At 40.6% G+C, this 72,089-nt stretch overlaps 1 protein-coding gene across 1 annotated transcript; it reads left to right on the top strand.

Annotated features, from left to right (window-relative positions):
- The first annotated feature begins 34,390 nt into the window (after nt 1-34,390).
- Nucleotides 34,391-69,374, top strand: CCDC80 (coiled-coil domain containing 80). The gene is made up of 8 exons (XM_069553157.1): nt 34,391-35,228; nt 35,639-37,521; nt 45,451-45,607; nt 55,822-55,958; nt 57,717-57,865; nt 65,423-65,526; nt 68,084-68,164; nt 68,865-69,374. Exons 2-8 carry the CDS (start codon nt 35,650-35,652, stop codon nt 69,209-69,211), a joined length of 2,847 nt encoding a protein of 948 aa, XP_069409258.1. The 5' UTR covers nt 34,391-35,228; nt 35,639-35,649; the 3' UTR covers nt 69,212-69,374.
- The last annotated feature ends 2,715 nt before the right edge of the window (nt 69,375-72,089 follow it).

Genomic DNA, 72,089 nt, shown 5'->3' with positions numbered 1-72,089 from the left:
GGAGACAAGGATCAAGACCATCCCCATGGAAAAGAAATGCAAAAAAGCAAAATGACTGTCTGGGGAAGCCTTACAAATAGCTGTGAAAAGAAGAGAAGTGAAAAATCCAAGAAGAAAAGGAAGGATATAAGCATCTGAATGCAGAGTTCCAAAGAATAGCAAGAGATAAGAAAGCCTTCTGCAGTGGTCAATGCAAAGAAATAGAGGAAAAGAACAGAATGGGAAAGACTAGAGATCTCTTCAAGAAAATTAGAGATACCAGGGAACATTTCATGCAAAGATGGGCTTGATAAAGGACAGAAATGGTATGGACATAACAGAAGCAGAAGATATTAAGAAGAGGTGGCAAGAATACACAGAAGAACTGTATTAAAAAGATCTTCACGACCCAGATAATCACAATGGTGTGATCACTCATCTAGAGCCAGACATCTTGGAATGTGAAGTCAAGTGGGCCTTAGAAAGCATCACTATGAACAAAGCTAGTGGAGGTGATGGAATTCCAGTGGACCTATTTCAAATCCTGAAAGATGATGCTGTGAAAGTGCTGCACTCAATATGCCAGCAAATTTGCAAAACTCAGCAGTGGCCACAGGACTGGAAAAGGTCAGTTTTCATTCCAATCCCAAAGAAAGGCAATGCCAAAGAATGCTCAAACTACCGCACAATTGCACTCATCTCACACGCTAGTAAAGTAATGCTCAAAATTCTCCAAGCCAGGCGTCAGCAATACATGAACCATGAAATTCCTGATGTTCAAGCTGGTTTTAGAAAAGGCAGAGGAACTGGAGATCAAATTGCCAACATCTGCTGGATCATGGAAAAAGCAAGAGAGTTCCAGAAAAACATCTACTTCTGCTTTATTGACTATGCCAAAGCCTTTGACTGTGTGGATCACAATACACTGTGGAAAACTCTGAAAGAGATGGGAATACCAGACCACCTGACCTGCCTCTTGAGAAATCTGTATGCAGGTCAGGAAGCAATAGTTAGAACTGGACATGGAACAACAGACTGTTTCCAAATAGGAAAAGGAGTACGTTAAGGCTGTATATTGTCACCCTGCTTATTTAACTTATATGCAGAATACATCATGAGAAACGCTGGACTGGAAGAAACACAAGCTGGAATCAAGATTGCCAGGGGAAATATCAATAACCTCAGATATGCAGATAACACCACCCTATGGCAGAAAGTGAAGAAGAACTAAAAAGCCTCTTGATGAAAGTGAAAGAGGAGAGTGAAAAAGTTGGCTTAAAGCTCAACATTCAGAAAATGAGGATCATGGCATCCGGTCCCATCACTTCATGGGAAATAGATGGGGAAACAGTTGAAACAGTGTCAGACTTTATTTTTTGGGGCTCCAAAATCACTGCAGATGGTGACTGTAGCCATGAAATTAAAAGATGCTTACCCCTTGGAAGAAAAGTTATGACCAACCTAGATAGCATATTCAAAAGCAGAGACATAACTTTGCCAACTAAGGTCCATCCAGTCAAGACTATGGTTTTTCCTGTGGTCATGTATGGATGTGAGAGCTGGACTGTGAAGAAGGCTGAGCACCGAAGAATTTATGCTTTTGAACTGTGGTGTTGGAGAAGACTCTTGAGAGTCCCTTGGACTGCAAGGAGATCCAACCAGTCCATTCTGAGGGAGATCAGCCCTGGGTGTTCTTCGGAAGGAATGATGCTAAAGCTGAAACTCCAGTACTTTGGCCACCTCATGTGAAGAGTTGACTCATTGGAAAAGACTTTAATGCTGGGAGGGATTGGGGGCAGGAGGAGAAGGGGACAACAGAGGATAAGATGGCTGGATGACATCACTGACTTGATGGACGTGAGTCTGAGTGAACTCCGGGAGTTGGTGATGGACAGGGAGGCCTGGCGTGCTGTGATTCGTGGAGTTGCAGTGTCGGACACGACTGAGCGACTGAACTGAACTGAACTGAACCTATTACTTTGTCTCTCACTGAATTCTTTCTGCACTGAGATGCAAAGAACCCAAGCCTCAGTAAGTCTGGCCACAAGGTGAGTGATTTTATTAATAATTTAAAGACCATGATTCAAGTTCCAATCTGAGGCGCAGCTTTCACTTTCACCAGAAAAAAAGAGAGTGTAAAAGCAGGTAAAGTAGCATCAGTAATGTCTTTCCTTTAATCTAGGTGGCCATGCTTCATATTTGAGTGACAAGAACTAAGACACCATGTCTCAACCTGCACTGATACTCTGTGGCTCTGGAATCCAGTCCTCCCTCTTTATCCTTTCTCTCTCACCTGTCAGGCTGCTCCACGTACCAGTTGGAATCCATGGGTTGATTATGTTTGAAATGGTGCTAGGGAATGCAGCAAACGTCCACTCGTAAGAAAAGTCAGCATAGAGGAGAGCCCTCAGTAGGGGTTTCTGGGTGGGTCAAATCCAATCACTTTCCTTTCAGATCTGTTACAGGAACCCACACATGGACTCTAGTTAGACAGTATGTCATTTTCCAGAACTCAGCACGTGATTGCCAAATTTCTATTCAAAGGTGACATTTTATAAAATACCAGATGTTCTTTGGTGTCTGGCCAAAGTTAAGTATAAAAACAGCCACGGATCCATAAAAATAGAACAATAATCTCCTCAGGAAAGTTTTCTCTCCCTGAGATCACTAATAACTAAGCTGACCAAATCAAGAGGATGATTAGTATTGCAAAGTGAAGATAATAAGCTGTAATGGAAACAGATGCTAACTAGCTGAGCTCATCCAGGTTAGAAAATAAATCTTGGTCATTCGTTTCACGTCAAGTTTCACGTTGTGACTGTTTTTCCTGCTGACTACTTCAACAGTCTCTGTTTTATGCTTATTACTTAATATTTTACATCATATGTTCATGGTAATGGCTTCCAGTTCTGGGATCTCCATGTCTGACAGCTTGGACAAACATTAGGACCACCTGGGCAATCATCTTGTTTTGTGAATAAAAAAGCTGAGACTCAATCAGACTAAGAGATTTCTTAAGCTCTTCCTTGTAGCTCAAACAGTAAAGAATCTGCCTGCAGTGCAGGAGACCGGGGTTCAACCACTGGGTCAGGAAGATCCTCTGGAGAAGAGAATGGCAACCCACTTCAGTATTCTTGCCTGGAGAATCCCATGGACAGAGGAGCCTGGCGTGCTACAGTCCATGGGATCTCACAGAGTCAGACATGACTGACCAACTAACACTACCACTAAGGCTGTGTAGTGAGTGAGATGGTGAGAGATAATGCCTCAGCGCTTTCATGATGGCTAGAGCTTACTTTCCTCCATTCAAAATTGGTGATGGAGCAGAGACAGGAACATTGGCTTTCTCCTTTCTCTCCTGCTCGTATGCTGTTACAAACACCACGAGCCATATGATGACTTTGGAAGTAGAAGGGTGGGTAGTGTATGGATCTACTCGTTGTAGAACGATTGCCTCCAGATGCTGTCTGCCTCCTCGTGGTTTTCAGTCCTTAACTTCAGGGTGTTTTTTTTTTTTCACCTAACGCTTTTAGCCATTGTGATACTTGCACTAAGTCCTCCTCAAGGACAGAAGATAGTAGGGGGCTTACAATTATAAAACCTTCACCTTCTTGGTCACAGGCAAGAAAGTTTTTATTTTCTCTTCTTCAATTTTGTTAAGAGCAGCTTTTTATTTTGCTCAGAAGCATTAAGGGGTTGAAATGGCATCTAAAATTTCTTACCTTCTGTAATTATCTTGTCCTATGCAGGACAAGTATCCAGTGGTCATGTATGGATGTGAAAGTTGGACTGTGAAGAAAGCTGAGCACCGAAAAATTGATGCTTTTGAACTGTGGTGTTGGAGAAGACTCTTGAGAGTCCCTTGGACTGCAAGGAGAGCCACCAAGTCCATTCTAAAGGAGATCAGCCCTGAATGTTCTTTGGAAGGAATGATGCGAAAGCTGAAACTCCAGTACTTTGGCCACTTCATGCGAAGAGTTGACTCACTGGAAAAGACTCTGATGCTGGGAGGGATTGGGGGCAGGAGGAGAAGGGGATGATAGAGGATGAGATGGCATGATGGCATCACCGACTCGATGGTCGTGAGTTTGAGTGAACTCCGGGAGTTGGTGATGGACAGGCAAGCCTGGCGTGCTGCGATTCATGGGGTTGCAAAGAGTCGGACACGACTGAGCAACTGAACTGATGCAATGTGTATGTGTATATTTATTTATTCATATTTATGTCTGTTTCCCAGTCTGGGATACGATTTTCTGAATCTAGAAAAGAAGTGGGGTGACTTTTATTTTTATGTTTCAGAATTTGAACTAGAGTTAAATGATTGAATTAAATGCTAACTACAAAGGTTGACTTTAAAATATACAACAGTGTATATGTGACTATAAAGATTTGTGTTTCTTTGAAATCCTATTCTTTTAACAACTCTTTCTTATGCACAGTTTGTAACTAGACATTTATTCCCTAACTTGATATTTAATATGAAGTTAAACTTTTAATCAAACATTTAATTTATGTTCTTGGTTCATTGAGTCAGAGAAATACTATGGGTCAAACATATTCACAACTAAAGCAAAACCCTCTCTTGGTGGCAGTGGCTAAAGGAACACAACAAAAGAAAAATGCCAGTCTTTTTACTTGGGGCAAACATCACAAGACCCTTTCTAGCTGGGCTTAATTTTCCTGTTTCTAAGTGGTGAAAACAAAGCCTCTAAGGGTTTCTTTGATTTGACCATAATCACACAGCAGGATGCTAAAGGAAGAACCTACAGGCTGTTCTAGGTACCAGTGTGTTCTATTTACCTAGTTCACTTCCCTTCCATCTGCGGAGCTCAATTTGATCTCAACTGTACTGGCTTAGACTTTTCCTCAGGTAAATAAACCCATCATGGACTCTGATACATACTTGCCTCAGAGTATTTGAGTACACTATTCTATGAACTCCAAATCTAAGAGCTTCAGAGAAGAAGGATAAAACACTCTGAAACATCCTAACAGGTTGTCAGAAGCCAGGAAACACCACAGCACTGTTATTGGGGAGTTGGCGGAGTTCACTGAGACTTTTGAGGGAAAGGAAAGTTTTATTGTTCTAATTTCAACACAGTAAGTGAGGGGAGGGGTGCATGTAGCTGGATTCTAGATAAGGAAATGAAACTTGTAACAAAAAAAAACACCATTAGAAATCCAACCACATCTATTCTAATGTTCATTTGAATTTTGTAAAACAGCTCTTATAAAGTAACCTAATAAATTTAACCTTACATTCATCTCCACTTATCAGTGTTCCTAGGATTGGAATACTCTTCAGCTCTACCAACCAGAGATATAAGGACATTCCTAACTTTACAGCAGACCACTTCAGTATTTTTGCCTTGAGAACTTCATAAACAGTATGAAAAGCCAAAAATATAGGACACTGAAACGATGAACCTTTGGTAGGTGCCCAATATGCTACTGGAGATCAGTGGAGAAATAACTCTAGAAAGAATGAAGAGACAAGGCCAAAGCAAAAACAACACCCAGTTGTGGATGTGACTAGTGATGGAAGCAAACTCTGATGCTGTAAAGAGCAATATTGCATAGGAACCTGGAATGTTAGGTCCATGAATCAAGGCAAATTGGAAGTGGTCAAACAGGAGATGGTAAGAGTGCACATGGACATTTTAGGAATCAGTGAACTAAAATGGACTGGAATGGGTGAATTTAACTCAGATGACCATTATATCTACTACTGTGGGCAAGAATCCCTTAGAAGAAATGGAGTAGCCAAGATAGTCAACAAGAGAGTCCAAAATGCAGTACTTGGATGTAATCTCAAAAACGACAGAATGATCTCTGTTAATTTCCAAAGCAAACCATTCAATATCACAGTAATCCAAGTCTATGCCCCAACCAGTAATGCTGAAGAAGCTGAAGTTAAATGGTTCTATGAAGACCTACAAGACCTTTTAGAACTAACACCCAAAAAAGATGTCCTTTTCATTATAGGGGACTGGAATGCAAAAGTAGGAAGTCAAGAAACACCTAGGGTAACAGGCAAATTTGGCCTGGAATGTGGAATGAAGCAGGGCAAAGACTAATAGAGTTTTGCCAAGAAAATGCACTGGTCATAGCAAACACCCTCTTTCAACAACACAAGAGAAGACTCTACACATGGACATCACCAGATGGTCAACACTGAAATCAGATTGATTATATTCTTTGCAGACAAAGATGGAGAAGCTGTATACAGTCAGCAAAAACAAGATCAGGGTCTGACTGTGGCTCAGATCATAAACTCCTTATTACCAAATTCAGACTTAAATTGAAGAAGTTGCAGAAACCACTAGACCATAAAGGTATGACCTAAATCAAATCCCTTATGATTATACAGTGGAAGTGAGAAATAGATTCAAGGGTTTAGATCTGACAGAGTGCCTGATGAACTATGGACAGAGGTTCATGACATTGTACAGGAGACAGGGATCAAGACCATCCCCAAGAAAAAGAAATGCAAAAAGGCAAAATGGCTGTCTGAGGAGGCTTTACAAATAGCTGTGAAAAGAAGAGAAGTGAAAAGCAAAGGAGAAAAGGAAAGATATACCTATTTGAATGCAGAGTTCCAAAGAATAGAAGGGAGATATAAAAAGCCTTCCTCAGTGGTCATTGAAAAGAAACAGAGGAAAACAATAGAATGGGAAAGACTAGAGATCTCTTCAAGAAAATTAGAGATACCAAGGGAATATTTCATGCAAAGATGGGCTCAATACAGGACAGAAATGGTATGGACCTAACAGAAGGAGAAGATATTAAGAAGAGGTGGTAGGAATACACAGAAGAACTATACAAAAAGATCTTCATGACCCAGATAATCATGGTGTTATGATCACTCACCTAGAGCCAGACATCCTGGAATGTGAAGTCAGGTTAGCCTTAGGAAGCATCACTACAAACAAAGCTAGTGGAGGTGATGGAATTCCAGTTGAACTATGTCAAATCCTAAAAGATGATGCTGCAAAATGCTGCACTCAATATTCAAGCAAATTTGGAAAACTCAGCAGTGGCCACAGGACTGGAAAAGGTCACCTTTCATTCCAGTCCCAAAGAAAGTCAATGCCAAAGAATGCTCAAACTACTGCACAATTGCACTCATCTCACACACTAGCAAACTAATACTCAAAATTATTCAAGCCAGGCTTCAGCAGTATGTGAACCGTGAACTTCCAGATGTTCAAGCTGGATTTAGAAAAGGCAGAAGAACCAAAGATCAAATTGCCAACATCTGCTGGATCATTGTAAAACCAATAGAGTTCCAGAAAAGCATCTATTTCTGTTTCATTGACTATGCCAAAGATTTTGACTGTGTGGATCACCACTAACTGTGAAAAATTCTGAAAGAGATGGGAATACCAGACCACCTGATCTGCCTTTTGAGAAATCTGTATGCAGGTCAGGAGGCAACAGTTAGAACTGGACATGGAACAACAGACTGGTTCCAAATAGGAGAAGGAGTTCATCAAGGCTGTATATTGTCACCCTGCTTATTTAACTTACATGCAGAGTACATCATGAGAAATGCTGAACTGGATGAAGCACAAGCTGGAATCAAGATTGCAGGGAGAAATACCAATAACCTCAGTTATGCAGATGATACCACCCTTATGGCAGAAAATGAAGAAGAACTAAAGAGCCTCTTGATGAAAGTGAAAGAAGAGAGTGAAACAGTTGGCTTAAAGCTCAACATTCAGAAAACGAAGATCATGGCATCTGGTACCATCACTTCATGGCAAATAAATGTGGAAACAGTGGGAACAGTGTCAGACTTTATTTTTCTGGGCTCCAAAATCACTGCAGATGGTGATGGCATTCATGAAATTAAAAGACGCTTACTCCTTGGAAGGAAAGTTATGACCAACCTAGACAGCATATTAAAAAGCAGAGACATTACTTTGCCAACAAAGGTCTGTCTAGTCAAGGCTATGGTTTTTCCAGTAGTCATGTATGGATGTGAGAGCTGGACTGTGAAGAAAGCTGAGCGCATAAGAAGTGATGCTTTTGAACTATGGTGTTGGAGAAGACTCTTGAGAATCCCTTGGACTGCAAGGAGATCCAACCAGTCCACCCTAAAGGAGATCAGTCCTGGGTGTTCATTGGAAGGACTGATGTTGAAGCTAAAACTCCAATACTTTGGACACCTGATGTGAAGAACTGACTCATTTGAAAAGACCCTGATGCTGAGAATGATTGAAGGTGGGAGGAGAAGGGGATGACAGAGGATGACAGTTGGATGGCATCACCGACTCAATGGACGTGAGTTTGAGTAAACTCCAGGACTTGGTGATGGACAGGGAGGCCTGGTGTGCTGCAGTCCATGGGGTCACAAAGAGTTGGACATGACTGAGCAACTGAATTGAACTAAACTATCTTTATCCCAATCAAATGATTGCTGAACTGAGTCAGGAAGAAGCCCAGTTAGGAAAGTTGAGCCAAGGCCTCATTGGCTGCATGGTGCCTGCAGAATCCAACTTCGCATCTAAAGAAACTCCAAATAGGCCAAGAAAAAAGTTTGACAAAGGCAAGAGGGTGACCTCAGAAGCCTTCACTTAAACCTGCCTGAGAGGCTATATTTTAAATGACTGCATCATATGAAATATACTTTCCGACCACAATGGAATAAAATTAGAACCCAATGTCAGGAAATTTGGGGAATTCATAAATATGTGAAAATTAAACAATATATTCCTAAATAACTAATGGGTCAAAAACTATCAAAACTAACTCAAGAAGAAACAGAAAATTTGAAAAGATCTATAGCAGGAGGTTGAGTCAATAATTTTAAAACTCTTAACAAAGAAAAACTCTGGACCAAATGAGTTCAGTGGTGAATTCTACTAAATGTTAAAAGAGAAATTAAAACCAATCTTTCTCAAACTCTTGCAAAAAAAGAAAAAAAAACAGAAGAGGAGAAAATTGTTTCAACTCATGCTATGAGACCAGCATTACTCTGATACCAAAACCAGACAAAGACTATAAAAAAGAAAACTATAGAATAACATCCCTCATGAATATAAACACAAAAAAATCTAAACAAAAATTTAGCTATATGATCCAAAAATATATAAAAGGGATAATATAATATGAGAAAGTTGTGTTTATCCCATGAGTGTAGTGTTGACTTAATATTCAAAAATCAATCAGCATAATTAACTATATTAACAAGCTACAAGATAAAAACAAACCATGCTGTAATAATTGGATATCTTTATACAAAACAAAAGAAGTTTGATCTGTCTCATAACATATGAAAAATTAACTCAATATGGATCATAGACCTAACTGTAAAATCAAAACTATAAAACTGTACAAAACATAAAATAAAACTTTGGTTAGGCAAAATTTCCTTCTGTCCAACACCAAAACCACTATCTATAAAGAAAAGATATTTATTGGGGTTAATGAGAAGTTTTAAATTTCTACTCTTTAAAAAGCACTGTTAAGAAACTTTCCTGGTGGTACAGTGGTTAAGAATCTAAGCTTCCACTGTAGAAGTAGGCACGAGTTTAGTCCTTAGTCAGGGAACTAGATCCCACATTCCATGGGGCATGACAAAAGGAAGAAAAAAAAAATATTTTTCATTAAAGATAAGAGAAAATAAAAAGCACTGTTAGGAGAATGAAAAGTCAAGCTGCAGTCTTGAGATATTTGCAAAGCATATATCTGAAAAAAAGCACTGTATCCAAAATATATAAATAATTCTTAAAAATCAATAATATGAAAGCCAATTATCCAATTTTAAAAAATGGGCAAAGTACATGAACAGATGTTTCCCATCATTAAAAAAGATAGATGAGTATGTAAACGATAAGGCACTCAGCATTGTTAGTCATTAAGGAAATGCAAATACAGTCACAATGAGCTAACACTGTACATCTATTAGGAGGACTAAAACGAAAAAGACTGATGACATGTAACATGGATAAGAAACTGCTGATGGGAAAATAAAGCTGACAAAACTACTTGGGAAAGCAGTTTAGTAGCTTCTTAAAAAGTAAAAATATATTTATGATCTAGCTGTTTCTTCTCTTTAGGTATTTACATAAAAGAAACAAAAACCATAAGGTTCACACCAAAAGGTTCAGGCACGTAGTCATAGCAACTATTTTGTAGTAGAAACCTAGAAACGACCCACTTTTCCAGCCAGAGATGAATAGGTAAATTATGGCGTATCTATACAACAGAATACCACTTAGCAATAGAGGAATGAACTACTGACACATACCGCAACATGGACGGATATTAAGATGATCCTTCTGAGTGAAAGAAAACACCCAAAGAGCACGCATGATTCTACTTATATAACATTCTAGAAAATGCAAAAAACAACCTGTGATGACAGCAACAAAAGCAATTGTTCATTGGTAACAGGGAGTAGAGGAGAGACGGAGGACCGGAAGGAGGCCATTAAGGTCCACAAGGAGACTTTTCGGCAAGATGTGTATGTCCGCTTTCTTGATTTTGATGATGGTTTCATCGGTGTATATAACCTCATACATTATACATATACATATTCACAATTTATCAGATTGCCTACTTTATATACGTGCAGTTTATCATATGTCAATCATACCTCAAAATCAAAAAGTTTTAAATAACAGAATTATGACAAGTTTGAAACCTAAAAGAAATTTCAGTGATCAAAAAAATAAAAGTTTGGTATTGTGGCTAAACTCTCTTATTCTTTCCAGTATTAAGTAATAATAAACAGATCTACTTTAGTGAAAGCTTACCACGAACAAGGCCTAATTTTAAGCACTTTACATGTGTCAGCTTGTTTAATACTCACAATATCCCTATGAGATTGGTAACCTGATTATAACATTTTATAGTTGGAGAAGCTGAGGCATGGATAGACTCCAACAAGGACTCGCTGCTAAAATCAGCCAAGCCAGGCTCTCAGTCCAGACTGAACTTCTCGACTATGTTCACACTTGAGCACCTCTCAGAAAAAAGTCTCAAATATTTGGGAACTGAGCTTACTGGCTTGAAATAGAAATATTAGGATTAGGAGAGAGACCTCTAGGGAGCCAGGGAGAAGGATGGAATGAGGTGCAGGAAGCATCCAGATCTGTCTGCACAGCTGTCCTGCAAGGGTCCCCCCGGCTCACATCACTGCTTGTGTCAAATACCTTAGCCTAGAGTTTGACTCTTCCCCTGGGTTGCGCAGGTTGACTGTTTCTGCCCCAGTCCAGACTTGATGCTCAAGGCACTTCACCAGTTCTCACAAGAATTCTATCACACTAAGAATAGCCAGAATTTTGTTTTTAGTTTTCACGAGGATCTGGGGATTCATGGGAAAGGGGCTCACCCTCCAGTGCACAGCATTTACTCAATTCCTCCACCTTAAGCAACACAAACTTCTCTAAATCTCTCTCCCCTTCCCCAGCCAGTCTCCTGTCTCTTCAAGTTTGTCCTATAGGACTTGGTCCCAGTCTTTTTAAAAATTTCCTTCTCTACCTAAAATATGTGCATGCTGAGTGCTAAGTTGCTTCAGTCGTGTCATATTATGGACCATAGCCCGCCAGACTCCTCTGTCCATGGGATTCCCCAGGCAAAAATATGGAGTGAATTGCCATGCCCTCCAGGAGATTTTCCTGATCCAGGGACCTAACTTGTCTCTCTTATGTCTCCTGCATTGGCAGGTGGGTTCTTTACCACTATTGCCACCTAGGAAGCCCACTTAGAATTGAGACCATGACTTTCAGCCTCCTCACAAGCCTATCAAAGCCCATCATTTCTACCTTAGGAGCGCTCACATCAGCTGCTGAGAAGATAAAGTTTCCAAGCTTGTGGCAGACTTCCTAAGGTGAATCTATGTGTGGCTTTTGTGACCATATCAAAAAGAAATGCATGGAGAACAGACAAGGATTTTCCTTCTAAATAGAACCTCAGCTCTTAGACCCCTCAGGAATCCCACTGAGATCTTCTCAGACCAACACCGGTTATACCCTAGCGGCTAATGGGCTCATCTGCATTAGTTTATATAATTCTGTTTGGAGGAGATAAAAAGGCTCCTACTGTGGAGAATAAAATGGAGGTTCCTTAAAAAAACTAAAAATAGACCTACCATATGACCCAGCAATTCGACTCCTGGGCATATACACAGAGAAAACCATAATTACAGAAGATACATGCACCCCAATGTCCATTGCAGCACTGTTTACAATAACCAGGATATGGAAGCAACCTAAATATCCATCAACAGAGGAATGGATAAAGAAGATGTGGAACACGTATACAATAGAATATTACTCAGACCAAAAAAAAAAAAAACACACACACACAAAATTGCAAAATTGTGCCATTTGCAGAGACATGGATGGACCTAGAAACTGTCATACAAAATGAAGTCAGAAAGAGAAAAACAAATATCACATATTAATATATATATATGTGGAATCTAGGGAAATGGTACAGATGAACCTATCTGCAAAGCAGAAATAAAGACACAGACATGGAGAACAAACATGGATACCAAAGGGGAGAGGTGGGGAGGGCTGAATTGGGAGATTCGATTCACATGTGTGCAGTACTATGTATAAAACAGATAACTGGTGAGAACCTGCTATATAGCACAGGGAACTCCATGCTCTGTGGTGACAAAGAGGGGATATATGTATATGTAAGTTGATTCACCATGCTATACAGCGGAAACTAACACAACATTGTAAAGCAGCTAAACTCCAATTTAAAAAGTAGAAATACAAATCCTTGCATGCTTCTCTCCCCACAAGCTTTGTACAGCTACTTCATTTAGGCTGGCAAAACATAGTTATCAGTGTGAAGGCAGCACTGGCAGAGGGGGGAGTTTGTAACTCAGGATTTTGAGGCTCCAAGAGTGGGAAAAAAAAGAACTGAGATGATCTCAAACACCAGTCTGGGTTGCCTCAGCCGCTCCCTCTCTGAGACTGCATGTGGAAGGGCAAGGGGTAGACCAGGAGGAAGAGAAAGCACCGGGGGCCTCTCTCAGGCAGTCCATGCAGGGTGAGGTGGGGGAGCAGAATAAACACTGTAAGGGAGGTGAAATCCCCCAGGGGACAGTTTTGCTACGCCTCTTCTCTGCTAGGTCGCCCCCTCACTTCAGCAATGACTAAGCTGATTCACTTGTGGCACATCCCTTTTCAAGTAGAGAAGAGCAGGTACAGGCCACAGAGCACCTCCTACAAGAGCAGAGATGTGTGTACAGGGCAGAGAGGTCAGCAGTCATGTCCTTAGATCAGCAGTCACAATGTACAGAAAGGTCTAAATTAGTTTTCAACTTAAAAAAAAAATAGATTTTACATAAAAAAAATCAGATTTCATGATTATCAGGTGATCTGGTAACCTCACCCGTATTTAACAGCTTCTTAACAGTCACTATTGTTTGCAGTCTGTTTTATACCCATCAGCCAGGCAGATCCTTTTGCAGTGTAAATCAAAATATGTTACTCCATTGACTGAGTAATGGAGAAGTAATTGACTTCCCATGGTGTCCCACCTTGCTCACAGTAAAAACCAGAGTCCCAGAAGTCCTCTGCAAGACCTTCCATGGTGGGGCACCCCCTTGCCTTCTGTTCCTTCCCCTCCTCCTCTTTCCACAGATTACACAGATTCAAACCCTGGCTCTGTTTTCTGTGTGTCTTTGGGTGAATAACTCAACGGTTCTTTGTCTCACTTCCTCATCTGTAACATGAAGCTAATCATCCTATCTTGCTCATAGTGTTGCTATGAAGCCAAAACATTTAATATTTAAAAAGCAGAATCTTTTTATTCCCTTGCTTCACCCATGCTGGCTTCAGTGTGTGCATGCTCAGTTATACAGTCACATCCAGCTCTTTGTGACCCCATGGACTGTAGCCTGCCAGGCTCCTCTGTCCATGGGATTTTCTAGGCGAGAATACTGGAGCCGTTTGCCATTTCCTACTCCAAAGTCTTCCTGATCCAGGGATCAAACTTGTGTCTCTTGCATTGGCAGGTGGGTTCTTTACCACCACACCACCTGGGAAGACCCATAGTAGCTTCGGTGCTTTTCCTCAAGTAAGCCAGGTTCGTACCTGACTGAATGCCTTTACAAATATTCTCTGTGTGGCCCTGGCTTCCACAGCTACCCGACAAAATCCCCCATCACCACCCCCTGATGTCTCCTGCAAGTCTTGCTTACCAGTATTTGGGATGAATCAAAAATTAAAAATTCAAAGCAAAAGTGGACAAAAAAAGAAACAAACACCAGTCAGAAAGAAATGAAATGAGTATTGATTGAATTCAGGAAAGAAATGGAAGAAAATGACAAAATTATCTCAAAATGAAGACAATTACAAGGTGGCTAAAGGTTAAGATATTTTTTAAAAAATTAAGAAAGAACATTGAAGAAAGACTAGAAAATAAGACAATTAAACTGTGATCATTTCTTTTCCTAGAAAATCATGAGGAAAAATCATGAGTACACTTAAAGTTATAAATTGGATATGAATTAGCACAGTCTATCTTCAGATCTGTCAAATTATTGTTCTAGATATGTCTGTATGAGCATCCCAGACCAGCTTGTCACCATCTCTGACTATCAGAAAATTTGCAGCCAATACCCCGACTCTGCTTCTTCCCCTGGTCCAGGCTGAGCTGTCTTGTCTGGCCCTGTAGCCCCCCAGGAAGCAGAAAGCCCTCAATATACCTCAATGTCATATTGATTAATTTGAATTTTATTTGAAAAGAAGTCAGTGGGGGAAAAATGATATTTAAAAACCCCATTCAGACCCCACCTGGTAAAGAACCAACCTGCCAATGCAGGAGATACAAGAGACACGGGTTCGATCCCGCAGCTGGGAAGATCCCCTGAAGAAGGAAACAGCAACCTGCTCCAGTATTCTTGCCTGGAGAATCTCATGGAGAGAGAAGCCTTGAGGCCTACAGTCGGGGTGGGACACAAGTGAGCACACATGCATGGTCATACTATTTGTTTCCAAACAGGAAATTATGGCTCCAACTGTGTGAGCACTTTTATTTCAACTTTGCAAATATATATATATATATATATATATACATATGTATTTAATTTTATTGGAGGATAGTTGATTTACAATGGGTGTTAGTCTCAAGTGTACAGACTTTTCTTTCTAGGACTCGAAGTTACTGGAGAATTTGCCTTTAGAAATAAAGAACTGGTGAACCTAGAGTTAAAATTGAACACAGACCCAGGGACTCAGACCTTAGGATTTCCTGTAGTTAATCACTAAAGTAAAAAAATAATAATAAAATTGAAATTTCATTTAATTTTTATGAGAACATCAGAATTGTTAACATATTCAGAATTATACATGCACACAGACATATACACACATATATTCGTTTAGCATTAAGGAAGAAAAATAACATTTATGTATTTTACTGTGTCTTTGGTAAAGTGGTAGACAATTCAGCATGTAATCTAGAACTGTTTCAACTTCTAGAAGAATTGCTTCTCATCCACCTGGTTCTCTAGAGCATCATCCCTACAGGTTACAGCTACAATGAATGTCAAATCCTCTGTCCACATTTACCTGCTACTTTCCCCCAAGTCCAATAACATATCCAAGTAGAGTCCTAGGGAAAAGAAGATAAAATATATGTATAAGCAGTATAGGCTGGCCCGGGTCTCCTGCACTGCAGGCAGATTCTTTACCATCTAAGCCACTAGGGAAGCCCTAGTTAGACGACTACTAACTTCAAAAATCATTATCTGCATTTACTATAATACACACTCACTGGGTTGTTGTTTAGTCACTAAGTCTTGTCCAACTCTTTTTCAATGCCATGAACTGTAGCCCACCAGGCTCTTTGATCCATGGGATTTCCCAGACAAGAATACTGGAGTGGGTTGCCATTTCCTTCTCCAGAGAATCTTCCCTACCCAGGGACTGAACCCACATCCCCATTCTTTACCACTGAGTCATCAGGGAAGACCCACACTCACTGGGTATATCTTGCCAAAACCTGAAGGATGAACTTCCTCTGGGTCAGTCATGTCGGGTTATATCTGCTTTGAGTGGGAGGAGGCATTAAGTAGCTATTACAGTGGGAAATTCCAGTGGAAATGGGGGACTACAGAAGTTTACAAATAGGCAGTAAGGACAAAGTAGGTCAGAGCTCTACAAAGACCAGAACCAGGCAACTGAAGTGGAATGCTGTTAACCTTGATGGCCAAGAAATGACAGTTAACATCTAAGTGTATGACAGTTATAAATCCTGAGAAGGCCTAAAGACTACAGTGAGGAAGGGAAATGGTGCTCATCACATGCAGGCAGAGACAGCAAGATGATGTTCAGGGCTCCAGAGGCACTTGCAAGGACCTTCCCTTCCCTTATTGTTCTTGAAGGATTTTTATCTCTCTGGACCTTGGAACTCTGCAGAACTGACCTGGAGCTCTGCTGTTATGTGTGCGGATATAGGGGCCCATCAAAGAAAAGACTACTTTCCTACCATTGGAAAAGGAACTTTTGTTTCTATTTAATTGATGCAATCATTCAGAAAACTCTATTTAGAAGGTACATTTTTAGTTTTTTACAGTTGGCATTTCAATGTCCCAAATTCCCTTTGCAGATGTTTCTTTCAAGGATCCCTGAATATAAAAGGTCCATAAATTTAAGGTGAGACCATGAAGACATAAGTAAGAAGACATGAGATGATATCCTTTCAACAGTCACTTTGAAGAATTTCAGTTCATATAAATATTTTGCACTGCAAGAGTAATCACGAAAATAGAAATTTCTACAAAAGATTCTCTGTAACATCAGTTTTGGATTGCCTTTGAGAGTAGGCTTCATCCAGGAATGATTAAATGTTGCTAATCTGCCATGGTTCTAAAAGTTTTCCTTAAATCCGTATCACGATGATAAGAACATGCTGTGGAAACCAACCAGGCTCATGGGACTGGTATTAGAGAATAAAGCTTTGCCTTTATAGTCTTTTGATCAAATATACTTTGTGAAAACTAACTGCTTACCAGCAGTTTGGTAATTAAGGTCTGCACAAAAGCAAAACAGAACACATTTAGTTTCTGTGACTGAAGACACATACTAAATATTTTTTAATTAATTAATTAATTTTAATTGGAAGCTAATTACTTTACAATATTGTAGTGGGTTTTGCCATATATTGACATGAATCAGCCATGGGTGTACATGTGTTCCCCATCCTGAACCCCCCTCCCACCTCCCTCTCCATCACATCCCTCTGGATCATCCCAGTGCACCAGCCCTGAGCACCCTGTCTCATGCATTGAATCTGGACTGACGATCTATTTCGCATATGATAATATACATGTTTCAATGCTATTCTCTCAAATCATCCCATCCTCACCTTCTCCCACAGAGTCCAAAAGACTGTTCTTTACATCTGTGTCTCTTTTGCTGTCTCACATATAGGGTCATCATTACCATCTTTCTAAATTCCATACATATGCGTTAATATACTGTATTGGTGTTTTTCTTTCTGACTTACTTCACTCTGTATAATAGGCTCTAGTTTCATCCACCTCATTAGAACTGATTCAAATGCATCATTTTTAATAGCTGAGTAATACTCCATTGTGTATATGTACCACAGCTTTCTTATCCATTTGTCTGCCAATGGACATCTAGATTGCTTCCATGTCCTGGCTATTATAAACAGTGCTGCAATGAAGGATACACATGTCTCTTTCAATTCTGGTTTCCTTGGGACACATAATAAATATTAAAGATGCAAATTAGATAGTAAAGGTAGATTAACACAGATTTGTAAAATATAAATAAACTCAATTCTCTCTTAGAAATAATGTTGAAATAGTTTACCTTTCAAAGCAAGTAGTTTTAGACTTGGCTTCTCAAATGTATATTGAGAAGTTAAAGAGAAATATGTAGATCTTCTGACAAAGAGAAAACAAACACATTAAATCATTGTCATCATCATCATTATCATTAGACATTACTTAATTCCATTTATGCATGCTTGTGTTAATCAAACACAAAATTTTGAGCCCAATGACTTAATCACAGTATTAAAACGCTATGAAAAAAGACTGAAAAAAACACAAACTTCAAGCTTCCCCTTTTGACTTTAAGTATGAAAAATGTTGTTTAATCAGAAGAAAATCTTTCATCAAATTTCACACAGAGAGAAAGCAGGATAGTTGGACAATTTAATGATAAATGCAATCTTTTATTTGAATAGATATGAAAATAAACTGTGCTTAGAAATAAAAGCAATACTGTCTTCCTTCATAAAATAAAGGAGATAATAATATTTACCTCATCAAAAATTGACCTAAATAAAGTCCTGGCATGAAGAGATTGCTCATTATATGTTCATTTCCTTTCTTCAGTGACAACTATCAAAATATAACTCTGCATATTCCTCTAGATCACTTAGGAGAAAATGAATTGTGATAGGAATTTAATTATATTTCATTTTTAGTTCAAAAGCCGGAAACTACAGAGGCAGGGAAATCTGTAAAAAATTATTTCCTCCCTTTCAAAGATGCACTCTCATCTACCCTCAATGATACTGTTGAATTTGGCAATAGTGACTAATATACTCTCCAGTATTTTGTAACAGTTTGTAAGTAACAGAACTAAATGTTTAAGAGTTAAAGTAATTCTTGAAATTTATTTTTTAATAGAATTATAAAGTAATTAAAGGTGAAAAAATGACAACAACAAAAGAAAGACAACTTAAAGTCACTGATGGTGTGATGATAAGCACATAATATCTATAATCATGAGATCTGGGTTTCAATTCTAGCTAACACATAAACTCTGTGTGCCTTGGAGACTTAATTTCCTTGCCTGAGAGATAGAAATGATGCCTGCCCTGAGAGTAAAATAGTTCATATAGAACATTTAGCCCACTGCTTGTCTCATAATCACTCATTCATTCATTCAGCTATGTTCAATGAGCTTTTACACTACATCCAGCAATGTGCCAGGCATTGGAAACACAACAGTGAAAAACCAGTCATAATTCTGCTCTCATGAAGCTTAAAAATATGGCAGAAGAGGCAGACGTTAAGAAGGTCATAAATAGTTTGATAAATAGGTAAAAGTTAATTCTGACTAAAAATTAATTCTCTTTCCCTTCTCCTCATTTATAGTAAAGGGAACACCTGTGTTTTCTACTTTCACTTATGAGAATTCAATGAATTAAGTGAATCAACTTTGTAAAGTGAATCAATTAAGTAAACTTTAAAGCTTTCTACAAATGTCTATTGCTATATTTGTAATGAAAAATGATCAAGTATGTAGTAATTGCAAGGCTCTAGGGTGAAGAATCTGGAGAAAGTGATGGCACCCCACTCCAGTACTCTTGCCTGGAAAATTCCATGGACGAAAGAGCCTGGTAGGCTGCAGTCCATGGGGTCGCGAAGAGTCGGACACGACTGAGCAACTTCACTTTCACTTTTCACTTTAATGCACTGGAGAAGGAAATGACAACCCACTCCAGTGTTCTTGCCTGGAGAATCCCAGGGACGGGGGAGCCTGGTGGGCTGCCGTCTATGGGGTCGCACAGAGTCGGACACGGCTGAAGCGACTTAGCAGCAGCAGCAGTAGGGAAAGTAGAAAAAATAGCTGGATGCAGGCTCTTCCTGCTCCTATGGAAGGAGGTAGGACAACTGGGCACTGTGAGCCAGCTGTCCAGACATAAAGTACTCAGGGTGCTTTGAGAGAGGGAAGGGTGAGTCACTGGATATTTGGAAGAGGCAGAAGTGGACTCAGCTGGGAAGACTGTGCAGCAGGTGTATTTGGATTTGACAGGGGCCGCACGGACTTGAGGAGATCAGCCAAAAGAATAAGCAAAGTATAGAAGGAGATCATCAAGGGGCAACGAAGAAACAGTATGTAGTGCATTTTGACAGATTGAAGAAGGCGCTACAGGGAACAGTATAAGCTAAGCTAAGCTAAGTCGCTTCAGTCGCATCCGACTCTGTGAGACCCTGTAGATGGCAGCCCGCCAGGCTTCCCCGTCCCTGGGATTCTCCAGGCAAGAACACTGGAGTGGGTTGCCATTTCCTTCTCCAATGCATGAAAGTGAAAAGTGAAAGTGAAGTTGCTCAGTCGTGCCCAACTCTTACTGACCCCATGGACTGTAGCCCACCAGGCTCCTCCATCCATGGGATTTCCCAGGCAAGAGTACTGGAGTGGGGTGTCATTGCCTTCTCCCAGATCAGATCCTGCTGCTGCTAAGTTGCTTCAGTCGTGTCCGACTCTGTGCGACCCCAGAGATGGCAGCCCGCCAGGCTCCCCCGACCCTGGGATTCTCCAGGCAAGAACAGTGGAGTGGGTTGCCATTTCCTTCTCCAATGCATGAAAGTGAAAAGTGAAAGTGAAGTCACACAGTCGTGCCCGACTCTAGTGACTCCATGAACTACAGCCTACCAGGCTCCTCTGTCCATGGGATTTTCCAGGCAAAAGTACTGGAGTGGGGTGCCATTGCCTTCTCTGAGATCAGATCCTAGCAGACTCTAAATGCAAGGTGAAAGAATATGACTTGTATTGTTGACAGCTGCAAGCCATTAACGGAGTTTGAGTAAGACAGTAAAATGACTGGAGCTGTGAGTTGGAAGAGTAATCATCCTACAACAGTATATCAAATGTATACAAATAAAACACTCTTTCTAATAACATCTCTCATTTGACTTAGCACAGGCCACATTACCTAAAATCTGTACTATAGACATAGGGAAGAGAAACACCAACAGTGTATCAAATGGATGTTAACCACTGCTGCTATGATTTTACTTAAGGCTTTGGGGAAACAGCTTTTGAGGTCTTATTTTTTGGGCTCCTAAATCACTGCAGATGGTGACTGCAGCCATGAAATTAAAAGATGCTTACTCCTTGGAAGAAAAGTTATGACCAACCTAGATAGCATATTCAAAAGCAGAGACATTACTTTGCCAACTGAGGTCCGTCTAGTCAAGGCTATGTTTTTTCCAGTGGTCATGTATGGATTGAGAGTTGGACTGTGAAGAAGGCTGAGCGCCGAAGAATTGATGCTTTTGAACTGTGGTGTTGGAGAAGACTCTTGAGAGTCCCTTGGACTGCAAGGAGAGCCAACCAGTCCATTCTGAAGATCAGCCCTGGGATTTCTTTGGAAGGAATGATGCTAAACCTGAAACTCCAGTACTTTGGCCACCTCATGCGGAGAGTTGACTCATTGGAAAAGACTCTGATGCTGGGAAGGATTGAGGGCAGGAGGAGAAGGGAATGACAGAGGATGAGATGGCTGGATGGCATCACAGACTCGATGGACGTGAGTCTGAGTGAACTCTGGGAGTTAGTGATGGACAGGGAGGCCTGGCGTGCTGCAATTCATGGGGTCACAAAGAGTTGGACATGACTGAGGGACTGAACTGGTCTGAACTGAACTGATGTTGGTCCTCTTGAAAGCCAGAGTCCTGAAGCTAACACAGTTGGAGTGGTCTGGGGAACTTGAAGTATTTTTGAACAGGGTTGGCCAATGGCCAATAAATTCGTTCAGGTTTCCATACGATATAATGGAAAAACCCGAATGAACTTTTGAGCCAACCCAATATTTGCTGGTACTGAAGCATAAAGAAAATAAGCTTCCTTTTCTGAATACTATGGAACTCATGAGGTAGATCCAAAACACATATGTGTTTCGTGAAAATAAAGCACTCGGTAATTACATCTCTCATTTGCCTTGCACAGGTCACATTATCTAAAATCTGTACCATAGACAAAGGGAAGAGAGACACCAAGAGGTAAAAACAATTGCTCTGAAAACAAAACTGCTATGACCCACCATTCCAAAAAGTACAAATCCTCTGCCTGCTTTACCCACACATCATCCAATAATGGCTGATCAGAGCAGTTTAATGAAATATTCCTACTCCTGGAACTCCCATGGGCTACAGGCACAGAACAAGCTGACCCTGACTTCCTCCCTCCCCACACTCCAACCTCTCAGAGGCGAAACAGCTGTGGGAGGCAATGATGACTGGTCAGCCAATCAACAAACAGCTGACAGCCGACAGGCTCCATTTGTCACTCTGCAGAGGTGGTGGAGGAAGCCAAGTTGCCCCGCCCAGTGTTCAGAAACTTTCAACTGAAAGAGAATAACAGATGTTCATTTAAAAGAACCAACTACAAACCCCAAACATAATTTTATTACACAAATTCATTGCCAGTGAATATTTGGAGAATAAGAACACTTTTGCTAGCCCTCACAGGGTGTCTGGAAGACAGACACAGAGAAGGGTCTACATATTTCTAATCTACGTCTTGTTTCCATGATGAACTCCACAGAGTGTGAGACACTGTCTTGGTATGTCCCACAGAGGAGCTTTCAGGGATTGCTCTGGGTTTGTTTAGAGCCAGGGGAAACAGGGGACTGGGTTTCCTATTCCTAAAACAAGGAGAACTAAGTAGGAGCAAGATAGGTGGCTGAAGACTTTATCCTATTACTTCATGTAAAAGTCATCATGTTAAATAAACACATTTGGAATTAATTTACCAACATAGAGGGAAATGACACTAAGCCACACAGATAAGCCTTTTAAAAATTTAAAGTCCAATATTTAAAATTCTCTTCATCCGATTAAGCAACCAGCAACTAGGGTTGGGCCCTCAGTGAAGAATGGATTATGTAATACTGTAAAGGGAGGCAGCCAGAGGTTAAGTCCTTTCTTGCAGTGATGAGCAAATAAGTGAAAAATTGCCATCAAGGAGAATGCTACCTTAGGGTCTTTCTTCCAAAGTTGCACTGTGCTGCCTTGGCTCAAATGCCAATGTATTTGTGGTCATCATGTGAGATCATGAGTTCTGTAAAGAGAAAGGGAAATACCAGAAAGGTCAAGAAATGCTGTTTGGATTGATCTTTGGGCTCTTGCCTACATTTGAAGCTCTATCTTATCTGAATCTTCCTCCAAAGCCTTCCTAGCTCAATTAGGAGAAGACCTAAACATCCACCTCTGTGCCAGGATTTCTGACCTTCCTAACTCTCTCCGGGGCATTTCTCTGTGACTAGGGGGGAACCAAATTGGCTTCCAGTAAACTAGAAATTTTGACTGGCCAAAACAGTCTATCTTAATAATTTACTGTTAAGATGGAACTCTGGAGTAGAGATATATTTACTTTAAGAACCCTAGGTAATACCTGTAGAAGAATTTAATCTAAACTAGTACTGGAAAATATAAAGAAAATCTCACAGATGCCCTCAAGGAAGACAAAACATAAGGACTAAGAGTCTAATTACAATAAACGCCTGATTTACAGAAAACTGATGGTGTCAGAATTTTCTGATATGATGGGGGTTGGTCAGAGGTTGTCTCATAACCTTAGGAAGTTTTGTCAAAAGCACAAATGAGAGAGGAGTCAGGTCATGTTGGATCTCACAAAGTGGGTTGGATTGAACTTTGTGTGGCTAGACTGATTTTGTCTGCTCAGAAAGTTTTCAAGGCTGATCTTCATTTGTTTTTCAATTTTATTTATTTATTTATTTATTTTTGGTTGCGCTGGGTCTTCGTCGCTATGCTAGGGCTTTCTCTCGTTGTGGTGAGCTACTCTTCATTGCAGTTCATGGGCTTCTCATTGCCGAGGCTTCTCTCGTGGAGCACAGGTTCTAGACTTGAGAGCTTCAGTAATTGCAGCACAGGAGTTCAGTGATTGTGGCTCATAGGCCCTAGAGCTTGCGGGCTTCAGTAGTCATAGCGCATGGGCTTATTTGCCCTGCGGCATGTGGAATCTTCCTGCACCAGACATCAAACCAGTGCCTCTGCACTGGCACGTGGATTCTTACCCACTGCAATGCCAGGGAAGTCCTTTCACTTGTTTTTTATTTTAACTGACTCTAACTGAACTCTCCCCTCAACATCCGCTGCCTATAATACAGCCTCACTTGACTCACCTGTAGCTTGTTGCAACTTGCATATCCCAATTGCAATTACTTTGCTATTTCCAAGTAAACTCATTTTTTGAGTTTGACTCAGTTTACCTCTTTGTTTAGGTCAACATATCTGTGAGGATTGTGGGAGGAGAAATTAACTCTAGTAGGCACTCAGACTGATGCACTGGACCCCAAAACACTAGAGGTTGGTCAAGAGGCCAAGACAGGGTCAGTGGAGCAGAGGTCAGAGGCAGAGGTGGGACAGACTTTCAGTTCAGTTCAGTTGCTCAGTCATGTCCAACTCTTTGTGACCCCATGGATTGCAGCATACTAGGCTTCCCTGTCCTTCACCAACTCCAGGAGCTTGCTCAGACTCACATCCATTGAGTCGGTGATGCCATCCAACCACTTCATCCTCTGTCATCCCCTTCTCCTCTCACCTTCAACCTTTCCCAGGATCAGGGTCTTTTCAAATGAGTCAGTTCTTCCTATCAGGTGGCCAAAGTACTAGAGTTTCAGCTTCAGCATCAAAGATTTCTTTTGGCAAATGTTACATTACACTTGAAAATGTGTGTGCTGTTTTCAAATGTGATATTGATTTCTAACATAACTGCACAGGGATAAGAGAAGAGACGGTGCGATTTCAATACCTTTAGACCATGAAATCTGTGCACATTGTTTTCTGTCCTTGGATGTGTTCCAGTGTCTCCTAGTTTATAGTCTGTGGGAACTAGAATAGAATTTTTATCCTACTGTTGTGTGAAAATTGTATAAATCTTAATTATGTTGAATTGGTTCACAGTTCAGGTCTTTTCAGTTCAGCTTTTCAGGTCTACCATATCCTTCTATTTCTCTATATATTCATTCTGTTAATTTTTGAGAGTTTGATATCAAAATTCCTACTAACATTTTTAATTTATCTACTTAAAAAATAATTGTAATATATAGTGTGGAGCTATATGTAACCTTGTTTATTTTTCAAGTCTCCTGTAAATGTGTTATCAAACTTTCATAGTTTAAAAAAATAAAGAATTTTAAAAATAAGTAACATTTTAAAAACTTCTTAAAGATGACTCTGGATTTAAAATATTGCTTGATGCTCTATTTCTATTTATAATCACATACAGAAATCTTGAAAATTTAGACATACTAGCTAACCATGAATAGTGTATATGCATTATATACACTACTGATGTAAGAACATTACAATGTTCTTCTACCTTGATAGATCTTAAATTAAAAATAAAGTCACAATCTTTCTTCTAACATAAATTATTTTATTTACAAAAATAAAATTAAAACCACAATCTTCTTTTACTGCCTTTTTCCTTTTTCTAAGTTTCAAATATAACTGGGTTAATTTAGGTCCACCATGGTGAAAATAAATTCTTTTCATCTTATTCCAAGTTTACACTCAGGCAAATTTTCTAATAGCCAAGTTGTTAAGACCCATAATTAATGAAATCAGTGCTGTTCAATTTCCAAATCATACAACTGAGCTGCTCTTTAGTTGGAAACAGAGGCTCTGGGCTCTGCTTTCCCTTCAAATATGGTGGTGTTCTTTTTTCAGTGTACCCTGTGAGATGTATCTCTATGGGGTTTGATAGTTCCAGTGAATTCTGTGCTGCTAATACTCAAACTATCAAGTAGTTTTTTCCTGAAGACCATGGCTTTGAGTCCACACATTTCTCTTGTTCCTCAAGGCATCTTCTACATCATATTCATCTGTTGATTAAAGCTCAAAATCTTCTTTGCAGGAGGCAAGCTCAGGGTGCCAAGCCCCACTTGGGTATAACATTGCAGGCATACTGTCTCATTCCTCCTTTCAACTTAATCCAACTTCACAGCATCATCAGGTTTCCATTGTTACTGCTAGCATCAATGTCAACTTTCCCATCTCACTTCTAGGCCAGGGGAACCTTGAGCTGAAGTTCTCTGCTCACTATTGAGGAATCTGCAGCAGGAATGAAGCATCAGTGTTTGAAGACAATGAGAGTGGCAATCATTTAGAGGATGGATTGGAAAGGATGAGTCTGGTGGCCAGAAAACCAATTGGAAGACTATTACAGCCTTAGAAATGAGGGCCAACAGAAGACACAAAATGTAAACACTGCTCTGGCTTCCGATTTCATGATAGATTGGCACAAAATACGGAATAAGTGAATCTCCATCCAATGCGTAATCATTCTTCTTTATGTTTGATGCTTAGCACCTCTGTCTGACCCTTTAGCTCCTTCCCATGTTGTTTCACTTGCCTTTTGCCTTAGGCTGGAAGTCTGAGTTTATGACTGCTCTGGTGTGAACACCATTTCTCCCACCATTGAGCTGGTATTAGCCATATTTCATACATTAAAAATAGCCATTCTCAATAGAGACAGGTTCATAGAGACAAAAAGTAGAATTGTGGTTACCTGGGACTGGGAAAAAGGAGGAACAAGCAGTTATTGTGTAATAAGTACAGAATTTCAATTTGGGAAGATGAAAAAGTTTAGCAGGTGGACAAAGTGATGGCTGCATAACAACATGAATGGAGTTAATGTTGTCAAACTCTACACTTTAAATCATTGAAATACAATTGGTAAAATATTGTGTATTTTACCACAATAAATAAAAAAGACTTAGAACTTTTGAAGCAAATCAACCAATAATCTTCCCATACTTCAGGATGTTTTATTGGTGTGAGCTGACAAAGTTCCTGTCATTTACAGCAGTTAGCAGTAAATTTGCTAGTATTTGAACCATGAAGCTCTCTAATAAAATAATCTTCAGAAAAAATTGAAGCCTATTACTTATATTAAAAAACACTAGTCACATTTAGATGAAGAAACTACAAAATAGTTCAGAGAGGGCGACACCTTGCCCATGTCACTCAGCTGGTGAACAGTGAAATGAAGACTCCAGTCTTCAGGTTTGTCTGGCTGCAAATTTTGTGCTCTTTTCTCAAAGGCAAAACAAATCTTATCCAATGAATGAGTGAAATCTCCAAACATGGAAACAGTTCTCTAATCAGGATTTTTTTTCAATCTAAGCTGCTCTTCTCATTTTGATGCAGTTACTCACTAACCTTTATTCGTGCTGACTGTATTTTCCCAATAGTTATTGCCAAGGCTTCTGCCAAAATCCACCATCACAAATTATTTGTAAAGGGGACCACATGTTTTTATTTCCCATACTTAACTTTTAAGTAAAAATATTATTTAAAACTTTGGAATGTTACCTGTTAACATATTCAGAAGGAATTCTACTTTGAGCTTTTTAACTTGCATTGAAGACCACTTTATATTTGAACTTCATTCTGGAATTTTTGCAACAGATTTTGGTTAAAAGCATTTAAGTTAGAACAATACCATTTTTAAACAAAGATTTTTGAAATGTGATTACAAATGAATGTGACTTTTTAAAAAAAACTAGAGTTCAAATTAATATCGTTGACTTCAATGTAGTCATCTTGGGAGACTGTAGATAATGATGTACCAATTATTCATTCATTGAAACACATAGTAAGTCCTTATTCTATGCTAGACATTCAGAGCATTTTTTAAATTCCTTTTTCATATTTCCTCCAAAGCCAGTTAGTGAATTGTGCAGGAAACTTTTTACTTCATGGTCTTTTATTATTTTGACCCCAACCAGAATTATAAATTTGATCATCCACCTCATTCAACAGACTTAGCTCCTAGAGAATATGACTAAAACTCAACTCCAGCATCAAAGGTTGAAGAATTGATGATCAATGTTGAAGGCATGCCTGATTCTTTGACATACAGCATAAAACCACTTTGATGAAACTAGCCCCTGACCACGTCTGATCACCCCATCTTAAATGGTATCTTTCTTCATTCACTATTGCTTTTCCCTTCATTGCTTTTCTTTAGAGTGCTTATCTCTCACTAACAGAATGTAAGTTCTAAGAGAGGAGAGACTTCTCGTCTGTTGCTATATTCCCAATACTGAAATAAAGCCCAATACATAAAAGGTGCTCTATAAGTGGTTTTCAAATAAATAAATGAATAAAAGATTTATATTTTTACATAAAACGTTATGCCTCAATGTCACAATTTCATAACTCAATACAAGTATAAGGTTTAATTTTAATGGTTTATAGTGCTACATCTTTTGTTTCTAATATTATTATTTAATCAAGATAAAGAAATGCTCTGGTTCATTAACAGTGTGGTTTTTTTTTTCTTTTCTTCTTTAAAGTGTTATGTTGTACTTGGGTTGTGTTCTGGTATCTTGTCATTGCTTCTTATAACTGCCTTTGATTGGTATAGATTTGTAATACTTTTCCCCTTAACTATATGCAGGGTATTAGGAATGATGCAAAATAAATGTAAAGCTATTCTATGTTCTCAGAAGTTTAAAGATCTGCTTGGAAGGACAAGAATCCATATTTTAAGGATGGAAACTTCAGGAAAGTGATGTGCTCTACTAAATATCTTCTTAGAGAAAGGAAAGAGATTCCTATTGGAGTTTCTGGGGAAACTCTGTGGAAGAGATAGTTACAGGGCCTGCTCATTGCAGAATGAACTGAATACAACTTTCATTTTCGCCAAGAATTTTATTGGACAATGTATTCATTAACCAAATGAACCTTTTGGCCAACCCAATACAATGGCCTCCTTCTCTTCATCACCTTTCACTCCCTTCCCTCTTAAAATTCTCTTTCAAGCACATGTCTATGTCTGTATATTTATTCATACATTCTTGTCTGATTCCTATTATTGGCACAGAAGCTCCACGAAATCAGGGAGTGTTTGTTGCTGTATCCCCAGTGACTAGAACAATGCCTGGCATTGAATAAATATTTGTTGAATGAATGACTTGCCATCCTCATGGTCAACCCCTTCTTGTGTGAGTAAGGTGATGTTCTGAGTGATGAGACTGAAGCCTGAAGTACCAGGTCAGTATGAGAAATGAGCGAGAGACAGGGCAATCCTAGCAGGGCAGACGCCAGAGACAGAGCCAAGATGGGAACGGGGGCAATGAGAACCAAAGGCCTGTCAGGCAATCCAGCACATCCTTCCAGACAGAGTATCTTGGACTCTTGTAGGCTCTAGCATACTTTAGAACTGATGGAATAAACCAAGCAAGTTTTCTGGGTGCCACATAGTGGCACGATAAAGCCTGCCCCGTGAATCAAAGAGGCAAAGTCTTCTAGGAATGGACCCATAGTCGTGCGCAGAATTTTTACATGAAGAGAAAGCTGGCAGTACTGCTGCAGACAGTATAATTGACTAATACTTGTTTATCTTCTCCAATGGGCTGTGGGCTCCTTAGGAGAAGAGACTGCCTGGTACTATCTCATTGCTGGTATGAAGCCTGAACTCTTGACAAACATTTGAGAGAAAGGTTGAAAAGAAGGAAGAAAGATATTGGATCACTGTTCTTCACCGGGCTATACCTAAAGGCATGGAGAGCAACATACTCAGAATTGTCCTCTTGAAACCTGATTGAAATAAATTTTTGTATGCATTAAATAGCCAATAGTTAACCTTGAACTCAGTATAGTTCACCCCCTCCCAATTCACAACTAAACCTTCAAGCATCAAGTTGAGTGGTTAAAGATTTAAAATTTAAGCATTAGAGATTTTAAAAGAGCCATTAAGTCATTCACAAAGTCCCTTAATCTCTACTGGGGACGGGGGGAGTGGGGAACCCTTCACATTGCTCTAATTAAGACTTCAACATTTTCTTAATTAAACAACTTCCCATCTGGAAAATAAAAGTCTTCAAGGCCCCCTCCAAAAAAAATCTCTGAATGTAATCAAAACTAAGTGAATTTTTTAAAAAATTAAAACTATTCTTCCCAATAGTTTTGGCCACCATCAAATAACTTTTATTTTTTAAGGAAGTATATGTATACCTCAACTTCAGATTAAACCTGTGAGTTTGTTGACATTTCAGAGACGGTTTCAGAGTGTTTCTTTGTGGGGATTACCCTTTCTCAGGATTTCTCTAGGCTGAGTTCATGGTCACTGTGGGCTTTCCCCTCGACTTTGCCATTTTTTTTTTCTTTAGTTTGTCCTACACAAACTAAAGAATGCTACAATGAATGTGCTACAAATACTAAAAAATGTGAATCCTGAGAAGGAGAAGGGTTCATTTTCATTCATAATGACATAAGTGTGGCTGGAGACTGAACATTAGTTAGAGTTACAAATGGAAAGGAAAAGCACACAGCATTATTCTTAGTGTGAATATTGTTTTGTGTCTCTGTCACAAAAATGTGAAAAAATGGCTCTGTTATTCTTCCCGCTGAGGGTATAGGTTATCACAGAGTGGGAGAGGTGGTTTCCCTTCAAGACCACACTGAAGAGTTTACAAGTTTTTTTCTTCTTTACGTTTTTTCTTGTTTCCTCTTAAGCAAATGGTTTTTTCAGGCAATGGAATAATGCAATGAATCTAGTCAGTAAGGTCCATCAGGTGTTACTCTGTGTAGGGAACCAACTAGGCTAGAATTCAAAGTTTCTCTCCGGTGCCTGGGAAAGGATATCTTGCTAAATCTTGGTCTGAGGTCACTGGAGCCTTGGTTCCGATCAGTTAGTCCATCCTCTTCTGGAAGCCTCCTTCCACTTACTCGCATTTTCATCAAATAATCACCCCTATCCTAGAGTCTCTAAAGCAAATGTGTTTTGCTTATTCTTTCCTTCCCTGCTTCCAAATCACTGTGCTACCAGTGTCAGGCAGGGTCTTGTCAGTGAATTCTAGCATTTCTAAAATCTAGTTTTGAATTTTGTTCTTCTTACCTTTCTCTGACTCAACATCAATCCCCCCACCTCTCTCCTTTCTTTCCCTTTTTTATCTGCCATTAGTGTTTCTTTCTTAGGTTACAGAAAAAAGTGGACAGATCTAGGTAGGAGACTCTCTTAAATCATGGACTAGAAATTGATTTATTACAAATCCTGTATCATTAAGGGCTTTTCCAGAAGGGGTACAAACTAACTTGCTTCCTAACAGCTCTTATCAGACATGTGCTCCCGGAACTTGCCTGGCAGGCTTTTCTGAGGTCCTAGAAAAGGCCTTAGGTTTTGAGGCTGAAAAATCCTGAACAGGCAGGAGAAGCTGCATATTGCCTGTGTGTCTGTGGGGTGGCTATGGGGTGGCTGTGGGATGGCTGTGGGATATGGGGCGTTGGGGAGTCCCTGGAGCGTCCCTCTCCCGCATATGTGTTTAGCGCGCCATCTCGTGGCAGAAGCTCATAGAAGGGAAGGGAAGAGAAGAAAGAGAAGAAAGCCTGAGTCCGGAAGACACAGCTCAGGATTGGGCTGGCTTCCCCTTAAGGTTAAGTACAGGTCAAATAAACCTAAGTGGTTTTATTTCAACTCTACACGTGGCAAAGGTGACGAATGTTGTGCACACCGTTGGGAGGCTTCTAGAAGCCATGAGATATTAAAGAAAAAGGATAAAATATGTTAAGGACCTGAATTCTGAAAGATATAGGAATACAAGACCACCTGAACTGCCTCTTGAGAAACCTGTATGCAAGTCAGGAAGCAACAGTTAGAACTGGACATGGAACAACAGACTGGTTCCAAATAGGAAAAGGAGTACGTCAAGGCTGTATATTGTCACCCTGATTATTTAACTTATATGCAGAATACATCATGAGAAACGCTGGACTGGAGGATGTTAGGTAAAAGACCAGGACACCAAAAAATGTCTAACAGGCTTTTTAATGGCGAAGGGCTCCCAGGCAGGGTTCCTGGACCCGAGCGAGGCAGGTCGAGGAAGTCCACGCTTAGACCGTGTTGCGGGTGGCGTTTATACGTTCGTTGCGAGGGATGGTCAGGCTAGATGGACGGGGGTTCGGATAGGTCGCCAGGTCACAGAGTCTCGGGCTGACAGGTTCTTCTACCTGGCTGGGATGGGGCGGGTTTAGCTGGTGAAGTGTGCTGTCATTGGTCCCTGGGATCTGGGAGGCTCCTTCCGTTAGGGACTTCCCCTGCTGGCGGGAGGGAGAGGAGGGGCAGCCCATCATGGCCCTGGGGTCTGGCCTTACAGAGGAAGCCACGCTGGAATCAAGACTGCAGGGAGAAATATCAATAACCTCAGATATGCAGATGACACAACCCTTATAGCAGAAAGTGAAGAGGAGCTAAAAAGCCTCTTGATGAAAGTGAAAGAGGAGAGTGAAAAAGTTGGCTTAAAACTCAACATTCAGAAAACTAAGATCATGGCATCTGGTCCCATCACTTCATGGGAAATAGATGGGGAAACAGTGGAAACAGTGTCAGACTTTATTTTTCTGGGCTCCAAAATCACTGCAGATGGTGATTGCAGCCATGAAATTAAAAGATGCTTACTCCTTGGAAGGAAAGTTATGACCAACCTAGACAGCATATTAAAAAGCAGAGACATTACTTTGCCAACAAAGGTCTGTCTAGTCAAGGCTATAGTTTTTCCAGTGGTCATGTATGGATCTGAGAGTTGGTCTGTGAAGAAAGCTGAGCACCAAAGAACTGATGCCTTTGAACTGCGGTGTTGGAGAAGACTCTTGAGAGTCCCTTGGACTGCAAGGAGATCCAACCAGTCCTTCCTAAAGGAGATCAGTCCTGGGTGTTCTTTGGAAGGACTGATGTTGAAGCTGAAATTCCAATACTTTGGCCACCTGATGTGAACAGCTGACTCATTTAAAAAGACCCTGATGCTGGGAGGGATTGAGGGCAGGAGGAGAAAGGGACAATAGAGGATGAGATGGTTGGATGGCATCACTGACTCGATGGACATGGGTTTGGGTAGACTCCGGGAGTTGGTGATGGACAGGGAGGCCTGGTGTGCTGCGGTTCATGGGGTCACAAAGAGTCGGACACGACTGAGCAACTGAATTGAACTGAACTGAATGTTAAGGACCTATTAAGAAAGGCAAAAAGTACTGCTACACAATTATTTTAGAAAGTAGACTCTAAAACTATAAGCGGTCTAGTTGAACAAATTAATGAGACTTTTCTGTGAATATAGGAAACAAAAACCAATTGAAGGAAAAGAAGAAAGAGAAGGTGTGGGAAGAAAATGAAAGGAGGAAGAAGCAGGATAACCCAGTGCTTTGTAGATAGTTCTACATCTGGGTTCAAATTTCAGGCCCACTTCTTAGCATTTGTGTGACAGTGAGCAATTACTTAAATTCATTCAGTCTCAGGTTGCCCATCTGCAAATAGGGGATGATCCCACCTGTCTCTTGGGGATGCTGTGAGGGTTAAATAAAAGCATATATGAAAGTGCCAAGCCCAGAGCCTCATGTGAACATGCTCAATAAATGGTAGTTATTATTAGCAGGGAGAAGACAAAAGGAAGCGAAAGGAAGGAAGGAAGGCGGCTCAGCAAGGGATTGTGTAGAACACATTATGACGTGCGAAAGGAAGTCACATCCAGGACTGTGCAGTTCAGGGCGTTTGGTCAACTTAACAGGTGAATCCCATGAAAGGGGAAATCTCTGTCTTCAGGGGACAGAAGGTCTCTGCCTGAAGCCCATGTTTGTTCCGGACTTACAGAAGGCCAGAACAGAAAGGCTCCGCAAAGGCTCTTCCTCCTTGGCACCCCCAGGTCTTCATGCTGTGGACTGACAACCTGATACTCAACCCTCCACAGATCTTCAATTCAGTGCCGGGAACTCATGTGAAGGAAAGGTAAATGACCAGTCGGAGATGGTGCTGATGAAAAGGAACAACCAGGGACCAGGTTTATTCCAGAGAGTGTAGACATTAACATGATCTAGCTTACAAGGGGCCTCCTGAAAACACTGACTTGCCACTGCCTGGGGCAGTTAATACTGACTGAATGCACTTGGAGAGGCTGGAAGAAATATCTGTGTAACCCAAGGCACCCTCCCTCCCTGCTAAAAGCTGATTCCTCATGGCAAATCTGTGAGGTGGATCCACAGAGCTGCTTCAGTATCTCCGATATAGCTATTTCTAAGGACTGTTTAAAGCCCTCTGGATACTGGAAGCCTCTGGAGTGCAAGATATTGCAACACACACACACACACACACACACACGTACGTACACTTGTGCCGTCTGAGGAAGCTCTTAGCCTACCACAGCCAGATCTCAGAATTGGAGGTCGTAGTGGCCTTTCCCTGTGTAATGGCTGACCACAATCTCAGGGGAACAGCAGCCATTGCTTGCACTTCTAACCTTTTACCAGCTTCCTTTCATGCCAAGGAGAAACTAGGAATAAGAATACAGTAATATGATCCCCAATTAGCATAAAATAAAAACAACCCAGCCATGTTTTCCATCGGCATTTCCAACCTCAAATGAAACACATGAAGCAGGGAGAAAGAGATAAAAATACATTCATAGAACTATAAATATATATATACACTGTCTGTGTATGTACAGCCAAGCACCCTGACCCAAATGACTATCTGTCTCTAGGAAAATCAAGCAGTCAGATGTAGAAATCTGAGAATTTTCCCTTTCCCAAGCACAGTGTGTGTACAGACAGGAAGGGACAGTGTCCTGATGACTCAGTAGGGAAGGGGTTAAGTCCTCAGCCATCCTGTTCCAAAGTGATTTATGATGATGTGCAGTGTTTCAACACCCCCACCCAAAGAACAGCCCCTTCTCTCCCTCCCAGTCCAGGCTCACCGCTCACCATGCTGAAATGGGAAGGAGGCGGTGTTTTGCTGATCTGTTAAATTCTTAGTGAAGTTTCCTTGATTTCCAGTGGCTGCTGTTGTTTGAGTTTGGTTTGGATCAAAACTGAGGTTGTCCTGGCATTTCTGGGACTGAATCCAGGCAAGAGGAAGAAGAAAAAGGAGAAGGAAGAGAGGAGGGAAAAGGTGGGAAGAAATAAAGGGAGGAGAGAAGCATAAGGAAAAGAAAAAAGTCCTTTTCAACATCACATTCCTGTGTTTTCCCTCGGCCTGGAAAACATATTAATCGCAGTGCTTTTACGCTCGGAAACAAAGAGACTAAGCCAGACTGTGGGGGAAAGGGTGATAAGAAGGATCCTGGAACTCGAAAAAGAGAAAGAGCGAGATTTAGAAATAGCTGAGACTCCACTTTAAGGGGTGTCCAGTGCTGTCGGCCGGCCGGGGGGGATTGGCATTCGCAGACACACCGCCGGAGCAGAAGCTGCAGACAAATGGAGATGCAAAGACTTAAAAGGACAGCTCCTTTCACCTCATTCTACTTGTCAAGAAGGTAAAAAAGCACAGCCAGAAAGAAAAAGAAGAAAGTTCAGCCCTCAGGACCGGACAGGCGGTGGTCTGTGTGTGGCTCTGGGACCTGGGGCTGCAGCAAACCCCTTTGTATCGGCCAGCCTTGCAAAGGAGAAGGAGAATTGGGAGGAAAAGTATTTCGTCTAGGAACTGTCCTGGGAGCACACTTCAGATTGCTTTTTAAAACCTCTGCATTCCATCTCCATGAGCCACTATGTAAGTGTGTAATCCTGCCTGTCTTTACTGTGTTTGTTTGTTTCTTTGTCATTTATTTGAAGAAATGAAATAGGAATGTTGTCATAATTAATATGCTCAGTGTGCATTTTCTCTGGAGCATCAGACAGTTGAAACAGTGCAAGCATGCTGAATGGGGAACTGAGTTGAGTTTCCTGCTTAATGTAACTGTCTTTGCTAAGCAGTGACAAATTACAGGGACTTAAAGCAACAGGATCTCATCCGATTTTCCATTCTCTGACCTCCCTCCTTCTTCTCCAACCACCCCTTCCCCCTCTCCTTGGCCAAGACAGATAAAGATAATGCCCAGCTCTGTTTGCAATTAAATGATTTTCTTTCTTTTTTTTTCTCTGCCCTCCCCTTTCTGTTTTGACCCTGCTGTCTCCCCAAAGAGGACTGCACAATGACATGGAGAATGGGACCCAGTTTTACTATGCTGCTGGCGCTGTGGCTGGTGTGTGGATCAGAACCCCACGGGCAGACCATGAATAGAGGGAGCCGCGGAGGGCAGAAAGTGCCTCTGGTTTCCGCCGTCAACAGAAGGCCAGCTCGGTTACTGAGGCACACAGGGAGGTCTCAGGGAATTGAGAGAACCACTCTGGAAGAACCAAACCTTCAGCCTCTCCAAAGAAGGAGGAGCATACCGGTATTGAGAGTAGCTCATGCCACCGCGCCGCCAGCCTCGCTGGGCATCCGTGGGGCCCCAGTGAGAACTCAGCAGAGCCCAGCAGCTCGGAGCTCTCCCCGTGAGATGGTCCGAGATGAGGGGTCCTTAGCTCGGTCAAGAATGTTGCGCTTCCCCTCTGGGTCCAGCTCTCCCAACATCCTTGCCAGCTTTGCAGGGAAAAACAGGGTATGGGTCATCTCGGCCCCACATGCCTCGGACGGCTACTACCGGCTCATGATGAGCCTGCTGAAGGACGACGTGTATTGTGAGCTGGCTGAGAGGCACATCCAGCAGATCGTGCTGTTCCACCAGGCAGGCGAGGAAGGAGGCAAGGTGCGAAGGATCACCAGTGAGGGCCGCGTCCTGGAGCAGCCCTTGGACCCCAGCCTCATCCCAAAGCTGATGAGCTTCTTGAAGCTGGAGAAGGGCAAATTCGGCATGGTGCTGTTGAAGAAGACACTGCAGGTGGAGGAACGCTACCCTTACCCGGTCAGGTTGGAGGCCATGTATGAAATCATCGACCAGGGACCCATCCGCAGGATAGAGAAGATCAGGCAGAAGGGTTTTGTGCAAAAATGTAAGGCCTCTGGAGTTGAGGGCCAAGTGGTGGAGGAGGGGAATAATGGTGGAGAGGCAGGGAGGCCAGGCCCGAGCAGTGAGAAGAGGAAAGAGGAGCAGAGGAGAGCGCAAGTGCCACCCACCAGAGAGAGTCGGGTGAAGGTGGTGAGAAAACCGGCCACCACTGCTCCTCCCCCCGCTCCTCCAACCCCACGGGCCACCACACTGCCTCCAGCTCCGGTCACAACAGTGACGCGGGCCACCTCTCGGGTGGTGACGGTAGCTGCAAGACCCACAACCACCACGGCCTTTCCGACCACCCAGAGGCCCTGGACCCCCCGAGTGCACCTTTCCTCGGCCCCCCACCGGCCCCCAGCAACAGCCGAGGTGATTACTGCCAAGGGGCCGGTGGCCTCCGAGAATCTCTACCCTCCGCCCAGGAAGGAGCAGCCCAGGGAGAGGCCGCCGACCACTAGGAGGCCCAGCAAGGCCACCAGCTTCGAGGTCTTCACAGCTGCCCCTTCCATCGCCATCTCCGAGCCCAGCACCAGGGCCGGCGCGGGCCGTTTCCGGGACAACCGCACAGACAGGCGGGAGCATGGCCCCCGGGACCCCAATGTGGTGCCAGGTCCTCACAAGCCAGCAAAGGGGAAACCTCCCAAAAAGAAAGCCCAGGACAAAATTCTTAGCAATGAGTATGACCTCAGCCGGCCGACCACCTCTCAGCTGGAGGAGGAGTTGCAGGGGGGAAATATACCCCCCAAAAAGGCGAAGGAGTCTAAAAAGCACGAAAAGCTTGAGAAACCCGAGAAGGAGAAGAAAAAAAAGGTGAAGAGTGAGAAAGCAGACAAGTTACTCAAGAGTGAAAAGCAAGTGAAGAAGGACAAGGCTGAGAAAAAGAGCAGGCAGGAGAAAGAGAAGAACAAGAAGAAAAAGGTGGGGAGGACAGAGCAGGATGGCCACCTGAAACCCGCAAAACCCTTCACTCAGAATCCCAGGAAGTCGGTGACCGACCTACTGGGGCCCTTTGAAGGCAAACGAAGGCTGCTTGTAAGTAATCTTCTCCTTGGTATTGTTCTGTAGGCTGTGGCAGTGTTAGGACTTGGAGTGTTATTTTTCTAAAATCACATTATTGGATAGCAGGCTATGGCTAAACAGGTAATCTGTCAGGAAGATCAGGAGGTTTGTCAAAGAAGGACAGCCAGGCCAGTAGCTCCTTTTGACTTAGATATTCTATGAACCTCTATCCACACAGACCCATGGCCCTAAGCAGTCAGTGACTGGGGGATCTTAGCCACGAGCCCAAGGAAGCACTCAGCTTCTTCTGTGCTCAACTTCTTCCAAACCCACCAGACCCATCCCCCTCTTATGGCTCTCTTCCACAAGAAGGTTCTAAATACAACTCCCTTCTGCCAAGTTCAAAGAAGAATAAAAGAATTAATAAAATGGAATGCATTGATGGCAGTCAAAATTTAGGAAAAAGATTTCTTTCTGCATGAGCTTAAAAACTAGAAGCATGTGTATGGGAAAATAGCAGGTCTATATCAACAGTTAGGTCTATACCAACAATTGGGAGACTTAAAGGGGGAAAGTGTGGCAGCCTGGTTGGGGAGTGGGTATGACTGGTAGTGGGGAAGGGTCCTTGTTTGTCTGGCCCCACAAATATATTTTTTAAACCAGCTAGCTAAAATTTTCTCTCCTAAAGCCTGCCTCCCCCACAAGTGCCCAACTACTAGTAAGAAGCAAAATGAACGAAGTGTGGAAGCTGGGTTAATTGCTCCATTTTCTGATCCCTTAGAGGCGTATCTGAATTTGGAGTCAAGATGTCATGTCAGTTTCTCCTGGGCCTCTAGAACGTGTGTGTGTGTGTGTGTGAAGGAGACATGCAGTCCTATTTCTATACTGCCTGTGGTTCTGAGTGCCCTGGGTACTGAGCAAGTCCCAGGTCCATCTCAGTAACTCTTTTGGCCGTTCCTTGCCACCATCCAAAGAATGACACCAGAGTCTAGTCAGACCCAAGAGGGCTTTGGGCAAGAATAAGCATCATCTTAAAGGTATGGGAAATTTTCATCATTGATGGGAATGATTCATCTTTTCTCAGTGTCTCCTTGCCCTTATTTTAGTGCCCTTCCAAGATTTTGCCCCTAGCTTCTTAATGCTGCATTTTAATCCAGGATGACTAGGAGAAAAAGGGCATGATGTGGTTAATTCAGAGAAATAGATCTGTAAGTTAATGCTGGGTAACCTGAGTCAGGAATAATTCAGCTAGCTGCCTGAGAGGGAGCTGTCTCATGTGAGGACAGCATCTATCCTGCTGCAGACACAAGGTGACTCCATGCCCTGCATTCCCACAGCCAGAAGAGATAGATGCTCATTTCTCAAGGCATCTCTTAGAGAGTCTTTTCATTTTTCTAACTAAATTTGGATTAATGATCTGAGCGAAGTGACTCTGGTGCCCATTTATCTTTTAGGGGTTTCAAAAAGTTCAATGTGCTCACTTTGAAATGTTATTCAGAGCAGAATCCCTTGTGAGAGTTATCATGGATGGGGCATGTCCCCAAATTCTCTTAGCTGTTCCATCTAGTATATCTTTATAATAGAACAAAACTTAAATTTTGATTGATTCTACAGATTCATGTGTGTGTGTGTGTGTCTTGTTATATATATTTTGTATGTTGGTACTCGTTTCTAACCAGAGCCTTAAAGTAACTCTGTAAACTTAGGTTAACAGAAGATAGGCTATTAGAGTAGTTTAACAACTATTTGGTTATTGCCAGAGTACGCAGGTTTAAGTGGGAATGTTCCAGACCAAACCAGAAGAATCACTGATTTTAGAGTAGAATTCTACCTAGTACAGAACTTTTGGAGGCAAACTGCTCTCTTTGGGGTATGGGAAATCGTCAGTAGCATTTTCTGTTGCTCTCTTTCTGAGTACCTGGAACTTTGTCTGGCATGGTCAGGTTTTAACCAGGGGGGGAATAATCATGGGTAAAATGTCAGGATTGTAATTGTGCACCCATCTGGCAAATACTTCCACTGCCTGTAGCTCATGAGTCAGAAGAAAGGGGTTTTCATACTATATCCCTGATATTAGTCATGCCTTTCATTTCTTTCCACTCCCTTAGTCAGGGATTTGAAAGCCCGGCTGGGTCTTTTCTGCTTTTAACAGTATCCCTGATCATAAATTTCTAGCGAATGAAAATTCAGACAACAGCTTCTGCTGATGTCATGTGAGGCAAAACAGAAACCAGCTGGGCTTGCTCATGGCAGCGTTGCTCTTTGGGGTTGGACCAAGATCTAGGATTGTTATTAGAAAGAAAATACCAACAGGAGGCATTTTAGCCTTGCATTTCAGTCCCATGTGTGCCTGGCTGATGGTCATATCAGAACTGTGTTCTCTGAAGAGCTAATAATGTCAAAAAATAAAAATGGATTAGAAAAGACATTATAAAATAAATGCAATGGAAAGTTGAAAGATGGAGAGAAGTCTTTAACCAGACAGAGAGGAGACCAGTGTCTGGCAGAAATATTTTGCTGGTACCGCTTATCTCTTTTCCATTCATTTTTCCTGTCAAACATGGCTGATGTTATTCAGGAAGTTTCAGTGATTTAATTAATATTCATTAAGGCACAGCAGCTTCCAAGCTATTAAAGTACAGATGACAACATAGCCCTCCCAACTGGCCTCAACCTAACCCAGTTTACTCAAACTGAAGTGAGATTTGCATCCAAGAAATTATGCAAGCCTTTTAGATTCTCTTTCCAGATTTTCAGTAACCTGGTGCTCAGTGACAATAACCTAGTCCTTTGCATTTATTTATATCCTTCTTTCATACTTAACTACTTAGAGAAACACTGGCAGTGATGGTACAGCTTATAGTTGGATGAATAGCATCCTAGTGGTCTTCAGAGGAGCTACAGGTAGAGTTAGGTCAGAGGTCACACCTCCTAATCTTCTGTCTCTCAGCCTGTCAATCAAAAGGGGCACATCCTGCAAAGTGCTTTGCTGAGACTGTGGATTAATTTTCACAACAATCCCATGAGGAAGGACTAATTAACTCCATTTACAGAAGTTTAGACAGATTGAGAAGGTTCCCAAGGTGTATAGCCAATCAATACAAGACAAAGCCAGAATTAAAACTGAGATATGTTTGAGTTTAAACTCAGGGTCAATCACTTCCCTGTTCTGCCTTCCCAGGGATGTGAGCTTACTGTGGGCTTGTGCCATAAAAGGAACCAGAAACTGAGAAATGAACCTGTTAGTAATACAAGTGTTTTAAAATTCCTTTTCAATCTTGAATTACTCAGAAAAACAGTAAGATATACCAATTGTCAACATTTTGTGCTGAGCACCAATGTAGAATTTCTGCCTTTAATACTCAGCTAGTTCTTTGTACCTCAACTCACTGGCTTTCCACCTAGTCAAGTGGAGAACAATGGATTGAATCCCAGTTAATCTAATCCCTCAGACTGATTGATGCTGGTCTGGGGATGACAAAATTGAGAATATGGATGAGTCTTTTATCATGGAAACATTGGAATACGTAGGGTATAGCTGAAAAGTCATCATGCTGTTCTCTGTGCCCATGGACCTGTTTGTCAATGAACAAGAAGACTCATCACACTGAAATACATAGATTCAAGTTCAAGGTTAAGTATTCTTTGGAGATTGGATCTCCCGTAATTCAAGTATGTTAGTACTTTTAACCTTACTACAGAAATTTGGATATTGGGACAATAATCTACTTACTTGATTTAATTTTAGAAAAGAATATAAACCTCCTATTTTCTGAGGCAGACTACCAGCTGGAATGCCTTTTCTCAGAATCCTGTAAGAGTCTAATGTTTTGAGCTTAACACAGTACTTGGAGTAAACTGACTTAAAATATCCACCCCCCAGCGTCTTCCCATTTCCATTTGCACCCTTTACTTATGCAAACTAGCTTCCTTATAGCCTGAGGCTCCTTGTGCCAACACGCCAGTTGGAAAGTTGGAACAGAAACATAAGAAAGAACAACACAATTCTAGCTTCACGATACATGCCCTGATTTATCACCACCAGACTAGAAAGAGGCCAAGTGCCAGACAATAATGTTTACTGGGAAGTTCTGTGCTAAGTCTCTTCAGTCTTCTAAAATGCTCTTTTTAAAAAGAGGAGACTGGAAATGGTTACCATTTTAAACTCTGTTTGAAGTACTGCCACGCTAGAAAATGAATGGGACATAGATGTCAGTACACAGGGAAAGAGTCACTGAAATATGTTCAGATGATCAGCTGCCTTCATTTTGCAACACTTTGTGTGCTGCAAACTCAAAAAGCAGATTTAATGTAAAGGAGAGTGTCTTTACCAATGGTCTGTGGGCTGCATCTAGCAGGGAACCACACCTCCAGCAGGAGAGATTGATGTAACCTGAGGAGCCTTGTGCTCCTACTACCTACTAGGCAGTAGTGGGGCTGGGGCTTCAGTGCCTTGATGAATTGACACTCTAGTTACAGAGATGTGACATAAACATAAAACAAAATGGTAAATCAAGGAAATACATCAATTCCAGGTGAGCCATGCACATAATAAGAACAGTAATTAAAAGGAGAAAGTGATTGTTGTGGAATAGATGAGACTTTAAGGAGGATGCTGCATTTGAAGAATGACTCAGATTCTGATAAGGTGGAAGGGAGGGGAGGAGATTCTGGGTGAGAAGGATGACATGGGTGAAGGTAAGGGAAGGAATGTGAGTGAATTCTTCAAAGGCAGCATACATCTATGATGCTTTGGTGTACATAGCCTGTATATATTTATGTAATATATATACTAATATGTATGCTTGATTCTCACTATTTTATGAGTTCGTAGGGAAGTTGTTCCAAAGATGAGAAAACCAAGGTTTAGAAGGTTAAAAGGCTTTGTTGAGGCTACAGAGTAGCCAGGGGTTGAACTAGGACAAAAATGCAGATCTTCGGATTTTGACGACCGTCACCCTTTCTCTGTGCCACTCAGATTCCTCTCATTTCCTAATTTAGGCCACAGTCCAGCTACAGGGTGAAGAGGTCACTTAAGGGAGGAATAGGAGGAAAGTTTAGCAAGAGAGAGCCTGAGGCCAGGTTGTGGAGGGCTAGAATCTAGGAAGTGAGTCACGCGAAATGAATGTCACCTCCCAGGTGGGTTAAGGCTTCCCTGGGCAAAGGGCCTGAGGTGAAAGTAAACATCAGAGCCCTCTGCTTATTTAAGTGCAGTTCCCACTGGGTATCCACAGTCTAAGGCTACTGTGTTCAGAGACACATGGGAGAAGCTGCCTGGCAGGATACGGTTTGGGATGATTGTATATTCTCTGAAATTCTCAGTTATGCACAAGGGGAAGAAAGAGAGCAGAAGGGGCTTTGAGAACTCTTAAAATCCTGTCATAGCATGATCTGTCCATGGACTGCAAGGGTCCATGAATGGAATGGAGTCTATGCATGGATCTGAAGTTTCAGAGCCAGGGAGTTATCAGTCATCTAGCATATATTCTAAATATGCGCTATCCTTCCTTTGGAGCTTCCCTGGTGGCTCAGACAGTGAAGAATCTGCCTGCAGTGCAGGAGACTGGGTTCAACCCCTGGGTTGGTAAGATCCCCTGGAGAAGGGCATGGCCGCCCACTCCAGTATTCTCGCCTGCAGAACTCCATGAAAAGAGGAGCCTGGTGGACTACAGCCATGGGGTCTCAAAGAGTCTGGCAGAACTGAGCGACTAACACTTTTACTTTCTTTCAGCCTTCCTTTAGGTCAGGGAGTCCAAAATCATTACCAGGACATGTTACTTTCTTTTCTTTTCTTTTTTCTTTTTTTTTTTTTTTACTATTTTGTGTTTTCACTTAAACAGTCATTTTATGTATTTCAAAATAGTGTATCTGTGAGCAAAGAAAAGCCAAAAAGAAAAGACTAAAATATACCAACTGAAAACAAAACACCTGGATGTGGACTACTATCAAAACATAAAGAAATATTTTCAAATGCCATGTAGCTAATTAAAAAACTAACAAAGCAAAAATACCATCACTGTATCTTTCTACAGCCTCCTTAAATCTTTTTTAAGGCTAAGTGTGAATCAATGAATAAATTAAGGGAAATTTTATTATTTTTCCTCTTGGGGAATTATATTTCTAAACCAAGCATTTCCTACCCACCCTGTCCATCTGAAGAGGTTCATAAACACAAAATCAAAAATAGATGAAATCATGTCTTGTTAAAATAAATAACAATCTGAGAAAACATAAACAAAAGCTTCATCGTGGAAAAATTTTTGTTAATGTTCTACTCAAAAGCTATTGAACTCATTTTGATTTCCATGAAGGATAGTATTTTTGTCAAGCACAGATAATTCTTCGAAGGGAACGCCTGCAGGCCACAATAAATACATTTCAGACAGAGCAAAATAAACAGCAAAACGAGCTGGGACTAGATTTATTACTATCTTGATGAAGTATTTGATAAAGAGTTTAACAACATGGTGAGTTCCCTTCTGCAAAATGCCAAGCTAATAGCCACAAACGTCAGGAATATTTTGTAAGGTTAGATGGGACTAACTTTTTTTAAGTAGAAAAGTGCTTGATAAATTGGTCAAATGAAAGGAAGTGTATAGATGGGGGAACTCTCTGGTGGTCCAGTTCAGTCCCTGGTCTAGAGGCTGGCCTCTGAGCTAATGAGAAGCCTGCATAGGGTGACTAAACTGTGTTTTTTGCAGACATCAGCCGATCAAGCTGTTTAGGGTTAGAGAGATCAAAAAAATCTAGTCATCATCAGAATCAAATTTCATGTCCTTCCACCTCAGAGCAAACAGCACATGCCCAAACATTTGTCAGATGTGCTACACAATCCTGGTTTCTGCTCACGAAGAAGCTAATAAAATTGGAGAAGACTCAGGAAAAAGGCAACAAAAATAATCACCATAGTAGAAAGGCTTTTATATCTGGCTAGATTACAACATTGAGGCATTCTTAGGGAGAGAGTTCAAGAGGAACCTTGAAAAATAAGAGTATCCTCATTTTATCCAAAATAGTGAAGTCTGTGTTTTCCCACATAGCTGGTGACCAAAGCATCTCTTTTTATTGCTCTGTCTTCTGAAGTCAGGGGGTCAAATTGAGTGAGAGACACAGGGGCTAGGTGAAAAATGCCAGGTTTGAATTGGAAAGAATGCTGAACAGAAAGAGAAAAATTCATCCTGTTGGAGGGTTTCAGCATCACAGACATCCACCAGGAGCTCTGTGCAGGCCCAGTGTGGCAATAATTATGTTCGGAGACAGAACTGGGCCAAAGAGCCATTCTAAAAATTCTCTGAATTTTACCTAATGAAAATTCTAAGCCGTGGAATGTTTCATAGTGCCCAAGACCTGGCTATGAAACTCAGCCCTGTAAGATGTGAAATAATAGTGGTAGCCACTGAATTCACCAGTGTCTGAGCAGCCAATTAAGGTAATGAAGATCAAAATAAAGGGAGAGAGATAGCATTTATTGGACAATTATTGCACGCTAAGTGTCATGTAATACTTACAACAAACAGCCTTGTGAAAGAAGTATTCCTGTGCAGAGTTCATAAATGAGAAAACCAAGACACGTGGAGACTGATAATGAAGGCAGATGATAGTGGAAGTGAGTAGAAACTCTAAACTGTCTGGAATCATTTTTTTTTTTTTAAGGCCTTTCCAAATGGTCTCTTTTGGCTTTAATTATGCTAACTATCCAACAAAATGATCCAGTTTAGGTGTCAGTCTAGTTTAGGAAGGGCAACCTACTCCAGGATTCTTGCCTGGAGAATTCCATGGACACAGGAGCTTGGTGGGCTACAGTCCGTAGGGTCACAAAGAGTCGAGCATGATTGAGCAACTAACACACACACCCTGTCAGTCACCATCAGTCCTCTATTCTAGATCATCCCTGTGACATCTTCCTCAGTGTGAAACTATCACTGTGAGTTAATTTTTTTGCTTGCTTTTGCCCTCCTCCAGCTGATCACTGCTCCCAAGGCTGAAAACAGCATGTATGTGCAGCAGCGAGATGAGTATCTGGAAAGTTTCTGCAAGATGGCCACCAGGAAAGTCTCCGTGATCACCATCTTCGGTCCTGTCAGCAACAGCACCATGAAAATTGACCACTTCCAGCTAGGTTCTCTGAAACAATTTAATGATTATATTACTGCTTTTCTCTTAGCTAAGGTGGGGCATACCTTATGGGAGAGGTCGGTGGGGAATCAAAAGGAAAATTGGGGTTTCCAGAGGGCTATTTGCTTGTGGGAACAAAGGTCAGTCTGCCTAACTACTTATATAACTGTCCTGGATGGTTCTGGCTTAAGTTTTGAACACTAAAATGAAAAATATGCCAACAGTCTACAGTTTGAAAGTCAGTAAGATGGAGGAAAAGGAGAGAAGTAATTCAGTGGGGCAGAGTCGGGGAGGTATTCTGATAAAGAATAGCCAGAGAGATATTCTAACACTTTCTTCTGTATCCTGAGTCTTCTTGCCTGTGAGCAGCACCATCTGATCCTCCTTCAGCCTCTATGTTGTAGGTAACTCCCTCATAAATGGGTCCCGCACACCCTTCGGAGTCCTTGACTCTGGCCAGGCTTGGGGAGAGTGAGCGGGGGCTGAGATTAGCTGTGAAACTAAATGAAAAGTCAGTGGAAATATGGACTGAATGGCGCCCACGTCCTTTTGGAAAGCAGAAGAATTTGGCTGAATGTAGAGTTTTCACAATTTTTCATATTAATGATGCATATGAGGCGTACAACTCAGTGTTGGGCAGCTAAGGTCTAACTCGCTGCGGTTCTCGTGGGAACATGGCAAATTTACTGTGAGTAGTTATGCCTCATGGTCAGAAGCCCCAGATCTGACCCACCCAGTGTCTTTTATAACTATTACATCTCTAGAGCTTTATTTAAAAACAAAATTCTTTCTTTCTTACACAATTTCTCTACTTTTGTTTACTGTTGTTTCAACTATAATGAAAATCCTTCTTGTGCCATTTGCATATCCTGGGTATTTTTCATAAAATATATTTTGTCCGAAAGCACATAAAGCATACTTTTTCCCATTAGTTAGCAATTTGTGAGGGAGTGGGGGGCCTTACTGCGGCATGTGGGAATCTTACTTCACCTACCAGGGATTGAACCCTTGCCCTCTCCTGTGGAAGTACAGAATCTTAACCATTTGATCACCAGGGAAGTCCCTCCATTAATTAACATTTAACTTCAGTATATATAACATGTTACTTCATGGATTTCTGTGTCACATACTCTTGGTGCTATGAACACATATCGTTGTAATTAAGTCATGATAATGTCAGTTGATTTTTAATATAGTCTAGCTTTCTAAATCATATATATATTTTTACTTTTGTAAAGACACTTAGCTTGAGATCTATCCTCAACTAATTTTGAAGTGTGCAATACAGTATTGTTTACTATAGGTACAGTGTTGGCCAGCAGGTCTCCCTAATTTATTTGGATATGAAGTTTCAGCTGTGCACTCTCTATTTTTATTAGCTCATTTTTCCCTGAGCTAGTTCAAAAGGAAAATAAATAGCATCTTTTCCAATGTCTTGGGACCCCCTGGTGACTCAGATGGTAAAGAGTCTGCCTGCAGTGCAGGAGACCTGGGTTCTGTCCCTGGATCAGGAAGATCCCCTGGAGAAGGAAATGGCAACCCACTCCAGGATTCTTACCTGGAGAATCCCATGGATGGAGGAGCCTGGCAGGCTATAGTCCATGGGGTCACAAAGAGTTGGACACGACTGAGCAGCTTCACTTTTCCAATGTCTTAACATAAGTCATTAGTGGAGCAGTGATTGATTTGTGGACATTTATTTCTTACAATGCATATGTTTTTCACGGAGAACAAAAAGAGAGTGTCCTTACCAACAACAACCAATAGTCATACATGCAAAAGACACAAAAGAGGTTCTAGAGTCAAAGAGGTTCAAATCCACAGTCACAATGTATTTGCATGTAACCTTGAGCAAGTTACTGCCTAAGTCTCAGCTTAGAACATGGTTATATGCATTTCATAGGCGATGATGAGGATTTAATGCTGTTACTGTGGTCAATGAGTTGTCAGAGGGCCTAGAGCACTATAATTGAAAAATACTTGTAATTGCTTTCTGCTCATTAACAAGGAATCCTCACAGTTGCTCCTCAGGGTCAGGCTACATTAATCCTGTCAGTGACAAAACTGAAGCCTGAGAGACTATTACTGCAAAGCCATATATTTGGTGCTCAACTGGGAGTCAACCTTTGGCTTCCAGTCTTGTCAAATAGCAGGAGCCAGTGAGCTTGATTATAATCCAGATGTCTTGAGAGGAAGTAGGCATACAATCCAGTACAGAGACTTGCTGGCTGGTGATGAAAGCCATCCTCCACCAGGTGTTCCTGGTGTCAAATGTGTCACCCACCAACTCACACAAAGAATTCTCGTTCCTCATTTCAGAGAAGTTTGGAAAAATCATTATGTCTTCCACCTCGACCTGTGCATGGTCCTAACTGTTACAAACATCTGGTGCTGCCTTGGCAACGTGTTAGCATGAATCCTGCTGTCTTGTAGACATCTGGATTGAATATGAACTGTAGAGAATGAAGATTTCCTTTTCTGCCTTATTGGAAGTCAGGTATTGTGATTTGAGTGTTTGCCACTCATTGAATGGCAGCTTGGACATGATTTGAGGAGCCTTTGATTTTGTTCCTCATCTAATTCCTGGAAGGCCTGTCTCTCCTTGTGTCATGTCCCAGGTTACCCTTATGGGAAAGGCTGTAGTGCATTCAGCCAAGACTGGGAGTCAGCCATGAGAAAATAGACGCTGGCATGCGCCATGGTCTCAGTAAACCAATCTCCAGCCTTGACCGATTTTCAGTTGGAAATCTGTCAGATGGCCTTACTTTCCTTGAAAATAAATCAAGCACTCTCTACTCTTCCAGACTTTTCACAGGGCCTTAAAAACAGAGGCCCACATCCAGCTACAGTGTGGGCTGTACTCACCAGCTGGTCCATCTTGCTAAATGTATTTTGAATTATAGGTGATAGACCTACAAACACCAGGAAGATTGAAGATTTCAGTCATTAGCCTAATGAAAGTTATTCATTCTTGAGCGAATTCCAGTGCAGAATAAGCCTATCCAGTTTTGGCAGTCCAGAGTATATTATATGTGAGGTTAAGAATGACCTAACACACACACACACACACAAATTAAAAATAAAGAAAAAAAATTAAAGATAAAAGATAGAGTGACCTAACACATAAAGGCATTCTTAATTGTCAGAGATATTTAAAATATCAATTTGAGATAGGAATATTGGTATCTATGCTAAGAGGATGGATTATAGAGGAAGTTATCAGATGGGAAGGAGTAGCTGGCTAAAGGCATTTTATTACAGAATGAAAAGAGAAGAGAGATGAAAACATAGCGGGCATGAATATTTGTATATTTATATGCTTAGCAAAATATATAGGTGAAAAATATTTTGACACTGGTATTGATCACTAAACTTTAAGAGCTAAAACATAGGACATTTTTTGGAGGGGAAGGCAATTGTTTGATAGCTTCTTCTGAAGGAAGGGAAAAAGGAAGGGGGAAAAGTTGGTGGGAGTGGAATGTGGCCACAAGGAGAGGCAGCACTGATTCCTGATTCATGAGTAGGGAATTCCTAGGTGAGTCTCTGGAGTAACTTTTATACCTGAGACTGATAGAATCCATTTCAGCCTAGAATACTCTGTCTTTGATCCTGTTGAGAAGTGTCCTTTATGGACAACCTCACAACCATCTGGATCCATAACAAGGCAGAAATGCTGCTTCCCCACAGAAGCATCTGAAAAATTGACCCTTTGTCCCAATTCCTCCCTTCTTCAGTGGTGACAATGCCTGGCAGCTGCCTTCTCTAGACCCTGCCACTCTGTGCTAGGAGACAAGGCTGGGCCTTGGTGTCCCTCTCTGTTTATTCAGGTTTTGATTATCACCCTGTCCCCTAACTTGTGTGATCACCCATTGCACTGCCTCTAACATCAAGCTTATCGCTGTCAAGATCAACCCTGACAAACAAGGGGTTAAAAGTACCTGATAAGTCAAGTGTGTAAAACAAGTGCTTGAAGAATGTGGTGAAGGGACAAGCTCTTCTAGTTATAGTTGTCACAGTATTGTATGTATCACAGAGTTTTGAAAAGGGAGTGGATTTAAAGGAGGAGCCTTGAAACTGAGTAGATTTTTTTGATAATGACTCTATCAAAAGTACTTTTTGTTTTTATTCAGACTTTTAAACAAATGATACATTTTTTGGATTCCAAAGTCAACACTATATAAAAAGGCATTAACAGACAAGTCTTACACCCATTCTTGACCCTTATTATTCTCTGCTCCCACAGTAATATTTATGATTCCATCTTGATCCGTTTAATGGCTTCTTTATGCAAACACAAATCAATATAGACACCTATATTCCCCTTCTCTCTCTTTTTTAAACAGAAAAATATTTTATTACCTTGAGTAGGAAAAATATTTTTAAAAAAATATATAGCTGATTTACAATGTTGTATTAGTTCCAGGTGTGTAGCGAAGTGATTTGTGTATATATAATTATAAACTCTTTTTCAGATTCTTTTCCATTACAGATTATTACAGAACATTGAATACAGTTCCCTGTGCTGCACAGTAGTTCCTTATTCTTTTTCCTTTCTTTTTATACAAACAATCAGTTCAGTTCAGTCACTCAGTCGTGTCCAACTCTTTGTGACCCCACAGAAGCATCTGAAAAATTGACCCTTTGCCCCAAAGGGTCTGCAGCATGCCAGGCTTCCCTGTCCATCACCAGTTCCCAGAACTTGCTCAGACTCATGTCCATTGAGTTGGTGAGGCCATCCAACCATGGCATCCTCTGTCGTTTCCTTCTCCTCCTGCCTTCAATCTTGCCCAGCATCAGGGTCTTTTCTTATGAGTCAGTTCTTCACATCAGGTGACCAAAGTATTAGAGCTTCAACTTTAGCATCAGTGTTTTCAATGAATATTCAGTACTGATTTCCTTTAGGATTGACTGATCTCCTTGGAGTCCAAGGGACTCTCAAGAGTCTTCTCCAACACCACAGTTCAAAAGCATCAATTCCTCGGCACTCAGCCTTCTTTATGGTCCATCCATACATGACTACTGGAAAAACCATAGCTTTGACTAGACGGACCTTTGTTGGCAAAGTAATGTCCTTGCTTTTCAATATGCTGTCTAGGTTTGTCATAGCTTTTCTTCCAAGGAGCAAGTGTCTTTTAATTTCATGGCTGCCATCACCATCTGCAGTGATTTTGGAGCCCAGGAAAATAAGGTCTGTCACTGTTTCCGTTATTTCCCCATCTATTTGCCATGAAGTGATGGGACCAGATGCCATGATTTTAATTTTTTCGAATGTTGAGTTTTAAGCCAACGTTTTCACTCTCCTCTTTCACTTTCATCAAGAGGCTCTTTAGTTCCTCTTTGCTTTCTGCCATAAGGGTAGTGTCATCTACATACCTGAGGTTTTTGATATTTCTCTGGGCAATCTTGATTCCAGCTTGTGATTCATCCAGCCTGGCATTTTGCCTGATGTACTTTGTATATAAGTTAAATAAACAGGTGACAATATACAGCCTTAACGTACTCCTCTCCCAATTTGGAACCAGTCTGTTACTCCATGTCCAGTTCTAACTGTTGATTCTTGACCTGCATACAGATTTCTCAGGAGACAGGTAAGGTGGTCTGGGATTCCCATCTCTTGAAGAATTTCCCACAATTTGTTATGATCCACACAATCAAAGACTTTAGCATAGTCGGTGAAGCAGAGTAGATGTTTTTCTGGAATTCTCTTGCTTTTTCTATGATCCAGCTGATATTGGTAATTTGATCTCTGGTACATATAATAGTATATTATATATCTGTTTTGCATTTTTTTTCCACCTAAGTGTATTTCCTGGAGATCTTTTCTTATGAGTACACAGAGATCTTTCTCATTCTTTATTAAGCCATTCTGAGATTCTACCGTAGTTTATTTAACCACTCCCTTTGTTGAGGAACATTTGGATTGCTTTCAGTATATTGTTATTATAAAAAATTTCAGAATTAACCTTGTACACATATCACTCTATGTATGCGGGCATTTCTTTACAATAGATTCTGAGAAGTAAGATTGTTGGGTCAAATGGAAAGTATATCTAGCTTTGGTAGATATCACCAAATTTCTCTCCATGCAAGTTGTATGATATTGCAAAGCCACCAGAAATGTGTAAGAATGTCTATATCTCCAAACATCTTCAATAGAATGTATGATCAGAATTGTGAATGTTTTTAGCCAATGCTGTATGTGAAAAATGGTATCTTAGTGTGGTATAGTATTGGGTTGCATTTCTCTTTTTATAAATGTGATTGAAGATTTTTTTCATATGTTTCAGGCAACTTTATATTTTGTTTTTAGTGTCCTTTGTTTATTTCTGTGTTGAGTTGTTGGTCTTTTTAATCTCAATTTATAGGTATTCCTTATAAGATATTGACCCAGTTTTGGGGGTGGAGTTCAGGAGTTTGTTTTAAAAGTGTTTCTCAAGTGATTCTGATTTGCAGTTAAATTTGGCCTAGAGCAGAAAGTTGAGTGGCAGAGAGAATGGAAGAGAAGTCTAGAAATGTAGATTGGCACCCAATTTTAGAGAATTTCAAATACCAGGAGAGAGAATTCAAACTTAATTTGGTAAATTAAGTGAAGTCACTAAAGATTTCTAAACATATTTTTCAAATAAATTTTAAATAACTTCTTATACTTCTTAGTAGTCAGTCTGTAGGACAGAAAAGCACCTGACAGGACACATTCTTCATGGATAAGACAAATTGTTCTTTCTAGGAACCAAATGCGGGCTTCAGCTTTGAGATCAGAAATGTCCAGGCTAGTCTCACATACCCATTCAATTCAGTCACTCACTCATCCCACAACTGGGTGCTAGGCAGGGAAACAACTCACTCACAGAGTAAAACAGGAAGGAACAAGCAGATTGACAACAAAGCTAGTTAAATTTATCCATTATCAACTAAAAACAATTCAGCCTCTGCTGGAGTCTTTACCTCCAGATTTATCCAAAATGCAACCAAGAGATTTTTGGTCTATATTGACTTCTTGTATAGGATAATTATATTTTAAGTGCCTTATAAGTATGTTTTATTTACATTGTGCATTACTTCAGGACAGGGTTTATTAAGGTCTGGTGGTGCAGCAAAGTCAGAATGCCAAAAGAAAATGGAATATATTACTCATTCATTACTCAAAGAGGAAATTGCACCACACCTCACAAGGTCATGGGAGGAACACCAAGTTTTGGTCAGGAAGCAGAAGCCAGAGTGAAGAGAGAGCCTAGACCATGGTTATTATTGGGGTTTCCATGGGAAACACAGATGAGCTGGGTGAACAGCTGGTTAGGCTTGGGGCTGCAGGATATTTCCTAATTGCCCGGTTCCTGACCCTGAGACAACTGATTGGTGCTCCTGGGGCCATGAGCCAGATAGATCTGGGTCCAAGGATTGTAATTTTAACATGCACTCCAGGTGTTTATGATGAAGGTATACAGTGAATCCTACTTTGAAAAACTGCCAGAGCAGATTTGGAGCTCCTGAAGCAAACAGAGAGCTGAAGTTGTCCCAGGACATTGGAAGAATGGCCTGAATATAGGGATGAGAAGGAGGAGGAGGAGAAACCATGGGTGTCACCGAGAGGCAGCAGTCACAGATGGAGGCTTTAGATGCAATGCCTGGCATACAGCTGGTGTTTAATAAGTTGCCTTTGAAGCTGAATTTTTCTGCAGTGTCATTGCTGTCTATAGTCAGACATGGAAAAACAAATGCATGAAGAAATTTACTACTACCTGAATTTAACCACTGACTTTTTGGAGCTGGAGTTCTTAAAGGGTGGGAAACTAGGCAAGTCCTTCATTTATAGGGCCAGTCCTCATCAGCACACAGCAGAGCTCACCCTTCCTGTTGGCCCTCCTCAAAAATCTTAGGTCCAGGGGCAGGTTGTGTGAAATGACCAAATCCCACAAAATGGGCTTGGGTCTGTGAACCATTTTAGCTGGATTGGGACCATGTGGACAATTTATAGGATGTATTCTAAGGAATGTTTGTTTTTAAGCCCTGCCACCCTTGACGAAGACTAGAGAGCTTCTGCAGAATCTGGATAAATTTAATAAGAAGTTCCAAATAAAAAAACAAAAATGAATGTATGTTGAGAATTAAAAATAGCAGTTCCTAGGTTCAAGATAAAATCTGATTTGTAAAGTGTTAAAATCAGAACGTTAGTTGTTAAGGATGCTTACAAATCAGTTTTTTAATGATTTCCTTCATCATCATAATTCATATTAATATTATTAATCACAAAATAAAATATGCTCCTTGTTAAAATTTAAATAATATAGGCTCACATAAAGTAAACAGTCAAAGTTTCTACCTCACCTCTTCTCACTCCCCATAGACAACTATTATTATTAGCTCTATGTCCTTCTGGACTTTTTCCTATGTATATTCCCATATGGATGTGTTTTCTTTTGCTTTATTTCCTTTTAACCAAGAATAACATCATACTTTGGAGAAGGCAATGGCACCCCACTCCAGTACTCTTGCCTGGAAAATCCCATGGATGGAGGAGCCTCGTAGGCTGCAGTCTGGTAGGTCGAGAAGAGTCAGACACGACTGAGCGACTTCAATTTCGCTTCACTTTCATGCGTTGGAGGAAGAAATGGCAATCCACTCCAGTATTCTTGCCTGGAGAATCCCAGGGACGGGGGAGCCTGGTGGGCTGCCGTCTATGGGGTCACACAGAGTCGGACACGACTGAAGTGACTTAGCAGCAGCAGCAGCAGCAACATCATACTTTGTATTTTATTCTTCAAGTTGCTATTTTTACTCAATAGATAAACTAAACAAAAACCAACAGCATGTTGATGTATGGCAAAACCAATACAGTATTGTAAAGTAAAATTAAAAAATAAATAAATAAATAAATTTTTAAAAAATTAAAAAAGAAACCAACAGCATGAAGAACTTAACAATTCTTTTAAATTAACATATTTTATTAATGATAGTATTCTTTTCCCTCTCATTATGATCTACTTGGGAGAATCAAGCATCTTATTTATATACTTTCAACAATCTTAATCGAGTAAACCAAAGTAATACCTAAATTATAATTGCCCCCTTTATATCAATAAAAGCAGAATAGTCTGTGATACTTGGCTAGATTACCTTTGTAGCTACAAAATTGTGTTTTTCTTCTACTGTAGTGCTATTCATTGGGTAACAGTGTTGATAATAACCAAATAAGTTTCCTTCTGTAATATGTTTATTATTACAAATTTGCTAAGTTTAATATTTGTAATTTTTTTAATACAGGGAATTATTCTACCAATGAAAATTTTAATAGGGTTGAGGGGAGCATTGTAACCTGTATGGGAGTAAAGAAGTAAATAAGCCCTTCTATCATTTCAAAGTGTTTTCCAGGCATGGTATTAATGGTTTGTCATGTTCATACTTCCCATTAACCCAGTGGCACCTGCAGGAACCACTGTGAATTATAATAGTTTTCAGGGCTTGATATTTGAAAATATATATAACATTAAGAACTTCTAGAAAGTCGGTAACATTTTACTTAACCTTGTATTCACTTACAAAATTTATTTTATGAAAAGCTTGATTTTTTGGAGTCAAATGACCAGATTTAAACATAGGCTTTTTATTTTTCTCTATGGCAGTGACTGGAGAATTCCATGGTCAGAGGAGCCTGGCTGGCTACAGTCCATGGGGTTACATAGAGTCGGACACGACCGAGTGACTAATATACACACACATAGCAATGACATAGTTTACTGTGTCCCAAAAAATGCTCTAATAAAAGGAAGGAACAGACACCAATTTTAGACTTAAATAAATAACTAAAACTAAAATAAAATTTTAAGTGAAATAAAGCTTAACCAAAGAATCTGGGTCTGTTTCCCTGGTAAGTCACAATAATGACTCATCCCAGGTTGAGTTGGCAATCTTCTTCCAGGAATGACTCAGTAGCTTCATTCTAATGTTGCTCCTTCTGATTCACTATAACCAGCGTGGGCAGAGATGGGGTTCGATCATCTTTGGAAGAGTGACTTTCAAAATGAGCTTATTTATTCGTTTGTTTCTATATTTGTTCACTTTGGAAACATTAGTTCAAACAACGTACTCTTTGAATGTGTGCAACTAATGAAGGCAGTTCTAATTAACTTGGGATGGAGGCTCAGCTCCTCCACCCTTTGGTTTCCCACTGATTTCTGTTTTTGTCACATCCATATTTATTCACATTTCATTTGCCTTAAGACAATGAGAAACCTATGCGAGTCATGGATGATGAGGACTTGGTAGACCAGCATCTCATCAGCGAGCTGAGGAAGGAGTATGGAATGACCTACAATGATTTCTTTATGGTGCTCACGGATGTGGACCTCAGAGTCAAGGTATGGGTTCCTGTTTGGGATGGTGCAGTGCCATTCCTTAAGAGAGAAACTCATTTTGGGGGGATCAGTGAGTCTATTACACATACAACTGAGCACAAATTATTTCATAAATGGGAAAGTTTGGAAATGGTCCAAATAGTTACCACTGTCCTCTAGAATTTGTGGTCTATGGAAAATATTAAATTGGATGACCCCCCTGTAGTTCAGTTACTTGACTCAGACTAAATTCTTCCATACCATTAAAGTCATGAATTCACCAGACACTTTTTGAATAGCTATGATGTGTCAGACCCTGGTGAGAAAAAGTGAAGAGCGTTTAGCTTCTGTTTTAAGAAAACTCAGATTTAATATAAGGCATAATTTGGAAGAACCCGGAAATTTATCTCCTGATTCAACATGGGCAAGATGGTAGGGCTTTACACCTAATTTCTTCCTGTGATAGGGACAAAAGTTCTGAACCATGAAAAACTATGCCATGTAGTCATAATAACAATAATAACAATAATAACTAACTTTATTGAGTTCTTTCATTATGCCAAGCACTCACCTTAAATGTTTACAATTTCATCTCAAACCTCTAAGAGAAATAACAAATATTATCTTTGTTTCAGAGAGGCCAGGAATCTAGAGTTGTTAAGTAACTTGCCTAACTTTGCCCAGTTAATGTTAGACTTCATATGCACACAGATTGGCTCCAGAGCCCATGCTTATATGAAAATCCTTAGGAAAAAGGCTGCCTGGGCTATTAGAGTACCTGGTTCAGCCTGGAGTATTTTTCTGGATCTGGAGAGAGATCCCTTCAATAATTCATTCTGCTTTTGTGTTTTGCCACCTCTAATGTGAAAGTTTGGACTAGATGTTCCCTAAGGTGTCTGCCAGCTTACACATTTCATGATTTACTAAATTCCCATTCAGGGCACAGCTCCAAGCCATGTCCAGACTTCTCTCTCTAGCTTACGCTGATTACTCTCAGCCAGCTCCCAAATCCATTTCAGGTTGCTGTTCTAAGTCCAGACAGCTTTGAGGCAGGAAACTGAATTTCATTATCCTTAACTTAGATTTCCAAAATTTTTTCCTGAGAATACATTAGCAAACATTACCTAATTTTAAGTAATGCTCACTCAATAAAATAGTCCCTGGGAATCACAAAGAGTTTATATAGATTGTTTATTCATTTATTTATTTACTTTTTTGGCTGTGCCACAAGGCATGTGTAATCTTCCCCCAACAAGGATCAAACCCATAGTCCCTGCATTGGCAACATGGAGTCTTAATTAGCCCTGGACCACTAGGGGCGTCCCATGTAGATTCCTGATGACCAGAGAGCAGGCATCCTTCTGGTGGAAAATTACCCTTATTGCTGAGGTCAGATACTCTTACATGTTCTTGCATTTGATTTTTTGTGTTAGGTACAGAGTTTCTGACTTTCCAGTTGTGTAATGAACAGGAACCAGGTTAGTCCCAGAGATAAGGAAATAAATCTAGGATATGTGTGGTAAAGAGGGCATGGACCCTTTCCAGTAAAAAGTGTTAAGTAAAGAAGAAATCCTCATGGAAGGTAAAGGCAGTTGTTTCATGGATTCAGAACCTCAAAACATCAGCAGAGGTACTATTGCAGGAGAGAGTTTATAAACGAAAGAGCCCTCCAGGCTCTGTTTTCCCCAGAGCTCTCATGAATTCTCCCAGGCTCTCCACCCTCTGGACAGAGGGAAGAAACACCTTTAATGCATTATATACTTCTTACTTTTCCTTCAACAGCAATATTATGAGGTGCCTATAGCAATGAAGTCCGTGTTTGATTTGATCGATACTTTCCAGTCCCGAATCAAAGACATGGAAAAGCAGAAGAAAGACGGCATCATTTGCAAGGAAGACAAGAAGCAGTCACTGGAAAACTTCCTATCCAGGTACATCTCCTTTGGAGACACTGAGGAGGAAGGCAGGAGAGCGTTCTGACTGAGCTAATGAAAACCCCAGAGAAACTCGAAGCAGACGCATCTGTGCAGGGTGACCTTCCCTGTGAGAAGGGAAGTGTCTGTCTGCTTCACAGCACTATGCCCAGTAGGCTTATTCTTGTCCTGTTGGAAATGGCTCTGGTTGCAAGGCTGGCTGGGATCAGTTCCAAGCTTGAGTGTTGATTTGGTGGCTTTGGATAAGTCTTTTCTTTCTCTTCTGCTTTTTTTGGGACACTGATACATACTTCTGACCTTCTGTGAGGGTTAATTCATTCAGTCAATTTGGGGAGCTTTGTATATTGTACTTATATTTATTGGGCCCTTTCTAGTTCCAAACGGGATTTGGAACACTGCTTGATTTTCTGCTTTCTTCCAACTCTGCAGAGAACAACAGAAGTTCCACTAAGACCTTAAAAGGAGAAATTCTCTTGACCCAGATCCCTGATTCCTTGGGGAGTGTGGTTTGTTGAAAACCCTTGTAGGGAAACTCTGGTACATACACAAAAAAGTGTTTAAAAATCACTCTACTTTTTCCCTTCTTCATCCCTTCCCCCATGATGGATGAAAATTCTACAGATATTTGGGACTTTAAGGGGTGCAGGGATGCAGAAATTTCACCTACAGCAGCAAAAATTCTATGGTTAGTAAACAGATAATCTGAATGCCTCTAGATTTGGGAAGCTTGGGGCTCTTAGGAAATAACATCATGATGTGTAAAGAGCATAGGACTCACCATTCATCCAAGTTTTTAGTTTATAATTTTCTAGATATGTTGTCCCTATGCTTCCAATTAACCTGTCTTAAAATCTCTCACTCATGAGAATAACAAGAGCAAGTAGCCCTCCCTCCACTCCAGTGTTGCCATATCACCTTTTGTGCCAAGCACTTCATCTTCCCTCCTGTTGTTTCACAACAATCCCATGATCTAAATACTGTAACTAGTCTCACACTAATGGAGACCACTCAGGCTAACGGAGATCAAATAACTTCCATCACTGAGTTAGAGTCAATAATACTGAAAGCTCGGCCTCTTTGCACCAGTGCTGAATCAAATCTTGGAGACAGAGTTTTGGGTGTCAAAATAGTCATTTTACATTTACCATATTTCTTTCAATTGCTTGAAATAAACACAATCTTTCTGAGTATTTATTTGATCCATAGATTTTATAAGTTAATCTTGTAAATATGGTAATGTTTTCTCACATGTTCCAGTAACTGTATATGCTTAGTAAGATTTCAACCTAAAACCATACAACTAAACCACATACTCAATCACACTTCCTAGTTTGGAGTTTCAAGGCTATCATTTCAAGCCAGATACTCTTAAGTTTCCCAAGAACATAAATTCATAAAGAAAATCAGGATCCTTCTTAGAAAAATATATTATTACTATAATTTTGATTCTTTCCAAACTTCCTCTTCTTAATTCTAAATCTTCCAAGACTGAAAGGTATATACCTATTGAACCAACCCATTAAACTCAGATAGACTGATCTGTAAAGCAGACAGTTATTGTCTAGCTCATTGATATTATTTACAACTCAGGATTTAGGCCAGCCATGAGACCTGCAGTTTCAAACATTATGAAGAATTATACGTCCCATTTCCAGGCAGAGGTTCTTTTTATAATCGCAATGTCACGGGTTTCAAAACTTCAAAGGAAAAGCTGGCATCATCTCACTTTTGTTCACTCACAAAGCTTGCAATGCTCGTTCAAGTTGGTCACTGATTTGCATTTGCATTTTTTTATTCTTAAGAAATTATACATATTTTGCATCTAAAGTCTTTTGAACTAGATAGGGCCCTACAACACATAAGCAAATGTATTTTCCTTCCAGTGTGGAAGGCTACAAGTTCTTATATTCACTGCTGTTTCAAGAATATACATCTCTTATGGATATTCAGAATAGCCTATGATTATAATTTAGATGTCCTATGGCTATCTATGACTTATGGTCACAACTCATGGACTCATTGTGCTGATAATAATCATTGATCTTAAAAATTAAAGTGGAATAGTATGTTAGTTAAAGGCATGGGTTGATTCCTGGTTTTCCACTTATCAGCCGTGTGACCTTGGATTTATTGCTTAATCTCTTTGGGCTTTAGTTTTTTCATTTGCAAAATGGAGATAATAAGTTTATCTATTCTTAAGATCATTATGAAAGGAAATACTAAAGGTAATGATAGCTTAGAACTTAGCACAAAGCAAGTAATTAATAAACACTGGTGATTAGTAGTATTCAGTTCAGTTCAGTCGCTCAGTCGTGTCTGACTCTTTGCGACTCCATGAATCATGCCAGGCCTCCCTGTCCATCACCAACTCCCAGAGTTCATTCAAACTCATGTCCATCGAGTCGGTGACGCCATCCAGCCATCTCATCCTCTGTCGTCCCCTTCTACTCCTGCCGCTAATCCCTCCCAGCATCAGGGTGTTTTCCAATGAGTCAACTCTTCTTATCAGGTGGCCAAAGTATTGGAGTTTCAGCTTCAACATCAGTCCTTCCAATGAACACCCAGGACTGATCTCCTTTAGGGTGGACTGGTTGGATCTCTTTGCAGTCCAAGGGACTCTCAAGAGTCTTCTCCAACACCACAGTTCAAAAGAATCAATTCTTTAGCGCTCAGTTTTCTTCACAGTCCAACTCTCACATCCATACATGACCACAGGAAAAACCATAGCCTTGACTAGACAGACCTTTGTTGGCAAAGTAATATTTCTGCTTTTCAATATGCTGTCTAGGTTGGTCATAACTTCCTTTCAAGGAGTAAGCATCTTTTAATTTCATGGCTGCCATCACCATCTGCAGTGATTTTGGAGCCCAAAAAAATAAAGTCTGACACTGTTTCCACTGTTTCCCCATTTATTTGCCATGAAGTGATGGGACCAGATGTCATGACCTTAGTTTTCTGAATGTTGAGCTTTAAGCCAACCAGAAATGGCAACCCACTCCAGTACTCTTGCATGGAGAATCCCATGGATGGAGGAGCCTGGCAAGCTACAGTCCATGGGGTCACAAAGAGTCAGACATGACTGAGCGACTTCACTTTCTTTCTTTCTTTTCACTCTCCTCTTTCACTTTCATCAAGAGGCTTTTTAGTTCCTCTTCACTTTCTGCCATAAGAGTGATGTCATCTGCATATCTGCAGTTATTGATATTTCTCCTGGCAATCTTGATTCCAGCTTGTGCTTCTTCCAGCTCAGCGTTTCTCATGATGTGCTCTGGATATAAGTTAAATTAGCAGGGTGACAATATACAGCCTTGACATACTCCTTTTCCTATTTGGAACCAGTCTGTTGTTCCATGTCCAGTTCTAACTGTTGCTTCCTGACCTGCATACAGGTTTCTCAAGAGGCAGGTCAGGTGGTCTGGTATTCCCATCTCTTTCAGAATTTTCCACAGTGTATTGCGATCCACACAGTCAAAGGCTTTGGCATAGTCAATAAAGCAGAAATAGATGTTTTTCTGGAACTCTCTTGCTTTTTCCATGATCCAGCAGATGTTGGCAATTTGATCTCTGGTTCCTCTGCCTTTTCTAAATCTAGCTTGAACATCTGGAAGTTCTCGGTTCACGTATTGCTGGAGCCTGGATTGGAGAATTTTGAGCATTACTTTACTAGTGTGTGAGACGAGTGGAATTGTGTGGTAGTTTGAGCATTCTTGACATTTCCTTTCTTTGGGATTGAAATGAAAACTGACCTTTTCCAGTCCTGTGGCCACTGCTGAGTTTTCCAAATTTGCTGGCATATTGAGTGCAGCACTTTCACAACATCATCTTTTAAGATTTGAAATAGCTCCACTGTAATTCCATCACCTCCACTAGCTTTGTTCGTAGTGATGCTTTCTAAGGCCCACTTGACTTCACATTCCAGGATGTCTGGCTCTAGGTGAGTGATCACACCATCGTGATTATCTGGGTCATGAAGATCTCTTTTATACAGTTCTCCTGTGTATTCTTGCCACCTCTTTTTAATATCTTCTGCTTTTGTTAGGTCCATACCATTTCTGTCCTTTATCGAGCCCATCTTTGCATGAAATGTTCCCTTGGTATCTCTAATTTTCTTGAAGAGATCTCTAGGCTTCCCCATTCTGTTGTTTTCCTCTATTTCTCTGCATTGATCACTGAGGAAGGATTTCTTATCTCTCCTTGCTATTCTTTGGAACTCTGCATTCAGATGCTTGTATCTTTCCTTTTCTCCTTTGCTTTTCGCTTCTCTTCTTTTCACAGCTATTTGTAAGGCCTCCCCAGGCAGCCATTTTGCTTTTTTGCATTTCTTTTTCTTGGGGATGGTCTTGATCCCTGTCTCCTGTACAATGTCATGAACCTCCGTCCATAGTTCATCAGGCACTCTGTCTATCAGATCTAGTCCCTTAAATCTAAAGAGGAGACTTAATAAACACCTTCAGAACTGAAACCCAAGCAAAAAGAACTGAAATTTTTTCTTTCTTTTCTATATAACAGCTCTATAAATAAACTAGTATCCAAATGGGAATTTTCCTTCAAATTTGCTGAGTTGGTGGGTCTGCAAAGCCTGGTTTCAGCTGACCAGACTCTGAAGCCAGTCTAGTCTTTAGTGACACTCATCTGGTTCAGGCTATAATTATCTTTTTCTAAGACAGAAGCCCCAAAGAGTGGGCACACGCACACTAATTTGGGAATGCCAGCTAAGAAAAGCAAATACATACACAGCTTGAAGTTTTTATTTACGGACACACTAAAGTGACAGAAAACCAATCTGTCCAAAGTAAGGATCTGGGCCACATTCACATCTCTTCTTACTTCCACAGAAGTAGTTCCATTAACATTTGTTCCTTTAGGGTTAGGAGCTGGGGCCTTGGATCTTAATAAGAAGGTCTGTGGGATAAAGAATCACCACTTAGGGGCAACGACCCTCTCTCGTTGTGTCTGCCACAAGTCTCAGATCCCAGCCCTCTCTAGTCCGGCAGCATTCAGTGGTGCACACAGGTAAACAAGCCAAAATAGACCTCACCCAAAATAGCTCCCTCCAGGATACCCTGCAGCTCTGTATGGGGGCCAGAAAAGCTGGCCTGGTGTGGGTGCTGGCTGGGAAGGGGTAGGGGTGGGGGATGCTGCTCTGGCAGGCCTCCTAAGGAGGCAGGGGAAGCACAGGAGACCGTCTTCTGTGACCCAACACCAGTCCTGTTCCCTTTCCCAGGAAACCTCAGACAGTCTCAGACTCTCCCCTCCCTCCTTTGTGCCAGATACATTCATCTTCTATCCTCAGTGGAGATTTAAGTTTTTCTTTCCCTTTGAAGAAAAACAAGCGGAGGAAGCTAACGTAATGTCACAGCAAGCAACTCTTGGCGAGTCTTGCTAAGGCATCCATTCACATGCTGTATTTCATCAGACTATCATTTTCTCTCATTCACCCAAACCACTATTCCCCCAAGAGGCCATTTTCTTTGGGATTGAAAACTCTCCTGTTCACTGAGAGGCTAGAAGGGGCACAGGGAGAGAAGCCATGAATATAATCAACTGGCTTCTGGTTCCTTGAATGCACTGACACCCTGCAGTCAGCAACATTGAAGGCAGAAAGCAAAAGCCCTTTCTCCAGTGAAGGTGGACTTTGAGACAATTGCACTCAGCCTCTCTCTGGATGCACACCCCCTCTCCTTCATATCCCCTTAGGGACCCTGACAGTGCCCACCAAGCATTAGCCCCTCTGATAGGGGTAGACCAGGGAAAGCACTGGACCAGGAGTTAGAAAAATCTGAGTTTTGGTACCACCTCTTAGATTTATTGGTTAGGCAAGTCACTTCACTTCTCTAAACCCTGTTTTTTATGTGCAAAATGGGGAAAGCAAGCCATGCCCTCGATGAACTCCAGTGACGAATGTATGTTTTTTGTTTTTTTAATTATTATTTATTTACTTACTTTTTTTTGGCTGCGCTGGGTCTTCGTTGCTGCACAGACTACTCTCCAGCTGAGGTGCGTGGCCTTCTCACGGCGGTGGCTCCTGCTGTTGGGGAGCACGGGCTCTAGGGAGAGTGTGCTCAGCAGTTTCGGTTCCCAGGCTCTAGAGCACAGGCTCAACAGTTGTGGTGCACGGGCTTAGCTTCTTGGAGGACGTGGGATCTTCCCGGATCAGGGATAGAACCCATGCCTCCTGTATTGGCAGGGCAATTCTTTACCACTGAGCCACCAGAGAAGCCCTCCAGTGAGCAATGTGTGTTGTGTAGGTGAAATCGAGCTGTAAAATGATATACAAACATAAGGATTAAATTGATTATCATATGGCATCATGATAGATAATGTCCAAAATCTATTAATGAACAATGGACATTATCCATCTGTCAGTGTTTTAAATCTAAAGCTTGCAGACTAAGGCACTGTCAATATCTATGCCAACACATGGATAACTTACATTGATGGATTTTTAATTCTTTTTTTTTTTTTTAAATATTTACTCATTTGACTGCCTGGGTCTTAGTTGCGTTACTCTGAATGTATAGTTACAACATGTGAACTCTTAGTTGTGGCATGTGGGATCTAGTTCCCTGACCAGGGATCAAACCCAGGCCCCCTGCGTTGGGGGTGTGGAGTCTTAGCCATAGGACCACCAGGGAAGTCCCTGGAGTTTAATTCTTTTAACACCTCTTTGAGGTAATGCTCTTTTTGATTCTAAAGCTAAGGAAAATCTATAACTTAGATGAACAGAGTGGCATGCTCAAGGAACCCAAAAAATGTAGCAGTGAGAAAATATAGGTCAAGTTTCTTGGCTACAAGGCAAAATCTCTTTCCACTGCCCAATTGTGTTGGAACTATAAGAACAGGAAGAAGTTTACTATATATTCTAAAATCCTATGACTGTAGGTTTAGGTCCATTCTGCTTCTTAGGGGTACTCTGTAAGTGATGGTTCTTACTATGATGATAGGGTACATCTTAGAACTAGCATTTGCTTCTGGAAGAACCACTGCTACTGAAGAAGGTACATAGAGTTTTATTTTTCCAGGAACCTTGCTTGACCCTTTAAGACACTTTTCTCTTTTCCTTCTTACTGTCACTGCCATCTACTTAAAATTCAGTTCTTTTTTTTTCTGTACTATTTCCTGTCTGTATTCACCACCACCACCACCCTCGCTGCCAAACCGGAGGGAATTCGACCAGAACTTCAGTTTTCTTCAGTTATTTTCTAATTCCTTTATTTCTGTTGCTATAATTTGACAAACAATTTCAGCTATTTTTCATTGTATCTGAGAATGTCTTCTCTCCCTAAGTGACCTCATCAGGCCTGGTGACCAGACTCATGCCTGACACATCAGGCAAATGCTACAATAGGCAGACCATGAAGTTATAGAGGAAAAAGTGCAAGAAAGGTGGTCATACAGTCTAATGTCAGGCTTTGAGGAGCTATGAAATATTTCTAAGGTTACTGGTTTTTTATTTGAGGCATAGGAAAAAAGTAACAGTCGACGTTACTCTGCTTTTTCACACTGGCCTCTATTGTTTGAAGCAGTAATTGTGGTCTTCTACTTCTTTTCCAGGTTCCGTTGGAGGAGGCGGTTGCTGGTGATCTCGGCCCCTAATGATGAAGACTGGGCCTATTCACAGCAGCTCTCTGCCCTCAGTGGTCAGGCATGCAATTTTGGTGAGTGGGAAGCCTCGTCATCACTGCTTTCCCATACCACCCTCTTCCTGGTCTAAAATGGAACACAGAAGCTTAGGTCATCCAAATATTCCCCAGCCCAGACTGTAGATTCCCAGACACTTACTCAGTTATATTGAGGATAAAGTTGCTTTCAGACTGGAATCTTAGTCAACTGGGGTCTGTTTTTCTTTTTTCAATATTCTCCCCTCTTAGGTTTTTTACTGAAATGTTTGAAAATACCTGCTGCTTTACTTACAGTGATCTGTATTATGTGTCTTCTTATTTGCTTTAAAAAAAATTGTCTCAAGATCATATAACTCAGATATCATCAATTACTTAGGTAATAATTAGGTACAAACACTGAGTACTTTTCCATAGATTTAAGTATTTTTTGTAAGACAGGAATGCCTTTGAGAATTAATTAATGAACTGAACCCCACTGTACTATATTACCAGTCCCTTTGAAAGGATTTTGATCTCTAACTAAGTACTAGGAAGACAGCAAGATTTGTTAAACAGTGCCTTATGCTTTAAGACAAGTAGGTCAAAGAGAAATGCTGTTTATTATACTATCATTATTTGCAGTGAATTGCTCAATGTTTTGAAAACTAATATATGCTTTCTTTACCAAACATTATTATCTTAGTGGTCAGAAAGGGCTAATACTATTCTGAATATGTACATATAGAAAATAAATGCATAATACATAGAACATTATTAATAAGTTCAATGTTGAACCAGAGAGATAATGGTAATTTCAAAAGTTGGAATCACTACAAAAATTTTATTTAAGATACACCTCTGCAGAGGAAGAATTTTTGAGAGTCAGTAGAGGGGTGGACTGGAGAAGGAAATGGCAATCCACTCCAGCACTCTTGCCTGGAAAATCCCATGGACAGAGGAGCCTGATAGGCTACAGTCTATGGGGTCGCGAAGAGTTGGACACGACTGAGCGACTTCACTCACTTAGAGAGGTGGAAAGTAGCTAGTGGCCACATATTTAAAACTTCATAATTGGAACATAGATGAACCCACATTATTTTGATATTTCTATTAGGAAGAAGAATCATTTTTTAGTTCTAAAACTGTGTTTGATTTATAAAAGGGAGGGGTGGTTGTATAAGTTTTGTAAAACATTAACGGAGACTGGGTACCTTGCTATGACCAGGTACCTATAAATAATAAAAACTTTTTAGTTTTAAGATGTAAAATAATAACTTAAAAAAAAGGCAGAAAACAAGCTTATAACAGTAAGGATAATTAGAAAATTTGTAAATGTTTATTTATACTCTTATTATCAAGATTAATGCTTAAAAAATTTATATCAACATATGTAAGGAAGATTTGATTATGCCAGTATTTTTAGGCATAATTTAAATTATTAACAGCCACCAACAGTGGTGGGTAAGACAGAAGTTCTTGGAGCAGTTAATGACCCTCCATGATATGAATATATACATAAGATCATGGCTTGCTAATTTTCTAAAGACATCTTTGCAGCAGCTATTAGGTGATGTTTCATTTTGAATCGCTACACAAACAGTCTAAGTCAAACTCTTTTGTAGTAGATAGGGGAATGTGAACAAGTCATGTTTTAAAGGGATAATTAAATTCATGATCTTCCCTTTTGAAAACATGACTTAACATGCAGAACAGAAATGCTTCACTTCTCTGGGAGAAGAGTAAAGCCCATAAAATTTTTTTTGAATAGCATTTTACCTGGATTTCAGCTCTTCTTTAGTTTTCTCTCCTGGACAATCAACACTGTCAACGTTCATATTTATTATTAATAGTTCCAAGTTACTACTGTGACTAGGTTCGGATTTTGTCTAAAACCATGAAATCTAAATAGGATGACTCCACAGCCCCCTTGCCTTCCTATGTTCTTTCTCCTGAACCTTTTCATAAGGGCTTCGTCTTCAAAAGAATTCCAGCAAGCTACCAAGCCGTGACCTTCTTTCCTTTCCTGAAACTTTAGCTGAGGGTGGGCGGGAAGCAAGCTGTGCCTCCCTCAGTGCCACCCCTTTGAGTCTTCTAAAAAAGGGATAAAAACCCGCCCAATGAGCAGACAAACTTTCGTTTGGGGAAGCCAGAGCAATTTCTTCAGCAATCACATTGGCTCGCTCTGTAGTCTTTTCTTTGAGAGAAAATTAAATTATCCATGTAAGCTGTTATAACATCAGCCGTGACTTTTTTCCAGAACACTGATCAGCTTAGATCATCTCAGATACTTTAAAGTTCCAATGGCTTCGTTTTTGTTTTGTCATTTAACAGAGTGAGTATCACAGTTTAAGAGCAAATTCTTTTTCAATCTGCAAAAACAAAACAAAATCACATTTGACCCTGTTATTAATCCTAAAATCTGCAATTAGTCTCTTTTCAAGATTTTATAAATGTTTAAATGCATTTTTTATGGAAAAGATTTTAATGACTTGTTTTACTTAATCAGGTTATGTTTTATATTCCTTTTAAACTTAAGAGATTTTAATTGTCAGATATCCAGTCTTTGGAAGCAAAAGACTTACTACAGATTCTATGGCTTTCTTTTTTCTCTCAGGTCTGCGCCACATAACGGTTCTGAAGCTTTTAGGTGTTGGAGAGGAAGTAGGGGGCGTTTTAGAACTGTTCCCAATTAATGGTAAAGTTTTGTTACTTTAAAAGAGTATAAACTACTGATAAGTTCAATGAAATTATATTAATTCATATGTAAGCCATGGATGTACCCTCAGTTGAAGGTCCTGGTGTGTGCCCCATGCGTGTGTGTGTGTGTGTGTGTGTGTGTGTATGGGTGTGAGAATTTATGTATACACAGAATGTGAAGGGGAGCATAAGCACTCAGGTTGTTTTTATTAAAAAACCATTCACAAGTGACAGCAAAGATATTCATTTCTTAGTAGAGATATGTAATTCTTTTTTGTCTGCATGGGGCTTTATTGGCTTACAAAGCATTTTCACCTATGTTATCTCATTTAATTCTTGTGGTAGTTTTATAAAGCGTGAGAAATTAAATATTTCCTGCCATATCAGTGAACAAGGGATGCCAGAGTTGATCTTGATGTGGCAGTTGATCTTGCAAGGATTAAATAAAGAAATTGGTTTTATATTTTATAACACTCCTATAAAGAGACATTTGCCTCAAAATGTGATCCATGTTGTAGAATAGCAGGAACATTTCATTGCTAGTAGAAAGACCAGCAAAGTTCCTAAATTGGATTTTTAAGCTGTAGAGAACAGACCCTTGGGTCCTTTCTCTGTTCTCACAGTGATTTCTTCTCATTTGATGCTTTCCTGAGTGTTGCCTCTTTAATCCACTAACAGCTTTTCTAATCCTATTCTAGGGAGCTCTGTTGTGGAGCGAGAAGATGTACCAGCCCATTTGGTGAAAGACATACGCAACTATTTCCAAGTGAGCCCAGAGTACTTCTCCATGCTTCTAGTTGGAAAAGATGGAAATGTGAAATCCTGGTATCCTTCCCCAATGTGGTCCATGGTGATTGTGTATGATTTAATTGATTCGATGCAACTCCGGAGACAGGAAATGGCCATTCAGCAGTCACTGGGGATGCGCTGTCCAGAAGATGAGTATGCAGGCTATGGTTACCATAGTTACCATCAAGGATACCAGGATGGTTACCAGGATGACTACCGTCATCATGAGAGTTACCACCATGGATATCCTTACTGAACAGAAATATGTAACCTTAGCCTCAGCCAGTTTCCCCTGCAACTGTTAAAGTCACATGTGGCCAGCTACATAAAGGAGAGTTCTTCCACACTGCCTGCACTCCCTGCCTTTTTCTTTCAGTGTTCTTCCAAGATTAAATAAATAGCAACATTTTGCCTACTCATGAGTTGTCAAGAAACCTTAAATCATAAAGATGTTCAAAAGAATTGCTTCTCTAACTGGAGAATAAGTATTTATACCTCTGTTTTACTTTTTTAAAAGTATTAATTGGTAAGTGAAAACTAGGATTGTTAAAGATCACAGCACAGATGTTTTCAAATAAACATCTGAGCAGATGGAACAGACAGAGCAGATAGCGTCTTAACCCTTTTTGAAATGTCAGTCTAAAAATGATTAAGATGGCTCTGCTTTATACTGTGAGTTTCTTTCCTGAAGCTTGATACCAGAGGAGTCCAGTGATACTGACTTCCAAAGCCAGGGCAAGTACCAAACTCCACTTTGTTAGCATAGCTACTTCCTGCCCTGTTTCTCTTATCTTTAGTGTCAGGGGAAAGGAAACCCTCAGTCACCTCCAGAACTGGCTGCGCAGCTAAAGGTGACACTTTCAGAGTTCCATCAGGTACCATGGAATTCCCAGCATGCGAAACCTTGACTCTTCACACTTGACTTCCTGAGCATGCTTGCTAATGGGCCCATTACACACTGGCACCTTGTAAAATAAAACTACAAAGGAGATTATTTTCAGGCATTCTTTTTTTCTTCAAAGGAAAGTGTTCCTAAATTACAGTGGATAAAATTATAACTGGAGTGCAAAATATAATCCTTGTCTTTGAAATAGAGCATTGATTTTCACATATGGCATATAAACTAAATATTCTCCCTTCTTCCCTCCCTCTTTCCCCTCCTTCCTTCTATACTATTTTACTTTTTACCAGCAAACAATGACCAAATAATATGTACGAGCTTGCCTGAAGGCAGGCAGTCAGAGTCCCTGGATTTTAGCATCCTGATAGTGTCAGCCTCTGTCAGTAATGGGGATGCTAATTTTTCTTTTTGTCACTGTTGTTAAAATTGATCTTCCAAATAATCTTGATTATTGGTTATTGACTTAGTGAGCCCAGATGTTAATAATTGCTGTCAAGTCACATGTGAATACAATCAGCATTTAACTTATTTGTGCCTATTTGCACAAATCTGTCTTTTACTTCATCTGAACTTTCTTATAATTACAGTAAAAGTGGAATTTCTACCTCAAATGAACTTGAGGGATTACTTATTTTGCCCTTTATTCTCCATAAAGACCATTCATTCTTACCTGTTTTACAGGTAACTGAAGTTCAGAAAGTACAAGTGACTTCAGAGCACACTTTTCTTATTGTATAAATTATGCTTCCAGTTCACCCCTCCTCCCATGGTGGAGATCTTTCCTCCTCTTTGCTAGAACAGTCTGTACCAGCTGCTTGAGGAGGGCAGGTGCAAGAACCAGGCTGATGTGCATTGCGCTTAAATTGTTGGCAAGGTGAAGCACAGCTTAAAATTGCCAATAAAAATGGGTTTATTTATTATTGCCTCTGAAATTACATAGGGGCAATATCTAAGTAAGGGGCCCAAATTGTCTCGATTTCAGGAAATACAATAATTAAGGAGTTTCATCTTCCAAGGAAACTAATTAGATAGGAATAATAAACATTTTCTTATAGAATAATTTTATTAAGGTTCTAGCTCCTGCACAAGAAGAAAGAGAATACTTTTTCATAACATGAGGTTACTTTTTCAAGCATTCTTCTGGTTTCACCGGCACTGAGATGGTCTTTAGCAATCCATTGGAATGGTTCTTCGCTCTGATGAGTGGGTGGAGAAGTCGTGGGTAATCATTTAGGGGACTGTAGAATAAAGAAGCCACAGCTCAGCAAAGGGACACACATTCAGAGGAAGATGCTATTAGTAAATGTCCTCAAATCCTAGAATCGGGGAAAATACAGAGTAAATCTTAGCAAATGGGAGGACTGAAAAATAAGGTAACCTGAATCTCTGTTTTCTAGATTTGGTAGTTGGAAGTCTGGGTATTGTTTTTTTTTTTTTTTTTAATAAAAACATTTCCTTCCCCAAACAGCAGCAACAACAACAAAAAAGGTAAAATACAAATAAATTCTAATTTTTGAGAAAGATTATGGAATTATAGCATTTTGAAAGAAAAGCACCCAACTGAGTTAGGGAAATTTGAAAGACTGAAAAGAACACTGCCTCACCCAAGTTGCCATAATTCCCTTCCATGAAATTCCAAGAACTGTTTTTCATCAGAGAAGTCCCAGGGCTCTAAAAGTGAAATGAAAGGGTTAGTTGCTTCGTCGTGTCTGACTCTTTGCAATCCCGTGGACTGCAGACTGCCAGGCTCCCCTGTGCATGGAATTCTTCAAGCAAGAATACTGGAGCCATGCCCTCTTGCAGGGGATCTTCCCAATCCAGGGAGTGAACCCAGGTCTCCCACACTGCAGGCAGATTCTTTACCGTCTGAGCCACAGGGAAGCCCAGGGCTCTAAGGTGAACGTTAATTCAGCAGAGAGATTATTCCCCTGCCACAGAGGGTGGTGGCCCAGACACAGCAGAGTCGGTGGAGCCCTCTGGTCTCATACTCTAGATTATAGCTGATAATGAAGCCCACACCTTCTCAACTCCTGAAACCTTGAGCATAAAAATAGCTCAGGGCCAGGGTGTACGATGGCCTTGGCCGTCCCTGATGGATAATCTCAGTACTTAGCAGTATATGGAGATTCCAGAAAAAAAGAAGCCTCTTGAAAAGAACCTCTGTCCATATCTGTGCCACCACTAATTCCCCTTTGCTAATGAGGAATCCTTTCTGCTCTGTGGCTGCTCTGTG

The sequence above is a fragment of the Ovis canadensis genome, chromosome 1, assembly GCF_042477335.2.
Source record: "Ovis canadensis isolate MfBH-ARS-UI-01 breed Bighorn chromosome 1, ARS-UI_OviCan_v2, whole genome shotgun sequence".
Classification (NCBI taxonomy): Eukaryota; Metazoa; Chordata; class Mammalia; order Artiodactyla; family Bovidae; genus Ovis; species Ovis canadensis.
The sequence above is the reverse complement of the archived record's forward strand: the minus strand, read 5'-3'. Positions and strand labels throughout refer to the sequence as shown.

Bases quoted from the DNA above. Each gene is read 5' to 3' on its own strand.
- CCDC80 (XM_069553157.1), top strand. From the start codon at position 35,650: ATGACATGGAGAATGGGACCCAGTTTTACTATGCTGCTGGCGCTGTGG. The intron at 55,959-57,716 runs GTATGGGTTCCT...TTCCTTCAACAG, and splicing joins ATGTGGACCTCAGAGTCAAG to CAATATTATGAGGTGCCTAT. The intron at 68,165-68,864 runs GTAAAGTTTTGT...ATCCTATTCTAG, and splicing joins AGAACTGTTCCCAATTAATG to GGAGCTCTGTTGTGGAGCGA.